The 72,089-nt window shown below is 42.3% G+C and overlaps 3 protein-coding genes across 5 annotated transcripts; 1 reads left to right on the top strand and 2 right to left on the bottom strand.

Annotated features, from left to right (window-relative positions):
* Window positions 1–42,540: 42,540 nt before the first annotated feature.
* On the bottom strand, window positions 42,541–44,413 carry LOC116203736. The gene is made up of 3 exons (XM_031535629.1): window positions 43,976–44,413; window positions 43,032–43,311; window positions 42,541–42,839 (listed from the first exon to the last, which is right to left on the bottom strand). Exons 1-3 carry the CDS (start codon window positions 44,411–44,413, stop codon window positions 42,541–42,543), a joined length of 1,017 nt encoding a protein of 338 aa, XP_031391489.1.
* Window positions 44,414–53,609: 9,196 nt separating this feature from the next.
* Window positions 53,610–58,738, top strand: LOC116201149 (mechanosensitive ion channel protein 10-like). 3 transcript variants are annotated; one of them, XM_031532279.1, is made up of 6 exons: window positions 53,610–53,808; window positions 54,561–55,965; window positions 56,171–56,291; window positions 56,685–56,978; window positions 57,839–58,041; window positions 58,277–58,738. In XM_031532279.1, exons 2-6 carry the CDS (start codon window positions 54,596–54,598, stop codon window positions 58,539–58,541), a joined length of 2,253 nt encoding a protein of 750 aa, XP_031388139.1. In that variant the 5' UTR covers window positions 53,610–53,808; window positions 54,561–54,595; the 3' UTR covers window positions 58,542–58,738. The 3 variants fall into 3 exon arrangements, with proteins under 3 accessions (XP_031388139.1, XP_031388153.1, XP_031388145.1); XM_031532293.1 differs by lacking the exon at window positions 53,610–53,808 and adding an exon at window positions 53,827–54,026; XM_031532285.1 differs by lacking the exon at window positions 53,610–53,808 and adding an exon at window positions 53,827–54,282.
* Window positions 58,739–66,987: 8,249 nt separating this feature from the next.
* Window positions 66,988–67,745, bottom strand: LOC116201138. Its single transcript, XM_031532266.1, has 2 exons — window positions 67,356–67,745; window positions 66,988–67,277 (listed from the first exon to the last, which is right to left on the bottom strand). The coding sequence occupies exons 1-2, from the start codon at window positions 67,687–67,689 to the stop codon at window positions 67,210–67,212; spliced, it is 402 nt and encodes a 133-aa protein (XP_031388126.1). The 5' UTR covers window positions 67,690–67,745; the 3' UTR covers window positions 66,988–67,209.
* Window positions 67,746–72,089: the final 4,344 nt, after the last annotated feature.

Below are 72,089 nucleotides of genomic sequence, written 5' to 3'. Positions count from 1 at the left end.
GACCATCAGAAGATAGTCAATATTGGGCTTCAAAAATTCCACGCGATGTCAAACAGATGAAAAGTGTCTCCGAACACATTTTGTAGATCAACTGCTCCATACAGAGCAATTTCAGAATACAGACAACTTTTCAGTGGAAGTTCAAAAATGCCGGTTCATCCAAGAAAAGTTAATGCCCGATGTCAGATACAGTCATGTCCAACAATTATGCAGAGCATGATCATTGCCTCAAACTGTCTTTCAGAAGTCACACAGACTCCTCTAATGACTCCCGAACAACAGAACAAGCATACCTTTTAACGGAAAACCTTATCCGATGACTGGTCTGATAGAACATCGGCAAACCAAGTTAGCCATGTATTGCCCAAAAAACTACAGCGGACATATGCAATTGGGCAAATGAGACAACAATATCTCTTTCAGTTTCCCGAGTGATATTCGAAGAGCAGGAAAGCCCGTTTTCAACCGAAATTCATAAACGGAGGTCCTTTTCGTGAAAACTTGACGCTGGATAGTTGGCAAACCCAGTGCTACTCATCTCAACGCTCAATGTGAAATCCTCAGACGGAATCTCACAATCCATCTAGATCCTCAGAACACCGTTTTAGGGTTTCAGATGCAATTTTTTAGTCCTTCGAGCCCAGTTCTCAACGAACAGAGATTACAGTGATCTCCGACTCGCCCAAGCAACTCAGAAAGCATTCTGAGAAATTCGGCTTCGGACTCTTAGGACGTCTCCGGCTTCACAGTGACAATACCGGCTTATTGGTCAATAATTTAGTCTGATTGACAATGCATGTCAAAACGACTGATGCATAATGCGGATACGAGATGTGCATTTAGAAACGGCTAACTTTGCTCTAATTGCCTGAAACGAGCAAAACCGGCTTCCAAGCTCAAAAATCACACGAACATTCTTTTGGGAAAAATAGGTGATTTCGAGCTCATTTGAACCGTTTTCGCGCGTACATTGACAATTCGACGTTCGTTTTAGCAACAAGCCTCGAACACGCGATCAATCAAAACCAGAACTTTGTCCCGAACTTCCCTTAGTGCCGTGGGACCCACGAGTTGCCCAAGATGAGCCGCCCCTTACCCTAGAAATTTCGGCTTCTTCTTCTTCAATGCAAGAAGCCAACTTGCTCACTCTTAGCCCAAAATATCAAGAAGAGCTTGAAGACAATACTCAAGCTTCATTAATGCTTCTTGGCTCATCTTCATGAAGAATGCATGGATGAAATTCATCCTTATCTTGCTTAGCAAAATTCGGATCCCATAAGCATGCCCTTAATCAAACTTTTCTTCACTTAATCATCATTAAGCATAGCCTATATATACTTTCTAAGTCATTAACTTAATCACAAGTCACCATACATCACATTCTCTTGCATCAACACTTGTCATTTTCATCAAGCAAAAGCTCCCAAGAAGCTCAGCAAAATCGCAGCACCTTAAGCAAGCAAAAACCCAAGCAAAAACATCAAAGACTTAAGTCGGAATCCATCCCGACTTAAATCCAAACTTCACCAAATTTCATATCCCACATGTTTTCGACCCGCTCTATCCATTTCCGGGCTTAGATTTTAAGTTTGAAGCCTCTAAGCCATAGAACCAGCCTTGAACAAAATCAGGACAGTTTTTGTCCTTCTTGGGTCAGATTTGGCAACCCGATTTCCAAGGCTTTCCAAATTGGTTTGAGCTGCCAAAACCCATCAAACACCTCCCCACACAACCCTAGGGTGTCAAGGAGTCAAGAAATCCAAGAAAAACCCGTTGATTTTAGCCCAGCACGAAAAAATAGCTCGATTGCCCAGTCGGGTCGAAATTTCTAACTGTCTGTGCGGTTTTCTTGCAGATAGGGTCGATCCGAGACCCTTTTCGCCAAACAACTACCACCATCACCTTCATAGGTGAGTTAGGAGTCGGGAGCCGCTGACCTTGCATCAAAATTCCATCAGGATCCACCGTGGTGAATTCCGACCCGAACACTGCCCAATAGGGCCAGTTTTCAGGACACACTCTGTTTTCCGTGATCTTTGTAGGACTATACGGGTCGACCCAATAACTCTGGGAGCAAACGACCACCACGGTCACCTAGAGGGGTCCCTTGGCTACCCAGACCCGCTAACCTTACCTCAAAATTCTTTTGGGAGCCTCCGTGCCGACGTTCGACCCGACTTGTGCCAGTCGGGTCTGTTCTGGCCCAGTTGAGTCTGTTTTCTGCTTACTGACCTGACTTTGCTTTTGATTTCCGGAAACTCCACCCGTGCACTCCTCCCGAAACCACTGCAAGGATGTTAAGCATCCTCTTAGCTTTCTGGAACAGTTGAGACCTCTCCGAAAAGCCACCCAAGCCGCCCGAACCGGTCTGTTTTCTCCCGGGTGCCCAGTCGGGTCAAATTGCTCCAGACGGGCCTGTTGCTGGCAACTGGGCCTGTTCAACGAAAAACAGCCCAAACCCGACCCACCAACGGTCCAACCCGACTTCTAATAGTCCCATCCCACATCCCGGGATTAGGTATGACCATTCCCGACTTACAGGAGCTAGGAATTTTACGTTTTTGTTTTTTTTATGGAGTTATAAGAGGTTTTAAGCATGATTTTACTTCCAAACTTTAATTTTATGCAATTTCCATATTACATCATGCATGTTTATCATCGTTTAACGTGCTAGCATGTCGGGAAATATTTAAATCGAAGTCGAGGAAACCATTCCGACCCAGAAAAGCCGAGATCTCTTGGGTTAACCTCTCCATGAGGTAACCAAGAGCATTCTTGACCTTTTCGGGTCAAGACTGGATTCCCTTGCCCCGATTTAAATTATTTCCTGAGTTTTATTGGTTTTTCCCGCATCCATGAAGTTGGTATCGTTTTATCGATTCCTTAAATAACGTTTTTGTGCATGTTTGTGTGCTTGAATGTGTTTTCCAAATCATGATGATACCGGTTTTGTTAAATACGTCTCACTTTTCGTGTTTAATGCTTGAGCATGTGAGAAATAGTCAAAATCGAGTTCAAGAGAACGTTCGAGACCCGAAATGGGTCAAGGAAACCCACGACTATTCCCAAGAGGAAAGAGCCAAAAGTTCCTCGACCTTATTCGGGTCAAGAACGGTCTCTTTACCTCGATGAAATCCATTTCTCAAACTTTTGTGCAAATTGCAATTTCAATATCATCGCAAATCCCGCATTAAAATTCCTTTATAACATTGTTTTCAAAGGAAAAATGCATGAATTCATGTATCGATGACTCTTTCGGAGCCATTTGGGTTCCAAGGGTATTTTGGTCATTTTGACCAAATTATCCTCAACCTTCCTGGACCCGTCTTGGTCGCCGTGTCATAAATTATTTTCATCAAATTGAGCTTTTCGGGTACTCAGACTCCATTCAGTGGATCAATCCATGATCTGTCTGATTATCTGTAACCCGCACATTTACTGCATTCGGCATTTAATTTTAAACTGTAAATCCACAAATGGGTTAATCGGGATGCTCACGTGATTAATCCCACTTCACACTGACAAATCTTGCATGAAATGGCCATTAACTGATAACTCGCGTCGATGAGTTGTCAAATGACGTTAGTGCCATTTTTAAACTTGTCAATTTCAAAACTCGAAACGCGCTATCCAATGTAGCATGGACGTCTGGAAAGGGCTTCTGTGTCTCAACTTTAGTTTTTACCTGATTTCAGGATACAGAAGATCTTTCCATATCACTTCCGGGTAGATCGTCTGGTTCTTTGGCTTTTTCGAGGTTCTTGCACAATCCTGGATGATCCAGGGAATTGGTCGACACCGGCTACAGGCTGAGGTGGCTTGCACTGCGATGTTCCTCTTTTCTGAAAACAATTTTCAAATAAAGGGAAAAATCGTCTTTTCACAATTTAGCGACACCTTTAGGGTTAGCATGACAGAAACACTACAATACGGGATAGGAACGGGCTACCTGTTCAGGTGTAGGTTTATCTGCATAACCTTTTCGTATCTAACTGATTAGTTTCTGTCATCCTAACGTAGACTCGGGTAACTAGAACGGTTGTTTCTGTCATGAAACATGCAAAATCCTGATTAATCATTCACTCGACCTAACCAAATGCTAGACAATGATTAGGGGGAACTCTAGATTCCAAATCTAGAGTTAAAACCCGAGTTTGGTTAATTCAGTGGTAATTCAGTGACACAATACATAATAATTGTAAAAACAATCCACATACGCGAGACTTGAACACAGACACCATGTCTGTCAAGTTTTCAATGCGAAGCCGAATGTAGAATGTTTTACATGCGTTTGCTTGTTTAGTATAGGCATTTGCTTGCAAAAACACCCTTGGGTTAATAATCTGTTAATTCACGTAAATACGACAATAACAAACACCTTGTCTGTTATTAACATGTTGCGTGTTATCTTTCTGCACTTGTTTGTCATGCGCGTCGAGCCTGATTCCTAGGCCGAACAATGTTAGGGTTAACGCCCTAATCACCAATCACAGGGTCCAACACCCTAACCATCACTCACAGGGTCCAACGGCCTATTCAGTGAGAGCGTGCACCGAGTTTCAGTTCTTCGGTCTTTTCCTTAAACTCAGGGTGAGTTGGAGAGGAATAATAACCGAACGCGAGTCGACGGGAATTCAGCCATTTGTAATTTGTATTTATTTTTTTTTAGAGCATTGTAAGGATTTTATTTTGTACATTCATTCTGTAAGAATTCCAGTCGGTAAGCGAACAGTTTGAGAGTCGAATTAATCGAATCGGTCCAATGCTTGCCCAAAGGAAAGTAAATCCAAGATCTCGCGGTTCTGGTTCAAGCAGGGATTCAACCTCCATGGTTCGATGAACTGTAACGCAAGATTGTGAACCAACTCCCCAACATACAGGTTTACTTATCTCTCGGCTTCTCAATCAACATCGTTTAATTTATCGAATTTACGATGTCAAAACGTGCGAGCTGAGCGCAGCTTAACTCATGCGGTCATAAAAATAAAACGACAAGCTTAGCAAACCAGAGTACCAAAAGGGCGTGCGGGATATAGGCCCGCACGTAACATGAACCCCCGAATTCGGAATTTTCGGTTCCGCACAGACCAATGCCTTAACAAACTAGGTGTTCCATACGCCTAGACCAGGGTAACTTACCGGCCCTTGACCTCCGGGTCATAAAATGGTAAGTGGCAACTCCATTTCTCGCGCGTGTCACGTCCGTCACACTCCCAAGCCGCGCGATCCAAAAGCGCGCATGCGGGCCCCGACGAAAGTCCACATTTAGGTCCGTACAGCTTGGCGACTCCACTAGGGACATACTTAGTGGGTTCAGGCTCGATTCGTTTGCTTTGCTTGCATGTTTATTTATCGCTTTCCGCACATTTATTTTACGCACATTTACTGTTCTGCACTTGCATTGCATCATTCTAGAGGTTTTAGGTACCAAATGCCTGAAATCCCACGGGCACCGATTTAGGAAGCTAGATTAGTCAGAGGTTCCGAGTAAGGGAACGGATCGAGTCGGTTTTGCCACCAAACTGACCCCCAAAGATCCTCGCTCGATTTCAAGGAATTGACGCCCTTGAATCGGGACCCCCATCCCTAGTTAGTGGTTTTTCCCAGTAGAACACTGAAACCATGCATAAACAAGGACCGTCATGCTGGACCAAAATAGCTTTCATGCCGTAAACTGACCTAAAAGTTGAGTCTGTGAGTCGGCTCGTAGTTTTTCTTTTAGGCGAGCCTTTTGCTGTTTTTATTGAAAGTGCGTTGTACAATGTAATGAACTAATGTTATAGTTTATTTTTCTGCACCTGCATGCACATTTTCAAACAAACTAGGACATTGCATTAGTTTAATGTTTAAGTTCCCTTTTTCAAATGAACTTTCTTTGCAAATTAAGCAACTTAAACCAAATCGATGCAATGGCATTAACTTTTGAAAACTCATACATTGCATGCATTCTATTTATTTCTAAGTTTGAGCAGCTACAACGCATTTCTGCACGATAGGTGAGTTGTGCCAACCTTAGCGGGTAGACCACCCGCGGTCTTCACTTCTCCATAGCGAGATGCGCTGTGACCAAAGGCCGAGTCCATCTCGGCCGCCCATCCCGCACGACAGGCGAGTTGTGCCAACCATCGCGGGTAGACCACCTACGGTCTTCACCCTTCCTCCACGGCAAGACGAGCCGTGGCCCGAGGGCCGATCAACCTTCCCAGGCGAAGTTAATCAACACTAACTTCCACTTGATCGACCACATCCTCGACGTGCCCTGACGCGTCTCCAATGCACCAGTATACACTTCTTCACACAACAGTGCGCACCACTAGCATGTCCAAACACGTCACCACGTACCACATGCACGCATCGTCAGCACATCTCCTGTGTGTACCGATGCACGTCTCTCGGTGTGCTCACACGACGCCTACTAAGTCAGTTTGCTTCCCTACACTCTTACATTGGAATTGCGAACAGTTCATGCTCCTTCATTGTTTCCTTCTTCCATTGCAGGAAATCCCCAACAAGAAGGCAGCCTGAATACTGAACGACCACAACTGAGATAACAAACGTCTCTCATCCAACTCCTTGGGATTTCAACATTGAGCTCCCACCCTCTCTCCACAAAGATCGCAAACAACTCAGAGTCACCGCTTTGCAGCGCCCTGCGCTGTTCTTCAGCATTGACCTTTACTTTTGCATCTCTTAGACTTTCTTATCGAGCTTGCATTTATTGCATCGGGCTTCGGCCTCGCATCGGGCTCCGGCCCCCCATTTACTGCATTGGGCTTCGGCTCCACATCGGCCTCCGGCCCTGCATTGGGCTCCGGCCCCGCATTTACTGTATTGGGCTTCGGCCTCGCATCAGGCTTCGGCCCTGCATCGAGCTCCGACCCTGCATTTACTGCATCGGGCTCCGGCCCTGCATTTATTGTATTGGGTTTCGGCCCCACATCGGGCTCCGGCCCTGCATCGGGCTCCATCCCCGCATTTACTACATCGGGCTTCGGTCCCGCATCGGCCTTTGGTCCCACTTTTGGGCTTCGGCCCCTCATCGGGCTTCGACCCTACTTTTGGACTTCAGCCCCGCATCGGGCCTCGGTCCTGCATTTACTGCTTTCGGGCACTGGCCCAGCATTTACTGCTTTTGGGCTTTGGCCCTACATTTACTGCTTTTGGGCTCCGGCCCAGCATTTACTGCTTTCAGGTTTTGACACCCCGCATTTACTGCTTTCAAGCTCATCTGAAATCCAAAATCAACTTTGATTCAAATTCATCCAAGCGATATTCCAAGGAGCAAGTCTAATCCTTTCACTACAAAGGCTGAAATTGATAGCTCCACAAACAGAGCATGACCCACCTGCCTGCCACAACAAGCACCAGCACCATTGCGCTTTTGACCAAAGAATGGGTCCCACCCATTCTCAAACTCTCTTTCACTTTAATTTAAATACATTCCCACAAACGGGATCCCGACTAGAACTAGCACTTCGAAGGGGACATTAAGACAGTCTTTGCAACGCCCTATTAGTTCTGTTGGACCTATTCGACTCACCTGTCCTCATGGGACTCGGCTCCTCGAGCCTTCCCTAGGACGGCTGTACATGCCTACTCGCAATTAGGGAAAACATGCTTATGTGACCTTAGTCACGGTCTAACCACTTCAGAGTGGTGATGACCAGATTCCCGAAAACAAATGTCGTCTGCACGCGGCACCTTATGGGTCGCGGGCGGGACAAAAAGGGATTTTCCCATGGGACAACCCCATATTTCTTACCACATATTCCCTGCATAATCGCTTCATGCATTGTCTTCTTTGTCATCCTTCACAAGGGCACGTTGACCACAAGTGAAGAGCGATGCGCGAGTTCACGCTTCCTTGAGAACTTGTCTCGGACCCTTTCCTAATACTTTTAACGAGGGAGGTGTTCGACGATGAGGTAACCCTTATGAAGTCGAAGACAAGGACAATCGAGCGAATCACTTAGCATTGATGCAACTATCTTCCTTGAACATCCAGTGACTTCAGCAACATGCTCCCTCCAAGAGGCACACACCATAAAGGATAGCAAGAGATGATCGGAAACATCGCACCAGGTACCTACCACGGCCCACTTCAACAAATGAAGACCAGGGCATCCCCGTTCAACATTCACACCGAGGCAACCTCGGTTCCCTATTCCACATGGGGCAATTTGACATTTTCTTTTCCTAGACAACAGGGGAAATTCACATGTAATGCTTGCAAGGGCAAATGACATGAAGTTTAGCTTTCGAGTGCACGAGAGTCAAACTTCCAAGAAAGTCGGTCCTCACAAAATAAGGCTAGCAACACACAACAAGTCTCCACGAGGCGAAGCACACCAAAGCGGCCTCGGCGATGCAAAGTCGAGGAGTTTCAAATAAAGACACGGGACACAAAATAAACCCCAGCTGCAGGAAAAAAAAACAGAGCGAAAAGAAGCGGGAAAAACCTGCTAATTAAGAGAGAGAGAAAAGACGCGGGAAAAACCCGTCAATGAACAAAACAAGGCACCGCCGAGATTTAAAATTCTGGCGCCACCAATCTTGAGATATCAACAAACCCCGATAGAAAGGGGAGCAGCAGACATAACTCCTTGACGAAGATAGAAAACAATGCACTCAGAGGTTGAATCCTTCGAAACCTTCGCCCTTATAAACTCGAGAGATAAAAGAATCGAGACCGCTAGGTCGAAAACCCCTTTTAGGGCGGCCTAACAAAAGCTATGGTAAAAGAGAGGCACAACCGGAAACCCTTTGGGGCGGTCGTGGCAAAAGGAGAGCTCTTCCCATTTAGGTTGAGAGGAACGGTCACGAGATGGGTGACCGTAGCAAAAGGAGAGCAAAACTAGAGATAGATAAAATTGTTCCCTAGTCTCTCACATATCATGTGGGCAAGGGATTCCCAAGGGAAGTGGCCAGGTTATCTATTCCAACATGATCCCCGATCGACTCTCCAATACCATTCAACCGTCCAAGAGGAAACCTTCTTTAAGCACAGTGGGCAATTGAGCACGCCGTCTAAGCAGTTCGGCACAGCCTACACAACAGAAGGACGAAGGAAAAGGGGGGTACATCTCGCTGCAGGCGTGAACTCGTGTATCCTTTTAGCTTGGGGCAACGTGCTTCCCAAGCTTTCTCTTTTCTCTTTGTCTTTGCATAACTCCAAATGGGTCACAACCTCTCTTTAATAGGCTACCACAGAGCCAAAATTCCAGACATTCCTCTCCGGGGGTTTAGTCATGACGCATTGGAAATGGTCAGACCGAATCTGACCAAATCTGAACAGAAATCCCCAAGCGGGTTACAAATGTAGCTTCCCTACGGTACCCTATTGAGAAGGGTTCAAACCCGATGGGCGCGTCGAACAACCGATAGAGCTACTAGGGTATCGTCGGGGACGTCTCGATATGCCCATACATAGCCAACGAGAATCCCCAGAGGCCTGGCATCTAGGCCTCCAAGAACGGGATCCATCTGCACTGTCAAAGCAAAATTCTTCACCGATCGCTTAGGTGACCCGAAACTGAAGATCTATGCGTCACAACGACGCTCTTTTTGGTGCTCACTTGTACCTATCACTTGTAGTTTTTCTCATATGATCTACTAGTAATGCTAGGATCACAGGTACCGTATAACAAGAACTACGGTAGACTCTGATTTCCGACCACTCGGGATACGTAGGCGCTCCACCCCAAAGCCCAAGTCCTTTAGCATGCAACACCCCGCAAAGCAAAATCCTTCATCGCATAGCCGGGGCATCGCCAGTGAAAGCGCAATGGCCCAACAGCAAATCCGGCATCTGACAAAGTGCAACCGCTTCAACAGCAACGTCGGTCCTCGACAAATCAGAATTCTCAGGGTTTCATGCCCACTCCACTACAGTCAAGGTTTACACCCACTTCACTACATTCAGGTTTCCCACACATATCACTGCAGCCTTAATATAAGGAGAAACCTTCAGGATAGCACTCCAGGCATTCAGTAGCATCACAATCAGATGACACAACAACGAAGCATTATGTCACAGCATAGTTTGCAGCACATATGGGTTCAATGATGGAGGAAACTATTGCTAGTTTCACGGGGCCTACGGAAGCGTGAAAGGAATAGAAATTCAAATTTCCTACCCGTGAAACTAGATCCCAAGACCTACTAGTAGAATGGGAATAGATAAAGTGTACCTGAAATCTTTTAAACCGTCGATCGAGCGTCCAACGCGTGACGCCTCTACCGGTATCCACACCGACTTTGTCGACGAGTCTTCGAGATCAGCGGTGCTAGCGGCCAATGCTCGAAGGAAACACTAGTGTGACTCCGATAATAATAAGACTAATGGATGTCTTCAAATCGAACAATTCGATCCGAACTCTCGTACACCCATACACTCATATATACAAAACATACATGCACACACATATGTCATCTATATATATATATATATATATATCCATCCCATTTCTGATGGCTATATATATGCATTCGACAATGCATTGATTTTGCATGACTTTCATGCAAAATGAGGCCACATGGAATGCACTTGGCATCCATGCAAATGACATGTGTCTCTTGGCATGTGTGTGCCACGTGGCTCCCAATTCGGGTCCCGTGTGTCTCTGTGTCATGTATCGAATTGAGTCCATTAAATCTAATAAATTAAGGTCTAATTAATCGATAAATTTAATCTCATTAAATATCCGATTAACTAATCGCACCGTAACTCGTCTAATCTCTATTAGACAGATTTAGTGTTTCAAAACTATCCCGTCGATTTGGTCGTAGTGTGTGACCCTGTAGGCTTCCGATTACATTGACAGTAATATCGAAATCTCTATTTCATATTACAAACAGTGAGCGACATCTAGCAATGCATCACTGCTACTTAAGTAATCAAAAAGTCAATTTCTCGACGAACCTTGTAATCATGTTACCGTGCAGTATAATCCCTTTGTCCTCTATATTTCTATTGAGCCCAAGGCATGGTCGTTGTCATCCTTGTATGGCTCAATCTCTCTTTCTTGGTTTACCGGGTAAGTTTATCAGAACAAATGAGATCGATATCCCTATATCGACTCATTTGGATATGCATACACTTATAGGCTCTGCCCACCAAGCGGCCGTGAGATATCACTCTCATTACGTAGGATGGACAAATCCTATCTGGGTCACTCACATTCCTCTCCATGCTCTGTGGTATACCCAATTACTGTCTTTATAACCAGCATGTTACGGTGGCGTTTGACAGTATCAAAGTATATGACATTACATGTAGGAAACTATGATGACCTCAAGTCAAAGGACCACTGCTCCATAGTCATTATGAGATCTGCTAATGACAGTCACGTAACAACCCATGTAGCAGTCTCATGACGGGTTAATCCAGTACACATTACTCATAATGTATACCTGCAGTATGACTCGATGTCTCCACATCCATGACCTGTGAGATTTGGTCATCAATCTACACCCACACTAGTCTAACCGCATTATCGTTGTCCTAATTAATGATAATACTTTGACTAGGGACATTTAGGAATAGTGTTCAATCATTATTGGATCTCACAATCAAGTCACACTTGATGCCTGTTGTACCTACTAATCCAAGGACATTATTGTGTAAAATTAATATTCAGCGCAACCCACACAATAACATAAATGCCTCGTATTATAATGAAATATATGTCATATTACAGAATTGATGACAGATTACCTCTAGGGCATACACCAATTCCCAACAATCTCCCACTTGCACTAGAGCCAATCTAGCATATCCCTAATGCCTAAGGATCTAGTGTGAGCCTTGTGCTTGCGCTGTACAAGAGGTTTCGTAAGTGGATCTGCGAGATTCTCATCTGTTGGTATTCTGCATATCTTCAAATCTCCTTTGTCGACAATCTCGTGAATGAGATGGAAGCGCCTGAGTATATGTTTGGATCGCTGGTGAGACCTGGGTTCCTTAGCTTGCGCAATGGCTCCATTATTGTCACAATAGAGTTCCACTGGGTCTGCGATGCTCGGAACCACAGCAAGTTCTGTTACAAACTTCTTGATCCAAATGGCCTCTTTTGCGGCGTTAAAGGCAGCGATATACTCGGCCTCTATGGTAGAGTCGGCTACTGTCTCCTGCTTGGAACTCTTCCAACTCACAGCACCTCCATTGAGGCAGAACACATACCCTGATTGCGATCTACTATCGTTCTTATCGGACTGGAAGCTACCATCGGTGTAACCTCTTACAACGAGCTCTTCTTCGCCCCCATTTACCAAGAACATCTCCTTAGTCCTTTGCAAGTGCTAGTTTCACGGGGCCAACGGAAGCGAAAAGGAACAGAAATTCAAAAATTTCCTACTCCTGAAACTAATTCCAAGACCTACTAGAAGAATAAGAGTAAATAAAAGCGTACCTGGAATCTTTTAACAGTCGACCGAGCGTCCCAGCGTGACGCCTCTACCGGTATCTACACCGACTTTGTTGACGAGTCTTCGAGATCGGCGGTGCTAGCGACCAACACTCGAAAGAAACACCGATGCGACACCCGAAATTTTTAGACTAATGGACCAATTTGAGTTTGAACAATTCAACCCAAATTATATTTATATAAACTCATATGCATACACGTATATTTATATATAAGCATACACATTATATATATATATATATTATATGTCTCCCTCTACCCCATTTTATAAGTAACAGGGGAGGGATCAATTCAACATCCCACCGGTGTGGGACAAAGAAAAAATGAGATTTCCAAGAGCCAAGTGTATGGCTAAGTGTCATCATACAATTGGCCCATGTGTCTTTCTATAATTGGTTTCAAATGGTTCCATAGAAAATAACCACTTAACACACCATTAAATCTAATAAATCAGGTCTAATTAATCGGCAAATTTAATCTCACTAAATATCTGATTAATTGGTCGCACCATAAATCATCTAATCTCTATTAGACGATTTTATTATTTCAAAATATCTCGTCAATTTAGTCGTAGTGTGTGACCCTGTAGGTTCCCAATTACGTTAATAGTAATATCGAAATCTCTATTTCAATATTACAAACAGTGAGCGGTATCTAGCAATGCATCACTGTTATTCAAGTAATCGGAAAGTCAATTTCTCGACGAACCTCGTGACCTATATTACCGTGTAATATAATCAATTATCCTCTATATCTCTATAGAGCCCAAGGCATGGTCGATGACATCCTTGTATGGCTCAATATCTCTTTTTCTTGGTTTACCAGGTAAGTCTATCAAAACAAATGAGCTCGATATCGTTATATCGACTCATTTGGGTATTCATACACTTTTAGACTTAACCACCAAGTGGCCGTGAGATATCGCTCCCGTTTCGTAGGAGGGACAAATTCTATTTTGGTCACTCACATTCCTCTCCATGCTCTGTGATATACCCAATAACTGTCTTTATAACCAGCCTGTTACGGTGGCGTTTGACAGTATCAAAGTTTATGACATTACATGTATGAATCCATGGTGACCTCAAGTCAAAGGACCATTACACTATAGTCACTTTGAGATATGCCAATGACAGTCACGTAACAACCCATGTAGCAATCTCATGGCGGGTCAGTCCAATACACATTACTCTTAATGTATACATGTGGTGTGACTTGATATCTTCATATCCATGACCTGTGAGACTTGGTTATCAATCAACACCCACACTAGTCTAACCGTATTATCGTTGTCTTAATTAACGATAATACTTTGACTATGGATATTTAGGAATAATGTTCGGTAATTATAGGATCTCACAATCAAGTCACACTTGATGCCTACTGAACCTACTATTCCAAGGACATTATTGTGTAAAATCATATTTAGCGTAATCTACACAATAATAGAAAAGCCTCGTAATATAATGAAATACATGTCATATTACAGAACTGATGATAGATTGCCTCTAGGGCATACATCAATTCCTAACAATCTCCCACTTGCACTAGAGCCAATCTGGCATCTGTCTAATGCCAATAGATCTAGTGTGAGCCTCGTGCTTGCGCTGCACAAGAGGCTTCATAAGTGGATCTGCGAGATTCTCATCTGTTGGTATTCTGCATAGCTTCACATCTCCTCTGTCGATGATCTCGCGAATGAGATGGAAGCGCCTGAGTATATGTTTAGATTGCTAGTGAGACCTGGGTTCCTTAGCCTGCGCAATGATTCCATTATTGTCACAATAGAGATCCACTGGGTCTGCGATGCTAGGAATCACAACAAGTTCTGTCACGAACTTCTTGATCCAAACAGCCTCTTTTGCGGCATTAGAGGCAGCAATATACTCGGCCTCTGTGGTAGAGTCATCTACTGTCTCCTGCTTGGAACTTTTCCAACTCACAGCACCTCCATTCAGGCTGAACACATACCCTGACTGCAATCTACTGTCGTCCTTATCGGTTTGGAAGCTAGCATCGGTGTAACCTCTTACAACGAGCTCTTCTTCGCCTCCATATACCAAAAACATCTCCTTAGTCCTTCGTAAGTACTTAAGAATGTTCTTTACTACGATCCAGTGTCTCTCACCTGGATCTGATTGGTATCGACTCGTCATACTCAAAGCATACGAGACATCAGATTGAGTGCATAACATAGCATACATGATGGATCCAATAGCCGACGCATATGGAATCCTATTCATGCGGTCCCTCTCATCATGAGTAGAAGGACTCTGAGCCTTTGAAAGACTTATGCCATGTAATATAGGCAGCGACTCTTTCTTAGAATCCTGCATGCTAAAACGCCGAAGCACTTTATCTATGTATGCACTCTGACTTAGGCCAAACAGTCTCTTGGATCTATCTCTATAGATCTTGATACCTAGCACGTAGGTAGCTTCGCCTAAGTCCTTCATAGAGAAACACCTTCCCAACCAAGTCTTCATAGACTGTAGGGAAGGAATGTCATTCCCGATCAGAAGTATGTCGTCTACATACAACACCAGGAAGATCACTACGCTCCCACTAACCTTCTTGTAAATACAGGGTTCATCTTCATTCTTGATAAAACCAAACTCTTTGATTGCATCATCAAAACGAAGATTTCAGCTTCTAGAAGCTTGCTTCAGTCCATAAATAGACCGTTGTAGCTTACAAACCTTTTCGGCACTATGTGGATCGACAAAACCTTCAGGTTGTGTCATATACACATCCTCAAGGAGCTTCCCGTATAGGAAAGCAGTTTTGACATCCATTTGCCAGATCTCATAATCATAATAAGCTGCAATTGCAAGCAAGATCCTGATGGATTTAAGCATAGCCACCGGGGAAAAGGTTTCGTCATAGTCAACACCATGAACTTGTCTAAAACCTTTTGCCACAAGTCGGCCCTTAAAGGTAATCATATTACCGTCCATGTCAGTCTTCTTCTTAAAGACCCACTTACAACCAATGGGTTTTGCCCCTTCAGATGGATCAACCAAAGTCCATACTTGGTTAGTGTACATGGATTTCATCTCAGATCTCATGGCCTCCAGCCATTTCTCAGAGTCAGGGCCTATTACGGCTTCCGCATAGGTTGTAGGCTCATCATTATCTATGAGCAATACGTCATTGCTTTGAGTCACGAGAAATCCATATCTCTCGGGCTCATGACGTATCCTACTAGACCTACGAGGCTCCTGTGTCACCTGTGCAGAAGATTGTGCCACAACACCTTATGGTACTTGTTCTGCAACATCACCCATCGATTGGTCAATGTCATTTTGTGGTAGAACTTCCCCAAGTTCTAATTTCCTCCCACTAGTTCCTTTGGAGAGAAACTCTTTCTCAAGGAATACCGCAGTTCGAGCAACAAACACTTTGCCCTCGATGGGATTATAGAAATAGTATCTTCGAGTTTCCTTAGGATACCCCACAAAGTAACATTTGTCCGATTTAGGGCCAAGCTTATCCGAAGACAATCTCTTCACATAAGCTTCGCAACTCTATATTTTTAGAAAAGACATATTGGGACGCTTCCCATACCACATCTCATATGGTGTCCTTTCAACTGATTTCGACGGAGCATTGTTTAATATGAGAGCAGCCGTCTGTAGAGCATATCCTCAGAAGGAGTCAAGTAAGTTTGCATGACTCATCAAAGATCGAACCATATCTAATAAAGTTCGATTCCTCCTCTCAGCTACACCATTCCACTGTGGTGTTCCAGGTGGAGTCAGTTGAGATAAAATCCCACACTGTTTAAGATAGTCAGCGAACTCATAACTCAAATATTCACCTCCTCGATCTAATCGAAGAACTTTAATGCTTTTACCCAACTGATTCTCCACTTCATTCTTAAATTCTTTGAACTTTTCAAAGGATTCAAATTTATGTTTCATCAAATACACATATCCAAATCTACTGAAATCATTAGTAAATGTAATGAAGTAGAGATACCCACCTCTAGCAAGCTTGTTTACTGGTCCACATACATCGATATGTATGAGAGCCAAAAGATCACTAGCTCGCTCACCCTTTCCGATAAAAGGGGCCTTAGTCATTTTTCCCATTAAGCAAGGTTCGCACGTCTCGATCGATTCTAAATCAAACGAGTCCAATAATCAATCCTTATGGAGTCTAGAGATGCGACCCTCGCTAATGTGGTCTAAACGACAATGCCAAAGGTAAGTCAAGTTCGAATCATTAGATTTGAGCCGTTTGGTTTCCACATTATAAACGGGCGTATCTAGATCAAGAACATATAAACCATTACTTAAATGTGCACTGCCATAATATACATCATTCATGTACATAGAACAACACTTGTTCTTGATATTGAAACAAAATCCCTTCTTGTCCAAACAAAAAACAGATATTATGTTTCTACTAATAGCAGGTACATAATAACAGTCGTTAAGATCTAATACTAGCCCAGTAGGCAAAACCAGGTGATAAGTTCCTACAGTTAATGCAGCAACTCTTGCTCCATTTCCAACTCGTAGGTCCACCTCGCCCTTTGCTAATGATCTACTGTCCCTTAGGTCCTGCATATTTCAACAAATATGAGCACCATACCCGGTATCTAATACCCAAGATGTAGAAGTAGTAGATACATTAATCTCTATAACATGGATACCTGAAGTGGAAGTCTCACTTCCCTTTTTCTTCTTCAACTCCTCCAAGTATACCTTGCAATTTCGCTTCCAATGTCCAGTATTGCCACAATGGAAACAATAATCATCCTTCACCACCTTGGCTTTAGGCTTTAACGCACCCAAGTCATACTTGGATGCACCTTTAACCCTCTTGCTTTTACTCTTGCCCTTGCCCTTTCTTTTGGTCCCCTGGAGAATTAGAATGGACTTCCCCTTGCTGATATCATGCTCAGCTGTTCTCAACATGTTAAGCAGTTCAGGCAATGGTTTATTGTAGTCATTCATATTATAGATCATGAGGAACTGACTATAACTGCTGGGCAGTGACTGTAGGACTAAATCTGTGGCCAACTCTTGACCCAGAGGAAATCTCAGTCATCCTAGAGTCTCGACGTACCCAATCATATCAAGTACATGAGGACCTACCAGGTTGCCCTCAGTCAACCTTGCTTGAAAAAGTGCCTTAGAAATCTCGAACCTCTCATGTCGGGCCTGCTCTTGATAGAGCTGCCTGAGATGCACGATCATATTGTACGCCTTCATGTTCTCGTGTTGCTTTTGAAGCTCCGAGTCCATGGTGACTAACATGAGACATCCGACGTTTACGGCATCATCATGATGCTTACTATAAGCATCTTTCTCGGCTTGGGGGGCATCGTCAGGTGGTGGCGCAAGAAGAGGTTGCTCTAAGACATATAGCTTTTTTTCTTAGGTGAGAACAATTCTCAAGTTTCGAAACCAACCTAGGAAATTATTCCCCGACAGTTTGTCCTTATCAAGGACGGATCGCAAACAGAAAGTACTAGAAGTGCCCCTTGCCATGGTAACTACCACAGAAATATGCAAAAATAAGTATTATGACACAACAATATTTAATGAGGACTTTATTAAATATTGCTCCCACTATTTATATCAAATCAATGACCCTCAACATTGATTCAGAGAATATCATTCTCATAGTAGTTCAAGATCCATATCTCACCAAATTCTGAGTCAGCGAGGGTTGATTCACCCATAACTGGCTATTTAGGTAGGGAACTCACTTTCCCAATTGCATCATATGCAACTCTTGATTAGTTGGGTGAATAACTCCTTATTCAAATCTATCTTGTAGATCGATGCCTAACTACATGCCTCTGAACTCCTAATCCTATTAGGCTTACTCAGTTAAGTCCGACCCACTGGTAAACACCACGTCTTACTAGGATAGATGAGGGCATCCTGCGAGGGCAAGGTCTACACACTCATCGATCATGGTCTTGACGAGCGTTACACGGTGGAAGGATATGGACTTAATATTTTGAGGGATTTTATTAACATTTAATCGATCTCACCATACACTATTATATATCCATTACATAATAGTCCACACGTATAACTATTATACTAACACAACTAGGACCTAGTCCATGTCTAACAGTTATGCACCGCAAATATCAAACATAATCATACCAGTACTTATGCTATTATCTACTCAGATTCTAACTAGCTAGGCTTTGATACCAATTGCTAGTTTCATGGGGCCAATGGAAGCGAAAATGAACAGAAATTCAAAAATTTCCTACCCGTGAAACTAATTCCAAGACCTACTAGAAGAATAAGAGTAAATAAAAGCGTACCTAGAATCTTTTAAACAGTCGACCGAGCGTCCCACGTGTGACGCCTCTACCGATATCCACACCGACTTTGTTGACGAGTCTTCGAGATCGGCGGTGCTAGCGATCAACACTCGAAAAAAATACCGATGCAACACCCGAAATTTTTAGAATAATGGACCAATTTGAGTTTGAACAATTCAACCCAAATTATATTTATATAAACTCATATGCATACACGTATATATATATAAGCATACACATTTTATATATATATATATTATATGTTTCCCTCTACCCCATTTTATAAGTAACAGGGGAGGGATCAATTCAACATCCCACCAGTGTGGGACAAAGAAAAAATGAGATTTCCAAGAGCCAAGTGTATGGCTAAGTGTCATCATACAATTGGCCCATGTGTCTTTCTATAATTGGCTTCAAATGGTTCCATAGAAAATAACCACTTAGCACACCATTAAATCTAATAAATCGGGTATAATTAATCGGCAACTTTAATCTCATTAAATATCCGATTAATTGGTCGTACCATAAATCATCTAATCTCTATTAGACGATTTTATTATTTTAAAATATCTCGTCAATTTAGTCGTAGTGTGTGACCCTGTAGGTTCCCAATTACGTTAATAGTAATATCGAAATCTCTATTTCAATATTACAAACAGTGAGCGGTATCTAGCAATGCATCACTGTTATTCAAGTAATCGGAAAGTCAATTTCTCGACGAACCTCGTGACCTATATTACCGTGTAATATAATCCATTGTCCTCTATATCTTTATTGAGCCCAAGGCATGGTCGATGACATCCTTGTATGGCTCAATATCTCTTTTTCTTGGTTTACCAGGTAAGTCTATCAGAACAAATGAGCTCGATATCGTTATATCAACTCATTTGGGTATGCATACACTTTTAGACTTAACCACCAAGTGGCGGTGAGATATCGCTCCCGTTTCGTAGGAGGGACAAATTCTATTTTGGTCACTCACATTCTTCTCCATGCTCTGTGATATACCCAATAACTGTCTTTATAACCAGCCTGTTACGATGGCGTTTGACAGTATCAAAGTTTATGACATTACATGTATGAATCCATGGTGACCTCAAGTCAAAGGACCATTACACTATAGTCACTTTGAGATGTGCTAATGACAGTCACGTAACAACCCATGTAGCAATCTCATGGCGGGTCAGTTCAATACACATTACTCTTAATGTATACATGTGGTGTGACTTGATATCTTCATATCCATGACCTGTGAGACTTGGTTATCAATCAACACCCACACTAGTCTAACCATATTATCGTTGTCTTAATTAACGATAATACTTTGACTATGGACATTTAGGAATAATGTTCGGTAATTATATGATCTCACAATCAAGTCACACTTGATGCCTATTGAACCTACTATTCCAAGGACATTATTGTGTAAAATCATATTTATCGCAATCTACATAATAACAGAAAAGCCTCGTAATATAATAAAATATATGTCATATTACAGAATTGATGATAGATTGCCTCTAGGGCATACATCAATTCCTAACAGTAAGTACTTAAGGATGTTCTTTACTGCGATCCAGTGTTTTTCACCTGGATCTAACTGGTACCGACTCGTCATGCTCAAAGTATACGAGACATCAGGTCGAGTGCATAACATGGCATACATGATGGATCCAATAGCTTATGTATATGGAATCCTACTCATGCGATCCCTCTCTTCCTGAGTAGAAGGACTCTGAGCCTTCGAAAGGCTTATGCCATGTAACATGGGCAACGATCCTTTCTTAGTATCCTGCATACTAAAGCGCCGAAGCACTTTATCTACATATGCACTCTGACTTAAGCCAAGAACTCTCCTGGATCTATCTCTATAGATCTTGATACCTAACACATAGGTAGCTTCGCCTAAGTCCTTCATGGAGAAACACATTCCCAACCAGATCTTCACGGACTATAGAGAAGGAATGTCATTCCCGATCAGAAGTATGTCGTCTACATACAACACCAGGAAGATCACTGTGCTCCCACTAACCTTCTTGTAAACACAGGCTTCATCTTCATTCTTAATGAAGTCAAACTCTTTGACTGCATCATCAAAGCGAAGATTCCAGCTCCTAGAAGCTTGCTTCAGTCCATAAATAGACCATTGCAGCTTACAAACCTTTCCGACACTTTGTGGATCGACAAAACCCTCAGGTTATGTCATGTACACATCCTCGAGGAGCCTTCCATTCAAGAAAGCAGTTTTGACGTCCATCTGCCAGATCTCATAATCATAGTAAGCTGCAATTGCAAGCAAGATCCTGATGGATTTAAGCATAGCCACCGGGGAAAAGGTTTCGTCATAGTCAATACCATGAACTTGTCTGAAACCTTTCGCCACTAGTCGACCCTTAAAGGTAATCACATTACCATCCATGTCTGTCTTCTTCTTGAAGACCTACTTACACCCAATAGGTTTTACCCCTTCAGGTGGATCAACCAAAGTCCATACTTGATTAGTGTACATGGACTCCATCTCAGATCTCATGGCCTCCAGCCATTTCTCGGAGTCTGGGCCTGTCACGGCTTCCGCATAGGTTGTAGGCTCATCATTATCTATGAGCAATACATCATTATCTTGAGTCACGAGAAATCCATATATCTCGGGCTCATGACGTATCCTACCAGACCTACGAGACTCCTGTGTCACCTGTGTAGAAGATTGTACCACAACACCTTGTGGTTGTTCGGCGACCTTACCCGTCGATTGGTCAATATCATTTTGTGGTAGAACTTCCCCAAGTCCTAATTTCCTCCCACTTGTTCCTTTGAAGAGAAACTCTTTCTCAAGGAATACCGCAATTCGAGCGACAAACACTTTGCCCTCGGTGGGATTATAGAAATAGTATCATCGTGTTTCCTTAGGATACCCTACAAAGTAACATTTATCCGATTTAGGGCCAAGCTTATCCGAAGACAATTTCTTCACGTAAGCTTCGCAACCCCATGTCTTTAGAAAAGACATATTGGGACGCTTCCCATACCACATCTCATATGGTGTCTTTTCAACTGATTTCGACGAAGCATGGTTTAATATGAGAGCCGCTGTCTGTAGAGTATATCCCCAGAAGGAGTCCGGTAAGTCCGCATGATTCATCAAAGATCGAACCATATCCAATAAAGTTCAATTCCTCCTCTCAGCTACACCATTCCACTGTGGTGTTCCGGGTGGAGTCAGTTGGGATAGAATCCCACACTGTCTAAGATAGTCAGCAAACTCATAGCTCAAATATTCACCTCCTCGATCTGATCGAAGAACTTTAATACTCTTACCCAACCGATTCTCCACTTCATTCTTAAATTCCTTGAACTTTTCAAAGGATTCGGATTTGTGTTTCATCAAATACACATATCCATATCTACTAAAATCATTAGTAAATGTAATGAAGTAGAGATACCTACCTCTAGCAAGCTTGTTCATTGGTCCACATACATCGGTATGTATGAGAGCCAAAAGATCACTAGCTCACTCACCTTTTCCAGTAAATGGGGCCTTAGTCATTCTTCCCATTAAACAAGGTTTGCATGTCTCGATTGATTCAAAATCAAACGAGTCCAGTAATCCATCCTTATGGAGTCTAGAGATGCGATTCTCGCTAATATGGCCTAAACGACAATGCCAGAGGTAAGTCGGGTTCGAATCATTGGACTTGAGCCGTTTGGTTTCCATGTTATAAACGGGTGTGTCTAGATCAAGAACATATAGACCATTACTTAAATGTGCACTGCCATAAAATACATCATCCATGTACATCGAACAACACTTGTTCTTGATAGTGAAACAAAATCCCTTCTTGTCCAAACAAGAAATAGATATTATGTTTCTACTAACAGCAGGTACATAATGACGGTCGTCAAGATCCAGTACAAGCCCAGTAGGCAAAGACAAGTGATAAGTCCCTACAGTTAATGCAGCAACCCTTGCTCCATTTGCAACTCGTAGGTCCACCTCGCCCTTTGCCAATGATCTACTGTTTCTTAGATCCTGCACATTTCCGCAAATGTGAGCACCACATCCGGTATCTAATACCCAAGATGTAGAAGCAGTAGATACATTGATCTCTATAACATGGATACCTGAAGCGGAAGTCTCACTTCCCTTCTTCTTCTTCAACTCCTCCAGGTATACCTTGCAATTCCGCTTCCAGTGGCTACTGTTGCCATAGTGGAAGCAACAATCATCCTTTGCCACTTTGGCCTTGGGCTTCAATGCACCGAGTCACACTTGGATGTGCCCTTAGCCTTCTTGCCTTTCTTCTTGCCTTTGCCCTTTTTCTTGGTCCTTTGGACCATCAGGACAGGCGTTCCCTTGCTGATTTCCTGCTCAGCTGTTCTCAACATGCTAAGCAGTTCAGGCAATGGTTTGTTATAGTCATTCATATTATAGTTCATGACAAGTTGACTATAACTGCTGGACAACGACTGCAGGATTAAATCTGTGGCTAACTCTTGACCTAGAGGAAATCCTAGTCGTCCCAGAGTCTCCGCGTACCTAATCATATTGAGTACATGAGGACCTACCGGGCTGCCCTCAGTCAACTTTGCCTGAAAAGGTGCCTTCGATACGTCGAACCACTCATGCCGAGCCTGCTCTTGATAGAGCTACTTGAGATGTACGATCATATCGTACGCCCCCATGTGCTCGTGTTGCTTCTGAAGCTCCGAATCCATGGTGGCTAGCATGAGACATCCAACGCTCACAGCATCATCTTGATGCTTCCTATAAGCATCTCTCTCAGCTCGGGTGGCATTGTCAGGCGGTGGCGCAAGAAGAGGTTGCTCCAAGACATTTAACTTTTTCTCCTGAGTAAGAACGATTCTCAAGTTACGGTACCAATCCAAGAAATTATTCCCGGATAGTTTTTCCTTATCAAGGATTTATCGCAAACAGAAAGCACTAGATGTGTTTACTGCCATAGAAACTACCACAAAAATACACAGAATAAGTATTATGACATAACAATATTTAATGAGGACTTTATTAAAGATTGCTCCCACTATTTTTATCAAATCAATGACCCTCACCATTGATTCAGAGAATCTCATTCTCATAGCGGTCCAAGATCCATATTTCACCAAGTTCTGAGTCAGCAAGGGCTGAGACTCCTAGAACTAGTTATTTATGTAGGGAACCCTCTTTCCCAATTGCATCACATGCAACTCTTGGTTAGTTAGGTGAATAACACCTTATTCCAATCTACCTTGTAGATTGACGCCCAACTCCTTGCCTCTGAACTCTTAATCCTATTAGGCTTGCTCAGTTAAGTCCGACCCATCAGTAAACACCACGCCTTACCAGGATAGATGAGGGCATCCTGCGAGGGCTAGGTCTACACACTTATCGATCTTGTTCTTGACGAGCATTACACGATGGAAGGCTATGGACTTAATATTATTGAGAGATTTTAACAATATTTAAATCGATCTCACCATATACTATTATGTAACCATTACATAAATAGTTCCTATGTATAACAATTATACCATTAACAGTCATGCAAGTACAACCATTATACTAACACAACTATAGCCTAGTCCAGGTCTAACAGTCATGCTAGCACCAAGCACACATGTAACAAGCATAAAATCCTATTTCATGCTTCTATCTATTCAGATTCTAACTAGCTAGGCTCTGATACCAATTGCTAGTTTCACGGGGCCTATGGAAGCGTGAAAGGAATAAAAATTCAAAATTTCCTACCCGTGAAACTAGATCCCAAGACCTACTAGTAGAATGGGAATAGATAAAGTGTACCGAAAATCTTTTAAATCGTCGATCAAGCGTCCCACGCGTGACGCCTCTACCAGTATCCACACCGACTTCGTCGATGAGTCTTCGAGATCAACGGTGCTGGCGGCCAATGCTCGAAGGAAACACCGGTGTGACTCCGATAACAATAAGACTAATGGATGTCTTCAAATCGAACAATTCGATCCAAACTCTCGTACACCCATACACTCATATATACAAAACATACATGCACACACCTATGTCATCTATATATATATATATATATATATATATATATCCATCCCATTTCTGATGGCTATATATATGCATTCGACAATGCATTGATTTTGCATGACTTTCATGCAAAATGAGGCCACATGGAATGCACTTGGCATCCATGCAAATGACATGTGTCTCCTGGCATGTGTGTGCCACGTGGCTCCCAATTCGGGTCCCGTGTGTCTCTGTGTCGTGTATCGAATTGAGTCCATTAAATCTAATAAATCGAGGTCTAATTAATCGGTAAATTTAATCTCATTAAATATCCGATTAACTAATCGCACCGTAACTCGTCTAATCTCTATTAGACAGATTTAGTGTTTCAAAACCATCCCGTTGATTTGGTCGTAGTGTGTGACCCTGTAGGCTCCCGATTACGTTGACAGTAATATCGAAATCTCTATTTCAATATTATAAACAGAGAGCGGTATCTAGCAATGCATCACTGCTACTCAAGTAATTGGAAAGTCAATTTCTCGACGAACCTTGTAACCTATGTTACCGTGCAGTATAATCCCTTTGTCCTCTATATCTCTATTGAGCCCAAGGCATAGTCGTTGTCATCCTTGTATGGCTCAATCTCTCTTTCTTGGTTTACCGGGTAAGTCTATCAGAACAAATGAGATCGATATCCCTATATTGACTCATTTGGGTATGCATATACTTATAGACTCTGCCCACCAAGCGGCCGTGAGATATCACTCCCATTACGTAGGAGGGACAAATCCTATCTTGGTCACTCACATTCCACTCCATGCTCTGTGATATACCCAATTACTGTCTTTATAACCAGCCTGTTACGGTGGCGTTTGACAGTATCAAAGTATACGACATTACATGCAGGAAACTATGATGACCTCAAGTCAAAGGACCACTGCACCATAGTCACTATGAGATCTGCTAATGACAGTTACGTAACAACCCATGTAGCAGTCTCATGACGGGTCAGTCCAGTACACATTACTCCTAATGTATACCTGCGGCGTGACTCGATGTCTTCACATCCATGACCTGTGAGATTTGGTCATCAATCTACACGCACACTAGTCTAACTGCATTATCGTTGTCCTAATTAACGATAATACTTTGACTAGGGACATTTAGGAATAGTGTTCATTCATTATAGGATCTCACAATCAAGTCACACTTGATGCCTGTTGTACCTATTATTCCAAGGACGTTATTGTGTAAAATTAATATTCAGCGCAACCTACACAATAACATAAATGCCTCGTATTATAATGAAATATATGTCATATTACAGAATTGATGACAGATTGCCTCTAAGGCATACACCAATTCCCAACAACTATGATTCCTTCTACACCTTCCGTAACTCCCCAGCGTTTGCATTTACTTTCTGCACCTTTTATTTCCGCAATGTACCTTTCAATTGGCGTGCACCTTCTCAGGAACGCAGTGCACCTTTTATTTTCGCAATGCATTTTCAATTGGTGTGCACCTTTTCGGGAACGCAACGCACCTTTCATTTTCGCAATGCAATTTTAATTGGCTTGCACCTTCTAAGGAACGCAGTGCACCTTTCATTTTCGCAATACACTTTTAATTGGTGTGCTCCTTCTCAGGAATGCAGTGCACCTTGCCTACCCGCAAGGCAAGCACGCTGCACCATGCAAACCCGCCGAGTAAGCGCTGATGCACCCCACAATCCACAGGGCAATGCGCCCGTGCATATTGCAAACCCCTGGTCCGTCCTGACTTTTAAATTTCTGCTCAGGGGTCCATCCATTCGGGTTCGTCCCGACTTTTAAATTTCTATTAGGGGTCTGTCCCGACTTTTAAATTTCTGTCAAGGGTCTGTCCCAACTTTTAAATTTCTGTCAGGGGTCCGTCCCGACTTTTAAATTTCTGCTCAGGGGTCCGTCCAGAACTTTACATTTCTGCTTCGGGCACAACATTCCACATATTTAAAGTAAGAGGGAGAAGACTGCTACCGGAAGTTCCATATCGATCATTGCTATCAAATTGGGGTACTTCTGAAGTCTTTGGCTACATCATCTACTCAAGCACGTAGTCAAAGAGGGGCAAGCTGTCAGCACCCCATTTTAGCTCACTAAATCAAGCAACGCCTATCAACAACAATGACTCCCGAACGACAGAACAAGCATACCTTTCAAAGGAAAACCTTATCCGAAGACTGGTCTGATAGAATATCGACAAACCAAGTTAGCCATGCATTGCCCAAAAATTGCAGCGGACATATGCAATTGGGCAAATCAGACAGCAATATCTCATTTAGTTTCCCGAGTGACATTCGAAGAGTAGGAAAATTTGTTTTCCACGGAAATTCGTAAACGAAGGTCCTTTTCGTGGAAACTTGACGCCGGATAGTTGGCAAACCCAGTGCTACTCATCTCAACGCTCAATGTGAAATCCTGAGACGAAATCTCACAATCCATCTAGACCCTCAGAACACTGTTTTAGGGTTTCAAATGCAATTTTTCAGTCCTTCGAGCCCAGTTCTCAATGAACAGAGATTACAGTGATCTTCGACCCACCCAAACAACTCAGAAAGCATTCTAAGAAATTCAGCTTCAGACTCTTAGGACGTCTCTGGATTCACATTGACATTTCCGGCTTATTGGTCAATAATTCAATCTGATTGACAATGCATGTCAAAACGACCGATCATAATGCAGATACGAGGTGCGCATTCAGAAACGGCTAACTTTGCTCTAATTGCCTGAAATGAACAAAACCGACTTCCGAGCCCAAAAATCACACGAACATTCTTTTGGGCAAAATAGGTGATTTCGAGCTCATTTGAACCGTTTTCGCGCGTACATTGACAATTTGACGTTCATTTTAGCAACAAACCTCGAACACGCGATCAATCGAAACCCGAATTTTGTCCCGAACTTCCCTCAATGCCGTGGCACCCACGGGCTGCCCAAGATGAGCCGCCCCTGGCCCTAGAAATTTCGGCTTCTTCTTCTTCAATGCAAGAAGCCAACTTACTCACTCTTAGCCCAAAATATCAAGAAGAGTTTGAAGACAATACTCAAGCTTCATCAATGCTTCTTGGCTCGTCTTCATGAAGAATGCATGGATGACATTCATCCTTATCTTGCTTAGTAAAATTCGGATCTCATAAGCATGCCTTTAATTAAGCCTTTCTTCACTTAATTGTCATTAAGCATAGCCTATATATACTTTCTAAGTCATTAACTTAATCACAAGTCACCACACATCACCTTCTCTTGCATCAACACTTGTCATTTTCATCAAGCAAAAGCTCCCAAGAAGCTCAGCCAAATCGCAGCACCTTCAGCAAGCAAAAACCCAAGCAAAACTATCAAAGGCTTAAGTCAGAATCCATCCCGACTTCAATCCAAACTTCACCAAATTTCATATCCCACATGTTTTCGACCCCCTCTTACCATTTCCGGGCTTAGATTTTAAGTTTGAAGCCTCTAAGCCAAAGAACCAGCCTTGAACAGAATCAGGATAGTTTTTGTCCTTCTTGGGTCAGATTTGGACTGTCAAAACCCATCAAACACCTCCCCACACAACCCTAGGGTGTCAAGGAGTCAAGAAATCCAAGAAAAACCCGTCGGTTTCAGCCCAGCACGAAGAAACAGCCCGACTACCCATTCGGGTCGAAATTTCTGACTGTCTGTGCGGTTTTCTTGCAGATCGGGTCGATCCAAGACCCTTTTCGCCAAACGACCACCACCATCACCTCCGGAGGTGAGTTAGGAGTCGGGAGCCGCTGACCTTGCATCAAAATTTCATCGAGATCCACCGTGGTGAATTCCGACCCGAAAACTGCCCAATTGGGCCAGTTTCCAAGACGTACTCTGTTTTTCGTGATCTTTGCTAGGACTTTTACGTTTTTGTTGTGTTTATGGAGTTATAAGAGGTTTTAAGCATGATTTTACTTCCAAACTTTAATTTTATGCAATTTCTCTATGACACCATGCATGTTTATCATCGTTTAACGTGCTAGCATGTCAAAAAATATTTAAATCGAAGTCGAGGAAACCATCCCGACCTGGAAAAGCCAAGATCTCTCGAGTTAATCTCTCCATGAGGTAATCGAGAGCATTCTTGACCTTTTCGGGTCAAGACCGGATTCCTTTGCACCGATTTAAATTCTTTCCCGAGTTTTATTGTTTTTTCCCGCATCCATGAAGTCGGTATCGTTTTATCGATTCCTTAAATAACGTGTTTGTGCATGTTTGTGTGCTTGAATGCGTTTTCCAAATCATGACGATACCGGTTTTGTTAAATACATGTCACTTATCATGTTTAACGCTTAAGCATGCGAGAAATAGTCAAAATCGGGCTCAAAGAACGTTCGAGACCCGAAATAAGTCAAGGAAACCCACGGCTATTCCCAAGAGGAAAGAGCCGAAAGTTCCTCGACCTTATTCGGGTCAAGAACGATCTCTTTACCTCGATGATAACATTTCTCGGATTTTTGTGCAAATTGCAATTTCAATATCATTGCAAATCCCGCATTAAAATTCCTTTATAACATTGTTTTCAAAGGAAAAATGCATGAATTAATGTATTGATGACTCTTTCGAAGCCATTTGGGTTCCAAGGGTGTTTTGGTCATTTTGACCAAATTATCCTCGTCCTTCTTGGACCCGTCTTAGTCGTCGTGTCATGAATTATTTTCATCAAATTGTGCTTTTCGGGTACTCAAACTCCATTCAGTGGATCAATCCATGATCTGTCTGATTGTCTGTAACCCATACATTTACTGCATTCGGCATTTAATTTTAAACTATAAATCCACAAATGGGTTAATCGGGATGCTCACATGATTAATCCCACTTCACATTGACAAATCTTGCATGAAATGGCCATTAACTGATAACTCGCGTCGATGAGTTGTCAAATGACGTTAGTGCCTTTTTCAAACTTGTCAATTTCAGAACCCGAAACGCACGGTCCGATGTAGCATGGACTTTTGGAAAAGGCTTTTGTGTCTCAACCTTAGTTTTTACCTAATTTCAAGTAACTCAAGTCAGCATACAGAAGATCTTTCCAGATCACTTCCGGGCAGATCGACTGGTTCTTTGGCTTTTTCGGGGTTCTTGCACAATCCTGGACGATCCAGGGAATTGGTCGACACTGGCTACAGGCCGAGGTGGCCCGCATTGCGATGTTTCCCCTTTTCTGAAAACAATTTTCAAATAAAGGACAAAATCATCTTTTCACAATTCAGCGACACCCCTAGGGTTAGCATGACAGAAGCACTACAGTACGGGATAGGAACGGGCTACCTGTTCAGGTGTAGGTTCATCTGCATTTCCTTTTGTATCTAACTGATGAGTTTCTGTCATTCTAACGTAGATTCGGGTAACTAGAACGGTTGTTTCTGTCACAAAACATGCAAAATCCTGATTAATCATTCACTCGACCTAACCAAATGCTAGACAATGATTAGGGGGAACTCTATGTTCCAAATCTAGAGTCAAAACATGAGTTTGGTTAATTCAGTGGTAATTCAGTGACACAATACAGAATAATTGTAAAAACAATCCACACACGCGAGACTTGAACACAAACACCATGTCTGTCAAGTTTTCAATGTGAAGCCGAATGCAGAATGTTTTACATGCGTTTGCTTGTTTAGTATAGGCATTTGCTTGCAAAAACACTCTTGGGTTAATAATCTGTTAATTCACGTAAACACGACAATAACAAACACTTTGTGTGTTATTAACATGTTGCGTGTTATCTTTCTGCACTTGTTTGTCATGTGGGTCGAGCCTAATCTCTAGGCCGAACAATATTAGGGTTCAACGCCCTAATCACCAATCACAGGGTCCAACACCCTAACCATCACTCACAGGATCCAACGCCCTATTCAGTGAGAGCGTGCATCGAGTTTCAGTTCTTCAGTCTTTTCCTTAAACTCACGGTGAGTTGGATTGGAATAATAATCGAACGGGAGTCGACGGGAATTCAGCCATTTGTAATTTGTATTTATTGTTTTTTAGAGCATTGTAAGGATTTTATTTTGTACATTCATTCTGTAAGAATTCCAGTTGGTTCGACGTAGGGATTCAACCTTCATGGTTCGATGAACTGTAACGCAAGATTGTGAACCAACTCCCCGACATATGGGTTTACTTCTGTCTCGGCTTCTCAACTGACATCATTTAATTTATCGAATTTACAGTGTCAAAACGTGCAAGCTGAGCGTAGCTTAACTCACGCGATCATAAAAATAAAACGGCAAGCTTAGCAAACCAGATTACCGAAAGGGCGTGCGGGATATAGGTCCGCACGTAATATGAACCCCCGAATTCGGAATTTTCGGTTCCGCATAGACCAATGCCTTAACAAACTAGGTGTTTTGTACAGACCCAAATGTGGACTCTCGTAGAGGCCCGCATTGCGCGCTTTTGGATCCCTTTCTTGGGAGTGTCCATCTTCCCGTGGGGAGGCGTGACAGACACGCGTGAGAAGGAGTTGTCACTTTTCATTTTACGACCCGAAGGTCAAGGGAGGATAAGTTACCCTGGTCTAGGGGTGTTCCAAGTTGTTGTTAAGGCATTGATTTGTGCGGAACCAGATAGTCCGAGTTCGGGGGTTCATGTTACGTGCGGGCCTATATCCCGTACGCCCTTTCGGTACTCTGGTTTGCTAGGCTTGCATGTTTTATTATTTACCGCATGGATTAAGTTGCGCTTGGCTCGCACGTTTTGACACCGAAAATTCGATAAATTAAACGATGTCGGTCGAGAAACTGAGAGAGAAGTAAACTCGTGCATCGGGGAATTGGTTCACAATCTTGCGTTACAGTTCATTAAACCGTGGAGGTTGAATTCCTGCGTGAACCAAAACCGCGAGATCTTGAATTTACTTTCCTTTGGGCAAGCATTAGACCGATTCGATTAATTCGACTCTCGGACTGTTTGCTCACCTACTGGAATTCTTACAGAATGAATGTATAAAATAAAATTCTTACAATACTCTCGAAAACAATAAATACAAATTACAAATGGTCGAATTCCAATCGAATCGCGTTCGGTTATTATTCCGCTCCAACTCACCGTGAGTTTAGGAAAACACCGAAGAAATGGAACTCGATGCACGCTCTCACTGAATAGGGCGTTGGACCCTGTGAGTGATGATTAGGGCGTTGGATCATGTTGTATGATGATTAGGGCATTGAACCCTAATATTATTCGGCCTAGGGATCAGGCTCGACCCGCATGGCAAACAGGTACGAAAAGATAACACGCAGCATGTTAATAACAGACAAGGTGTTTGTTATTGTCAAGTGTACGTGTTTTAATAAATTGTTAATCCTAGGTATTTTGGCATACAAATCCTACCCTAGACAAACAAACGCGTGCCAATGTTTTAACATTCGGCTTTGGTTTGAGAATCTAATAAAGAGAGTCAAATCTCATGTGTGTGGATTACTTCTATAGTGATTTGGTGTTGTGACACTGAAGTTACACTGAATTCATCCAAACTTGTGTTTTGACTCTAGATTTGGAACCTAGAGTTCCACCTAACCATTTTCTAGCATTTGGTTTGATCGAGTGAAATGATTAGTCAAGTAATTGTACTTTGATACAGAATACCCGACTAGCACCGTGAACTATGCTAGGATGACAAAAACTCATCCGTGGGAATAAGAAAGGCTATGCAGATGAACCTGCGCCTGAACAAGTAACCCGTTCCTATTCTGATACCATTGTGTTTCCATCAAACTAACCCCTGGGGTGTCGCCAAATCACAAAATGATATTCTTGCCTTTAACTTGAAAATGCATTTTCAGAAAAGGGAACCAACGCAATACGGGCCACCTCGGCCTGTAACCGGTGTTGACCAATTCCTTGGATCTTTCAGGTTATGCAAGAACCCCGTAAAAGCCAAAGATTTGGTCAATCTATACGAAAGTGGTCTAAAAGGAGCTTCTGTATTCTAACCTGAATTACCCGAAGTCAGGTGGAACTCAAGTCAAAACACACAAGTTTCTCCTAGATTTCCATGTTACTTCGTATTGCATGTCTCGGGTTTGGAAGTATGCGTATTTTGAAAAGAGTATTAACACCGTTTTGTAATTCGTCGACGCGAGTTACAGATTAATGTCAAATTCGTGCAAAGTTGTTTAAATTGAATGAATTAACCGTGTGAGCATCCCGATTAACCCGTTCGTAAAATTAATGCTTAAGGGTTGTGCCGAATGCATTAATTATGAAAACGATTCATGACTCGGTGACCAAGACGGATTAGGAAAGACCGAGGATGATTCGACCAACGATGGCCGAAACACCCTTTGGTCCTAATAGGCCCGAAAAGGTCTCCGAATTGCAAATCCATGCATTTTTGGTTTGGAAAGACATTTCATGTGAGATTCTCGATGTAATTGAACTTGCAAATTAAACGAAATCCGAAAACGGATTTAAAACGGGAAGAGGAAGCCTCATGGAACCCGAATAACCCCATGAGACTCTCGGTCAATTCTCCTTAGAGAAAGCCGAGAGGTCTCATGGCTTGTATTTGGTTCCATGAGTTTTCCCCGTCTTGTTTTGAATAGTTTCTCGCATGCTCAAACATCAAACATGTTAAATAACACAATTAAACGAAAGTCGGTATTGCCACGATTTAAATAACACAATCAAACATGTAAACATGCACAAACATATTGTTTAAGGAATCGATAAAACAATACCAGCTTCATGCACGTAGGAAAACACAAGGAAACTCGGGAATCGAACTTCGGCAAGAGAGCATTCGGCCACCTCTCATAGAGGGTAACCTGTGAGCTCTTTGCCTTTCCCGGGCCGAGATGTTCTTCCCAACTATAATCCAAGTGTTTCCCGACATGTTAATCAAGGATAAACATGCATGATATAATAAGGAAATTACATAATATTAAAGTTTGGAAGTGAAACTTGCATAAAAACGCCTTATGACTCCATAAACACAGCAAAAATGTAAAAGTCCTAGCTCCTCTAAGTCGGGAATGGTCATACCTAATCCCGAGATACGGGATGGGACTGCAAAAAGTCAGGTTGGACCTTTGTTGGGTCGGGTTTGGGCTGTTTTGGCCTTGCACAGACCCGAATAGCCTTAACAGACCCGGCTGGAAACTGAACAGACCCGACTAGCACAAGTCGGGTCGAACGTCGCCATGGAGGCTCCCGATAGAATTTTGAGGCAAGGTCAGCGGCTCCTGACTCTTAATTGACCCCTGGAGGTGACTGTGGTGGTCATTTGGTCCCAGAGTAATCGAGTCGACCCGTACATCCCTGCAAAGATCACGGAAAACAGAGCACGTCTGGAATTTCGGACCCGTCTGGCACCAGTCGGGTCAGACATCGCCACGGTGTCTCCCGATGGAATTTTGAGGCAAGGTCAATGGCTCCCGACTCCTAACTGACCTCCAGAGGTGGCTGTGGTAGTCGTTTTCCGAAAAGAGCCTCGGATCGACCCGATATGCAAGAAAACCGCACAAACAGTCAGAAATTTCGACCCGACTGGGCATTCAGGCTGTTTCTTCTTCCTGGGGTTAAACCGACGGGTTTTTCTTGGATTTCTTGACTCCTTGACACCCTAGGGTTGTGTGGGGAGGTGTTTGATGGGTTTTGGTAGCTCAAACCAACTTGGAAGGGCTTGAAACCCGGGTTGAAAGTTTTGACCCGAGAAGGACCAGAACGGGATCCGATTCTGCGATTGCTTGTTCCGATGGTTTGGAGGCTCCAACACTAAAATATAAGCCCGGAAATGGATAGAGGAGGTCGAAAACTTGTGGGATATGAAGTTTGGTGAAGTTTGGATTAAAGCCGAGATGATTCCGACTTAAGTCTTGAGGGTTTTTGCTGAGTTATGCTAGCTGCGGTTTTTGTTGAGCTTCTTGGGAGTTTGAGAGCTTCTTGATGAGTGAGCAAGCTACTGAGATTATGTGTGATGACTTGTGATTAAGTTAATGACTTAGAAAGTATATAATGGCTATGCTTAAGTGCAATTAGTGAAAGAAAAGTGCAATTAAGGGGCATGGATTAGGAGATCCGAATTTATTAAGGAAATATCAAGCTCAATCCTCATCAATTGCATTAATGGAGAAGAGATAAGAGCATTGATGAGCTTGGAGTGTTGTCTTCAAACACTTAGATATTTTAAAGTGGAAGACAAATGCAAGTTGCCTTGAAGGAAGAAGCCAAGGGAGAGGGGCGGTTTGGGCAATGTCACGGCTGGTCATGGACAACCGTGGACCCCACGTGTACACAAGGGAAGTTCGGGCCAAAGTTCGAGTCTCGATTAATTGCGTGTTCGAGGTTCGTGGATCAAACGAAAGTCGAATTGTCATTGCGCGCACGAAAATGATTTAATCAAACCCGAAATCCTCCATTTTGCCCAAAGGAAGGTTTGTGTGATTTTTGGGCTCGGAAGCCGGTTTTGCTCATTTCAGGCAATCAGAGCAAAGTTAGCCGTTTCTGAATGCGCGTCTCGTATCTGCATTCTGCATCGGTCGTTTTGACATGCATTGTCAATTAGACTGAATTATTGACCAATAAGCTGGTATTGTCAATGTGAAGCCGGAGACGTCCTAAGAGTCCAAAGCCGAATTTCTCAGAAAGCTTTCTGAGTTGCTTGGGCGAGCCGGAGATCACTATAATCTCTGTTTTTTGAGAACTGGGCTCGAAGAACTGAAAAATTGCATTTGAAACCCTAAAATGGTGTTCTGAGGGTGCGAAAACTCCTTTTTTATTTGGTGTAATTACTTGAGCCGGATGAAAGGAAACTTTCACGTCCGGTTTTTAAGGGGGGAGATTGTGAGATTCCGTCTGAGGATTTCACATTAAGCGTTGAGATGAGTAGTACTGGGTTTTCCAACTATCCGGCGTCAAGTTTCCACGAAAAGGACCTCTGTTTATGAATTTCCGTTGAAAATGGACTTTCCTGCTCTTCGGATGTCACTCGGGAAACTAAAAGAGATATTACTATTTGATTTGCCCAATTGCATATGTCCGCTGCAGTTTTCTGGGCAATGCATGGCTAACTTGGTTTGCCGATGTTCTGTCATACCAGTCTTCGGATAAGGTTTTCCGTTGAAAGGTATGCTTGTTCTGTCGTTTGGGAATCATTAGAGGTGTCTGTATGACTTCTGAAAGATAGTTTGAAGTAATGATCATGCTCCGCATAATTGGTGGACATGACTGTATCTGACATCGGGCATTAACTTTTCTCGGATGAACCGACATTTTTGGACTTCCACTGAAATGTTGTATGTATTCTGAAATTACTCTGTATGGAGCAGTTGATCTGCGAAATGTGTTCGGAGACACTTTTCATCTGTTTGACGTCGCGAGGGATTTTTGGAGTCCAATATTGACTATTTTCTGATGATCGAGCGAACCAATAGAAAATAGTATTATACGTGTTGTATTCCGAAAATGCCGGTTTAGATGCTGTTAAGGCTCTCTGTTTGCTCCGTATGCCACTGGGTGATTCTGTATGTTCTTCTGTCATATGCTTGAATCATCTGCCTATCTCTATTGACTTGAGAATGAATAGCAATTTGCTACTCTGTCGAGCCTTTTTTTGTATCGATGCTCAAGTCGTAATCTAAATTACTGTTGATAGGCATTGTCTGAATTGGTGAGCCAAAATGGGGTGCTGACAGCTTGCCCCTCTTTGACTGCATGCTCGAGTAGAGGATGTAGCCAAAGACTTTCAGAAGCACCCCAGTTTGATAGCGATGATCAATTTGGCACCTCTAATGACCTTCTTCTTCCTCTTGCATTGGATATTTGGGGAATGTTGTACCTAAGATAAAAATAAAAGAAGCAAAATGAGATATGACTATGTTTTGCAATGAACAGGAAGTGCATGTCTAAAGTGTGTGCATGAAGTAAAGTGCTTGCATAATACGTTGAAATCGGTGAAAATTGGTATGAAACCCAGAAAGCAATGGTGAATGTGTGAAACCCAGATATAGTGGAGCGGGTGTGAAACCCTAACTGTAGAGGTGTAGGTGTGAAACCCTGTGTGTGAGTGTGAAACCCGAATGCACTGGAGCGGGTGTGAAACCCTAACTGCAGAGGTGGGGGTGTGAAACCCGAATGCAGTGGAGCGGGTGTGAAACCGTAACTACAGAGGTGGAGGTGTGAAACCTGAATGCAGTGGAGCGGGTGTGAAACCCTAACTGCAGTGGTGTAGGTGTGAAACCTAAATGCAATGGAGCGGGTGTGAAACCCAAACTACAGAGATATGGGTGTGAAACTCGAATACAATGGAGCGGGTGTGAAACCCTGACTGTAGAAGTGTGGGTGTGACACCCGGTGTGTAGGTGTGAAACCCGAATGCAGTGGAGCGGATGTGAAACCCTAACTGCAGAGGTAGGGGTGTGAAACCCTGTGTGTGGGGTGTGAAACCCTATGTGTGGGTGTGAAATCTGAATACAGTAGAACGGGTATGAAACCCTAACTGCAGAGGTGTGGGTGTAAAACCCTGTCTGTGTGTGGGTGTGAAACCCGAATGCAGTGGAGCGGGTGTGAAACCCTAACTGCAGTGGTGTGGGTATGAAACCCAAAAGCGATGGAGCGGGTGTGAAACCCTAATCGCAGAAGTGTGGGTGTGAAACCCTATGTGTGGGTGTGAAACCCGAATGCAATGGAGCGGGTGTGAAACCCTGATTGTAGAGGTGTGGGGCGGATGCTACCCCGAGAATTCTGATTCATCGGAGACCGATGTTGTTGTTAGAGCGGTTGCACTTTCACTGAAAGGCGGCTTTGCTGTTTGGCAATTGTACTTTCGCTGGCGATGGCCCGACCATGAGATGAGGGATTTTGCCTTGCGGGATGTCGCATGCCGAAGGACTCGAGCTCTAAGGTGGAACGCCTACGTATCCCGAATGGTCGGGAATCAGAGTCTACTGTAGTTCTAATGTGCTGGTGGTACCTATAATCCTAGCATTATTAGTAAATCATGTGAGAAATACAAACATGAGATAGGCATAGGTAAATAGTAAAAAGAGCGTCGTTGTGACGCGCAGATCTTCAAATTCGGGTTGCATGAGCGACCTGTGAAGCATTTTTTTTTTACAGTGCAAGTGGGTCCCATTCTCGGAGACCTAGAGGCGAGGCCTCTAAGGGATCCCGTTAACCATGCATGGGCATATCGAGACTTTCCCAACGATGCCCTAGCAGTTCTATTAGTTGTTCAACACGCCCGTCGGCTTTAGACCCTTCTCATCAAGGCGCCATAGAGCGGATGCATTTGCAACCCGCATGGGAATTTCTGATCAGAATTGGTCAGACGTCGGTCTGATCATTTCCAAAATGTTATGACTAAACCCCGGAAATGAATGTCTAGGATTTTGGCTTTATGGTAGCTTATTGAAGGGTGGTTGTGACCCGTTTGAAGTCATGATTTTGACAAAGAGAAAAGAGAAAGCTTAAGGAACACGCTGCCCCAGGCTAAAAGGATACATTGGTTCACGCTTGCAGTGAGATGTACCCCTCTCTTTTATGTCATGTTGTTGTGTAGGCTATCCCAAACTGCTTGGATGGCATGCTCAGTTTGCCCACTATGCTTGAGGAGGAATCCACGCTGGACGGTTGAGTTGTGTTAGAAGGTTGATCGAGGATCATGTTGGAGTAGATAATCTGGCCACTTCCGTTGAGGATCCCTAGTCCGCACGATGTGTGAGGAACTAGGGGGTCATTTTTTTCTATCTCTCTTTTAACTCTCCTTTTGCTACGGTCACTCACCTCGGGGTCGTACCTCTCAACCTAAAGGGGATGAGCTCTCCTTTTGCCACGACTACCCCAAAGGGTTTCCGGTTGTGCCTCTCTTTTACCTTAGCTTTTGCCTAGGCCGTCCCAAAAGGGGTTTTCGACCTAGTGGGCTCGATTCTTTTATCTCTCGAGTTTGCAAGGGCGAAGGGTTCGAAGGATTCAACCTCCGAGTGCATTGTGTTCTGTCTCCGTCGAGGAGTTGTGTCTGCTGCTCCCCTTTTTTTCGGGGTTTATTGATTTCTTTGGATTGGCAACGCCGAAGTTTTGAATCTTTGCGGTGCCTTGTTTTGTTCATTGGCGGATTTTTCCTGTGTCTTTTCTCTCTCTCTTCATTGGCGGGTTTTTCCCGCTTCTTTTCACTCTGTTTTTTTTCTTGCAGCTGGGGTTTGTTTTGTGCCCCATGTCTTTGTTTGAAACTCATCGACTTTGCATGGCCGAGGCCGCTTTGGTGTGCTTCGCCTCATGGAGACTTGCTGCATGTTGCTAGCCTTATTTTGTGAGGGCCGGCTTTCTTGGAAGTTTGACTCTTGTGCACTTGAAAGTCGAACTTCATGTCATTTGCCCTTGCAAGCTTTACATCTGAATTTCCCTTGTTGTCTAGAAAGAAAATAAGAGATTGTCCCGGTGCAAATGTTGGACGAGGATGCCTCGGTCTTCATTTGTTGAAGTGGCCCGTGGTAGGCGCCTGGTGCGATGTCTCCGATCATCTCTTGATGTTCCTTGCAGTACGTGCCTCTTGGAAGGTGCACGTTGCTAAAGTCACTGGATGTTCAAGGAAGACGGTTGCATAAATGCTGAGTGATTCGCTCGATTGTTCTCGTCTTCGATTTCATAGGGGGTACCTCATCATTGGACACCTCCCTTGTCAAAGTATAAGGAAAGGGTCCGAGACAAGCTCTTGGGAAAGCGTGACCTCATGCATCGCTCTTTGCCTGTGGTCAATGTGCCCCTGTGAAGGATGACAAAGAAGATAACACATTAGGCGATTATGCAGGAGAATATGTGGTAAGAAATATGGTGGTCCCATGGGAAAATCCCTTTTTGTCCTGCCCGCGACCCATGGGGTGCCTCATGTAGACGACATTTATTTCCAGGAATCTGGTCATCACCACTCTGGAGTGGTTAGACCGTGACTAGGGGTCACATGAGCATATTTTCCCTAGTTGCGAGTAGGCATGTACAGTCGCCCTAGGGAAGGCTCGAGAAGCCGGGTCCCTTGAGGACAAGCGAGTCGAACAGGTCCGACAAAACTAATAGGGCGTCTTTGAGACTGTCCTAATGCTCCATTGAAGGATTTGTTCATGTCGGGAGCCCATTTGTGGGAATGCATTTAAATTAAAGCAAAAGAGAGTTTAAAGAAGACTGCGTGTGTTGCTCCCATATTCAATCAGCAACCATAACAGAGGTAGATGAGATCCATTCTTTGATCGGAAGCATGATCGGGCTAGTATCTCCTGCGATCGAGAGTTGGATCATGCTCTATTTATGGAGTTGTCACTTCCGGTCTTTGCAGTGGAAGGATTAGACTTGTTCCTCGGAGTATCGCTTGGATGAATTTGAATCCAAGTCGATTTTGGATTTTAGATGAGCCTGAAAGCAGTAAATGTGAGGTGTCAAAACCTAAAAGCAGTAAATGCTGGGCCAAAGCCCGAAAGTAGTAAATGCTGGGCCGGGGCCCGAAAGCAGTAAATGCAGGATCGAGGCTCGATGCGGGGCCGAAGCCCGATGCAGTAAATGCAGGGCCGGAGCCCGATGCAGGGCCGAAGCCCGATGTGGGCCGAAGCCCAATGCAGTAAATGCGGGGCCAAAGCCCGATGCAGTAAATGCGTGTTCAATAAGAAAGTGTAAGAGATGTAAAAGCAAAGGTCAATGCTGAGGAACAGCGCAGGGCGCTGCAAAGCCGTGACTCTAATTTGCTTGTGATCTTCATGGAGAGAGGATAGAAACTCAGTGTTGACATCCCAAGGAACTGGATGAGAGACGTTTGTTGTCTCAATTGTGGTGGTTCATTATTCAAGCTGTCTTCTTGTTGTGGATTTCCTGCAATGGGAAAATGAAACAATGAAGGAGCATGAACTGTTCACAATGTCGATGCAAGGGTGTAAGGAAGCGAACTGGCCTGGTAGGCGTCGTGAAAGCACACCGAGAGACATGCATTGCTACACACAGGAGATGTGCTGATGGTGCGTGCATGTGGTACGTGGTGACGTATCTGGACTTGCTAGTGGTGTGCACTGTTGCGTGAAGAGGTATATACTTGTGCATTGGAGACGTGTCAGGGCACGTCGAGGATGTGGTCAGTCAAGCGGAAATTAGTGTTGATTAACTTCACCTAAGAAGGTTGATCGGCCCTCGGGCCACGGCTCGTCTTGCCGTGGAGGAAGGGTGAAGACCGCAGGTGGTCTACCCTCGATGGTTAGCATGACTCACCTGTCGTGCGAGATGGGTGGCCGGGATGGACTCGGCCTCTGGTCACATCGCATCTCGCCATGGAGAAGTGAAGACCACGAGTCGCTATGGATAAAGAACCTCTCCACTCAGGAAGTAATGTGTTGCGAGTCGCCGAAGTGTTTTTCTGTCGTGTCGGTTGGTGAATGTCGGGTATTTGCTAGTTCGCAGAAAATGTTTGATGTCTTCGTACCATGGTTGTTCATCGGTCGCCTCGATTGCATCGCAGTGAGCAAGGCCTTTGGCAATCTCAATTTCGAGGGGCTCGATGAGGTTTTCTTTCGTGATGCTCACCATGGATGCGAGCGTCGCAATTGCATTTGCAAATTGGTTCTTGATGCGCGGTGTGTATGTGAATGAGATTTTCTCGAAATTATCCACTAACTCCTCGAGAAACTCGTAATATGGCACTAGCTTTGCATCTTTTGTCTTCCATTGCCCCAGCGTCTGGAAAATTGTAAGCATAGAATCGCCGAACACTTCCAGTTCCTTCACCTTGCAGTCGATCGCCGTTTGCAGGCCGAGGATGCATGCCTCGTATTCGGCCACGTTATTAGTGCAGGGGAAATCTACCTTTGCTGCGATTGGGTAATAGCGTCCGTTGGGGGATATTAGCATTGCACTAATGCCGGACCCGGTGGAATTTACTGCGCCGTCGAAATACATCTTCTATGCAAATTTGTTCTCCTCACTGTCCACTTGGAGAATCCCTTCGTCCGGAAAGTCAGAGTTGATCGGCGTATCATCTTCGATTGGGAACTCCGCTAAGTGATCCGCAATTGCCTGCCCCTTGACTGATGTGCGGGGCACATACTCAATGTCGTATTCCGTCAGTTGACATTGCTATTTTGTAATGTTCTCCATAGAGGACAGACTATCGAGTAAGTACTTCAGGGGATCCGCTTTTGACAGTAAGCGTATAGTATGGTAGAGAGTGTACTGCCGGAGTCTCTGCATGACCCACACCAGCGCGTAGCACATCTTCTCAATCTCCGAGTAGTTGGACTCCCCTTCGGTAAACTTCTTGCTTAAATAGTAAATGGCATGTTCTGCATGCGTGGACTAGTCTTTCTGCCCTAACATGCATCCCAGGGATTACCGGCGCACTGTCAGATAGAGAACGAGAGGACGATCTGGAGTAGGCGGGACCAATACTAGGGGATGAACTAAGTATGCCTTGATAGTGTCGAAGGCATTCTGATATTCTTTGTCCCACTTGATCGTTGCATTTTTGCGGAGCAAGCGGAAAAAGTGGTTGGCATTTGTCTGTCAAGTTTACAATGAATCGCGCAATATAGTTCAGCCGTCCCAAGAAACCTCGTACTTCACGGACCGTCGATGGCGGAGGTAGCTCCCCGATTGCTTTAACCTTATCCGGGTCAACCTCGATGCCTCGTTTGCTAACCACAAATCCTAGCAGTTTTCCTGACTTGGCGCCGAATGTGTACTTTACCAGGTTAAACCGAAGCTTGTACTTCTTGAGTCGGTCGAATAGGCGTTTCAGATTAACGAGGTGATCATCTCCTTCTTTGGACTTGGCTATCATATCGTCGACGTAGACCTCGATCTCTTTATGCATCATGTCGTTAGCGCAACCATAGCCCTCTGGTATGTTGCCCCGGCGTTTTTGAGGCCGAATGGCATGACCCGGTAATAGAAAGTGCCCCACATTGTGATGAACGTTGTTTTGATCTTGTCTTCCTCAGCCATTCGAATCTGGTTGTACCCAGAGAAGCCATCCATGAAGGATAACAACGTGTGGCATACAGTGTTGTCAACTAAGACATCGATGTGGGGCAGGGGGAAGTTGTCATTGGGGCTGGCCTTGTTGAGGTCCCGATAATCGACACATACTCTGACTGTTCCATCTTTCTTCTCTACAGGCACGATGTTCGCCACCCATTCGGAGTAGTTGCAAACTTCCAGGAAGCTCGCGTTGATCTGCTTGATGACCTCTTCCTTAATGCGGAGGAGAAGGCTAGCTCGCTGCCGTTGTAGGTGCTGCCGTTTAGGCTGGAATCTCTCTGTATCGAGTGGAAGGAAGTGCTTAACTATTGAGGGATCCAAACCTAGCATGTCGGTATAAGACCAAGCAAAGACTTCTTGGTACTCCTTAAGGAAATCGATCATCCGGGCCCGCTGTATGGGGTCGAGGCTCGTCCCGATCTTCAAGGTGCGTGATTCTTCTTCGGTGCCCACGTTGATTTCTTCTGTTGGCTCAACTGAAGTGAGTTGACGGTCCTCGAGGTGGCGCAAACTCTCTTCTATCTCAGGTACTCGACCGTCCTCATCAAGCCCTTCCCCGAAGTATATGGGTCGGGGCTCTTCAAGACGTTCTTCGAATGGAGCCTAGAATTTGAAATGAATTATCTTAGAAATTTAGAGCGTTGCGAGATAAGTGAGAGAAAGGAGAAAGTAGACGCGGAAATTCAAAAATGCATGTAGAGATTTCATTAATGATGTAAGCGTGAAGCCATAACAAAATCCCTCTTCCGTCGTGCGGCTTATGGCTATGCTGACATGCGGGAAACATCAAACACATAGATAGCCTTACACATCGACGATTACAACCGAGTAGCACGGAACAGAAGTCCAGTTGTTGAGCTCCTCGTTCTCCTGTGTGAGGCGGATATGGACCCCTAAAGGAGTCTCCTCGGTGACAGCTCATATGGCTGACAGATGGACAGGCTTGGCGTTTGAAACCGAGGAGGGGCCGTCAAAAGTACCTCCGACGATGTGCGGCGGTGCAGGAAAAGAGTGAGAGTGGGAGAACCGAGATGCCCCTGTTGATCTTCCCGTAATGCGCGGCGAGACGGTGAAGGTGTTTGCCCCTATAGGCCTCGATAATCTCGTGGCAGGAGGGGAGAAAATCGAGTCCCCTCCTATTCTTATACTCTTCGATCTCGATGGGGCGATTGATCCCATGTTTCTATGTTCCGAGCCCGGTGTCGGGAATGTAGTTGTGGCGCAAGAGGACTTTCCCCACAATGTGGTCGGCACGAGACGGACGGACCTCTCCATAATCCCGAACGACGGAGATGGTCTCGAATGAATGGAATGGGAGGTTCTCATTGTCCCCGATGCTAATATAGGGGACGACTGTTTCCTTGTAGATAGCGTAGTCCTCTTCACCCTTTACCGTGATGAGCCGCTCTCCTACGATGAACTTCAGCCTTTGGTGTAGGGACGAGGGGACGGCTCCAGCTGAGTGGATCCAGGGTCTCTCGAGCAGTAAGCTAAAAGCATTCGGGATGTCGAGGACCTGAAATGTGACGCTGAATGAGCACGGGCCGACATCGATCAAGAGGTCAATCTCTCCGTTCACTTCCCTCCGCGAGCCGTCGAAGGCTCGAACCGCGATTTTGCTCAGGCAAATGCGATTGAGGTCCACGTTCATTTGCTTCAGCGTGGACACCGAGCAAACATTGAGGGCGGAGCCATTATCGATCATGACTCGTCCAATGACGAAATTATTGCACTTGCAGACAATGTGCAACGCCCGTGAATGTGCCCATCCCTCGGAGGGGATCTCGTCATCCGAAAACGAGATGGTGTTGGAGAAAATCGAGCTGATGGTCTCTTCAATCCGGTCTAGGGCTGTCTCCTTGGGAATCTGTGCTGCAGTCAAGACCCGTAGGAGGGCTTCTCGGTGTGGCTCCGAACTCAAGAGGAGAGCGAGTAGTGAAATATGGGCCGGAGACTTACCTATTTATTGTACTACTTTATACTCGCTCGCCTTGATCACTTTCATGAAAGCCTCGGCTTCTTCTTCGGTCACCTTCTTCTACGGGATAGGCGAGGCTTCCGGAGCAGCTCCGGATGCAGCGGGAGCCTTTCCCTTGACTGCAATCTCCAGGTTCTCGTACATCCGGCCCGAGCGTGTCATGCCCATGACACTGTACTGCTGCTCAAGATTCCCAACACTTCCCTCATAGGTTTAGGGGACCTTGTTGGCTTGGTATGACTCTCAAGTAAGGACTTCTATTATGAAAGGGGTGGGCGCGGCGCTAGATACAGTGGCTTCCGCGAGAAAATACTAGATTACAAACGGAGCAGGGCCCTCTTGTTAGCTTTCGTCCTCTCTCATAGTGCAGACACTGATCATATTGATGGTGAGCCCTAAGCTTGACTCGTGATCAGGGAGAGGATTGGCTTGCACATTCGGGGGGCCTATTAGCATTGAACGAGATCTTTTTGGCATCAATCAGCTTCTGGACCTCCTCCCGTAATTTCCAACAATTGTCGGTGGTGTGCCCGGGAGCACCTGAGTGGTACTCACAGTGTAGGCTCTGATCTTGGTTTGCCGAAATAAAGTTAGGACTCGGAATCGTGGGTCAGATCATGTTACCCACCAATAGTTATCGGTAGGTAGAGGCGTGAACCGTATGCGCTGTCGGGATTGCGTCGTACCGCTCTGTTGGCCCTGCGCGGCTGGGGTTTGCTGCACCGGCTGAGGAGCTCTCGAAGCCGGGGGCCTATACTGTTGGGTCGAAGCAGGGGGGTAGTGGTGACCAATTTGTTGCGAGGCCGGCGGGGCTGAATAGTAAACTGGTTGAGCGGGGTGTTGAGGCTGATAGTGTACGGTCGGCGGAGCATATGCAGGAGTAGCAAGTAGCACAGGTGTGAAGTTCACCGAGTACTGTTGAGATCCCGGGTGCCCTAGATTGACTACATAGACCGAAAGCCTCCTTTCCCCTTCTGCCGTTAGTAGGGGCTGCTGCAACCGCGGTCTTCCTCGAGAACTCTCCTTCCCCCTTATTTGTCGGGCCCTCTAACCTTCCGAACTTGATGCCCAAGTCTACCTGTTTCCCCGCCATAATAATCTCCGAAAAGGAGGACTTATGACCCATGAGATGGGAATAGTAGGCCCCTTTGAGTGTTCCGTGGAACATCTGTATCTGTTGCGCCTAGCAAATGGGGGGAAAAGTGCTTCGCTGCTTCCGAGCGCCAATCAATGGCGTATTTCTCGAACTTCTGGTCTTCTGCCATTTCCATTGTGTTCAGCTCGAGGAAAGATCGAGGCGTCTCTATGTTGTATTGATACTGTTCAACGAACTTCTTGGCCAGTTCGAACCAAGATGGGATGTCTTCCGCTCGGAGTGACATGAACCAATTAAGGGCCGATCCTGATAGACTTTCTTGGAAAGTGGCGACAACAAACTGTTCATAGTCCCCGTACTGGAGCATTTTTCTATAATAGTGGCGGAGATGGTGCCACGGGTCTTTGGTTCCATCGTATTTCTCGAACTCGGGCATTTTGACTTTTGGGGGTAGCTGCATCCCTAGGAAGATAGACGAATCCAGGTAGCTCGTGCTATGTCGGGGATCACTTGCTTGGAGGGCTCTAATAGTCTTTTCCATTTTCTTCATTCTTCTATCCTGCTCGGTCTCCGTTTCGGGAAAGAAATTAGTGGGTGGAGCTCTGGAGGCCTCTTGAGTCGGCGTGCCCGGTTTAGAGAAAGTAATATTTATGGGAGGTGGAGCTTGGTAAGGGAGGCCGATGTGAGGTTGTGGAGCTTGGTAAGGGAAAGGTTCAGTAGTGTGAGCAGGAGGAGGGGCGCTCGATGCCGGGAAGCCCATCGGCGGAGGAACAGCGTAGACCGTAGCTAGAGCCAGCGCGGACACGGGAGGTGATGCTAACATAATCGGATCCGGCACGGAAATCGTCATGGGCGGAAGTGAGACAGTTGCTGGAATAGTGGACTGAAGTTGGCAGAAGTCGACCGGGTGAATTGCCGGCGCGTGCGTCAGATGAGGAGCAGGCGCTGGGATATTTGTCGGCGCGGGAGCGGCCGCTATGTCGCCCTCTAATGCATGGGTTGGCGAGACCCAAGAAGAGGGGTCGACAGTTGGCCCGCATGCGAGAGGCGGGGTGGAGCTCGAAGACGCGCGATTTGGCCCCCTGAGCAAGGCCATCATCTTGGCCATATTAGTAGCCATTAGGTCGACCGTGTTTTGAAGAGTAGTGACGTTGCCCTCGAGCGTGGCCATGCGAGTAGGATCATGGGCAGGCGGTGGTGCTTGAGTCATCGACGACAGCACATACATCGGTAGTGGCGGCGCGTACCCAGGTGGTGGTGGCGCGTACCCCAACGGTGGTGGCATGTTCGTTGAAATTGGTTGTGGGAGATGGGCCGAGGGAGCTTCGTGATGTGTTAGTAGTGCGCCTGCAGGAGTAAGTGGTGGTGGCGCATTCATTGTGGGCTGTGGAAAATGAACTGGCGTCGGTGGTGTATTCCCTTCGAAGACAGCAAGTTGATTTTCCTCTGCCATTCTTAATTGGAAGCGTGTGGGATACCGGTGAGGCGCCGCCAATTGTTAACACCTGCATTCCATCAATGTATAAGCACGTGGGATTTTGGTTTTCTCGAGAGAAATAGAAGTGCGAAGCAATAAATGAAAGGAGATACATGAGATGCATGAAATTTTAAACTACTAGTGTCATTGCTTGATTCGATCCAAGTTTCGAGTTCAACAAAAGAGTACGTATTTGATTATAAATGGGAAACTAAGCATTGAATCGACAAATCTTCCGCGCCCGGTTAGCAGAGTGAGCGTTACGTAGGCTCAAGCGGGGCGAAGATGCTTCCGGCGAACTAGGCCTAGGGATGGGAGACCTTTCGTGTCTTAGCTCGCGCTTGGTCCAGCGTGGCGCTCAAGCGTGCTATCTCTCTGTTCAGGCTCTCCACGCATGCGCATGTCTGGGCTAGTTCTCGTTGCAGCTCCCTCTGATCTGTGAGCTCCGCTCGGATGTCGGCTAGCTCACGGCGAAGTCGGTCTCGCTCCTCCCTGATGGTTTTGCAGCTCCGTGTGCATGGCCGCTTGTACGGAGCTCTCAGTCTGCGGGATGGCTACTGAGGCGCTCGAGGAGCCGGGGGCACCCTAGGTGGGATGAATGGGTTCAAGACCTTGTGGGTAGAACCAGGCCACGTATGACGAAGTGGCGGAGAAAGCTCGCTCTTCGTCGGTGGGGAACTTGGGGAAGTAGAGGTTTTGCGAGAGGTGAGTCTCCCACATCTGTCGAACCTCATGAACTCTTGTGAATCTCCCTATAGCTGAAGGAGAAACCTCTACCCATGTGAGCTGGTATGCTGAGCGATCTGCGTCAGCGGGGATGTCCTGTAGATGACCGAGTTGTCTGATCACTCGGCTCAGGAAGACAAGGGTGCATCCTAAGTGGCTGATGAGAGGAAGCCCAATGATTGTCGGGCATCCGATAGCCATGGGGCCACCGGGATTCCAGCGAGCGGCCCATAAGAACTGTCCAAGGGTGAGTTCTCCATAAACTTCTTCCAATCGAAGACGTCGTGCGTGGATGGTTCGAATATGCGGAGTAGGCGACTGACGAGAGAACGGTCATCGGCAATGTATGAGAACGGGTGAGACGAGCAGAATGGCCAGATGTGCGCGAGGAGCCATATCTACAGGAGGTGCGGCGACCCCCTCATCCTACCGCGCCGACTCGCTCGTACATAGTCGAGGGACCTTACGGTCTCGGCCACGAGGGCTTGCACGTAACTATGGCCTCCTACCGCTTGGAGGACGACTTAGGCGAGTGCCCCGTCTATGAGAGTCGTCGCGCTAGGGAATAGAAGGGTCCCGAAGATGAGGAGGAGGAATCCGTGACAGGCATCGCGTTGGTAGGTATCGCAGGTGGCACGAAGTGCGCAGATGTAAGTCCAATTCTCCAGCCATAAGGTCCTGACGTTGTGTTCCCACCCATTCTGGAGCTCGTGGTTGATTTCAGCGGTGCTGATACCCAGGAGATCGGAGAGTCGCCTTGGTATTGACGTCCACTAATTGGGCATGATGATGTGTTGAGTATGCATCGGTCTTTGGATAAGGGTCGTGTATTCCTCGACAGCGGGAGTCAGCTCGGTCCCTTGGAAATTGAACACGGCATGCTGGGAGTCCCAGAATGATATGGCGGTCCTAAGGAAGGTCCAGTCAATGGGACATTTGGCGAGTAACGGTAAGTCTCCCACGATGAGGTGGATGAAGGTGCGATCGACTAGGCGGAAAGCGTTCCAAATGCGGGTGATTTATCGGCCTGATGGGTCGAGGTGGTCGAGCTTAGGGCAGACAGTCAGGCGGGCCATCCTTACCTAAATGGGAAAGACTGTCCATTCAATGCTTAAACTCAAATCGAAGCAATGTCCTAATTTTCGCAATCATGTAATGCAGGTGCGGAAAGGAAAAGCTGTAATCAATATTTACAATGTACAATCCTCTCAAAAACAGAAAAATGGCTCACCTAAAAAAGACTAGGGACCGACTCAAAGACTCGACTTTTGGGGTCGGTTAGCAACATGGAGGTTAGTTTGGTCCAGCATGAGGGACCCTGTTTATGCATTGCATGGGTGCTACTGGGAATAAACTATCTAGAGATGGGGGCTCCCGATAAAAGGGTAATCACTTCCCCAAAACCAGGCGAGGATCTTTGGGGACCGGTTCGGTGGCATAGCCGACTCAATCCGGTCCCTTACTCGGAACCTCTTTCTAATCTTAGTTTCCTATTGGTCGCCCATGGGATTTCGGACGCGGTACTTAGTTGCCTAAGATGATGCGTAATGCATGCGAGTATGTAAATGCAAGAATAAAATGCGAAATTTAAACGAAAGTAAAGAATGACAAAAAGCGATAAATAAACAAGTAAGCAAGCAAACGGAATCGAGCCCGAACCCTCTAAGAATTGTCCCTAGTGGAGTCGCCAAGCTGTGCGCACCCGAATTTCGTCTCGTTGGGGCACGCATGCGCGCCCCTATGCAACGCGGCTTGGGAGTGTCTACCTTCCCGGGGACGCGTGACGGACGCACGTGAAAAGGAGTCACCACTACCTGTTTACGACCCGAAAGTCGAGGGCCGGTGAGTTGCCCGGGTCTAGGAGTATGGGATACACCTAGTATGTTAAGGCAATGGTATGTACGAAATCGAAAATTTCGAATTCAGGGGTTCTATTACGTGCGGGCCTATATCCCACATGCCCTTTCGGTACTCTAACTTGCTAAGCTTGCCATTTTATTTATTTACCGCATGATTTTAGGCCGAGTTTGCATGATTAAACTAATTTATGTGAGATTTAGATCAAAACAAGACACAAAAGCGTTTAAACACGGATCAAGAGCACATTATCACGTCAAGCACGACAAACATACATATTTTACACAATCAGTGCCGCCATGATAGCGATAAATACATACAAATATACACGGACATAATATTAACGAAATCGATAAAACGACACCGATTCATGGAAGCGAAAAATCATGCAAATAATACATATTATCATGTTGTATACATATAATTACTGAAACAAAAATATTTAAACGGGGCACATACGCTGTTGGTTGAGAATCCAAGTAGGAAAGGGTTGGGTATCCTTAAAAAATGTCCAGGGATTGAATTGAACAAATTTAAAAGAACAGGGATTGATTTAAAATTTCGGATAAAGTTTCAGGGGACTGATTTGAAAATTTTGGAAAAATTTAGGACTGTGAAAAAATTACTGAAAATGTCCCATGAATTTTTTAGGGGCCGTTTGGATTCAGAGTTAAAATTACTTTGATTTTGATTTTGATTTTGATTGTGGAAAAGGACAAATGAGATGTGATTATAAATTTGACTTAGGAAATGTGTATTTTTGTCGTGTAGTGTGTTGAGTTAAAGTTAAAGTTAAAATCAAATTTCTTTGATTCAAACGGGGTCTTAGAAACGAATTTGAAAGTTCGGGGCTGATCTGAAAAGTGAAAAAAAAAAGGTCCCAGGGACTGAACTGAAACAACATAAAAAATTCCTGGAACAGGTTTAAAAATTCTGAAAAATTCAGGGACTAATTGGAAAATGCTAAGAAAATGGACGGGACTTGACTAAAATGAATTTTAAAATTCGGGGCAGATCTTAAAAGGGCGGAAAATAGCCCCGGGACTAAACTGAAACAACTTGGAAAATTCCTTGGGATCATTGAAGAATTCTGGAAAATTCAAGGACTGATTGGAAAATGGTAAGAATGGCTGGGACTTGACTGAAAAGAATTTTAAAATTCGGGGCAAATCTGAAAAGGACGAAAAATAGCCCCGGGACTAAACTGAGACAACTTGAAAAGTTCCTTGGGACTACTGAAAAATTCCGGAAAGTTCAAAGACCGATTGGATAATGCTAAAAATGGCCCAGACTCGATTGAAACGAATTTTAAAATTCGGGGCAAATCTAAAATATAAAAATGCATCCTCCGGATTGAAATGAGACAAAATGAAAAGTTCATAAAATCGAGTTCGGGACAAATCTGATCACCCACACAATCCAAGAATGCACATTTCACATCATATCCATCCAAGCAAACATTAATATTAAAAAATGAAGCCGTAAACATGCCACTAAATCGGGAATTTACCTTGTTTGAGAAGAATAGGGGCAGTTCTGTAAATAAAGGGGATTCTGAGCGAGTTGGGCTGCTGGGGGAGGGCCGGATTGGGCCGGAATGGGCCGGACTGGGCCGATGGGCTGGATTGGGCCGATAGGGGGCGGACTGGGCCGAAATAGGTCTTTGGTTGCTGGACTGGGCCGATGAGGGCGGACTGGGCCGGACTAGCTACTAAACGCGGGCTAGGTTGCTGTTGGATGCGAGCTGGGCCTCTGCCGAGCGCAGGCTGAGCTGCTGGGCCGGCACGAGCTGGGTTACTGGACAGCGTGTGTTTGTTCAACCCGGAAATCATGGCAGACCCGATATAGAAAAAAAAACACGAAAAATAGAGAGAAGGAGAGGGGTGGTCCTGGCGGCGGTGGTGACTAGTCGTGGCGACTTTCGACTCCGAGGGGGGTTCCCGACGGTCCACTGGAGGAGGCTCGCGTGATGGGGGGGCTCGGGTCTGCCCGCGTGAAGGAGGAGCCGAGGTAAAGAATCGGGTCCTGTGGTTCAATCCAGGATTCGATCAGGGGAAGGTAAGGGATTTTCGGCGTCTGAGCTGAGGGGTACCGTGAGCTAAGGGTCCGACCGAGGGCGTTCGAGCTATGGGTTTCCTTTTTTTGAAAACTGAGAGGGAGAGAGAGCGAGAGAGAGAGTTCTCATGCGTGAGAGCCGAGAGAGTATGTGAGCTCCAGGAAGATGAAGTCCAAGAGCTGAGGTTTTTTTTTTGAGCCCCCTGTTCCGAGAGAGAGTCGAGCGTTTTCTAGGGTTTTCAGTTTTTTTTAAATAAAAATCAAAAGTTCAAATTTAACGCGCATAGAGATTATTATTCTCGTCTTTGCAATTGGATGTCGAAGAGATGATCCGAGACCAACATTGTGTTCAGAAAAATTTATGGATTAGTGTTATGTAATAAAATATTTTCCGGCGTCGAGTTTTCTTCCCGAATTTTGAAAATTGACGTTGAAGCGCATGAAATTCAAAGACACCCCCGTAAAGTATTTTTCTAAAAATATAAAAATGATGTTAAATTAGAAAAATGTCATTTTTTCAAAGGCCATGAATGCTCGAGCAATTTGCTAGAAATACTTCCCTCATACGGGGTGATAAAGTGACGATTTTGTCCCTCTGGAGCCGGTGTACTGAAATGAGGTGCTGACAACCATCACTAACTAGAGGTTCAAACCCTACATCCAAATCACTAAAGATTGGATTTTTATAGAAGCAAGCAGTAGGTTTAGTTCTATATTTGTTCCCAAACATGTCTAAAAGCCATGTAGTAGTGAACTTATCTATGTATTCGTCCTTCTTCACTTCTACAACACTACCTTCATATCGCAACATGGGATCCCTAACAAACCTTCCACCATGATGCGTAACCATATTCATTGTCCTAAAAGAGTTTCCACTGCCATAAACCACATAAAACCAAAAATTAGAAAAACCTTACAATGTTGGCCAGAGTAATGTCCCAACTCACAAAATTCAAATGCATAGACATAATAACCAAACTATAATGCAGATTGTTCTGATCACCAACAAAAATGTCATATTTTCACTCAAAACAATAGCTTGTGAGAGTTAGCGAGAGACATACGTTGGCTTGCGGACAAATTTAAAGTCTCCATTCATGATTAGGATAGACGGTGCTCAAACACGAAACTAATCTTCTTCTCCAAGACAAAACCCGAGTCGTGTCACTCACACTTGGAGGGAGTTATGAGAGAAAGAGAGAGCGAGAAAGATGGAGTTATGAATGAGAGATGAGAAAGAGTGATTAAAGAGGGACATAAATGAATAAATAAATAAAATTTAAAATTTAAGTGAAAATGTGAACAATGACACCCAAGGACGAAATTGATGTGAACACTATTTTCCATCCAGTACTAACGATAGATTTGACGGAGAGATGGATTTGATGTGATTAAGGATCAAAATGATGTGATAAATGATGAAATTGATGTGATCAATGACTAAATTGATGTGATCATTGACGAAATTAATGTGAACATATATCAAATTAATGTAATACTTTTCTGAAAAATCCGATTGATACAACTTGTATAAATTGAAAACGAAATTGATATATCATAGGGCGGGGGCAGTTTGTCCCAAACACAAAAATAAAATATAAAAACAGAAAAATAAAAAGTTGGGACTCCGGAGACATCCGTTCCTTTTTGCATCGTGGAAGCTCTATAAACAATTTTGAGTTCGCTGAGATTTGTTATATTATATTTACTTTGACTAAAAGTTCGTACTGTCTTTATGTCGCCCTTCCCATTGTTTCGCTCTTTGCTCCTCACTGAACGCCTCATTCTCTCCCTGGAGCAGCTCCTACCTGTCCCTGGTGAAGCCATTGGGAGAAAAAGAAAAATGGGGTTTTTCTTCTAATTAGTGATCGAGCTCGAGACTAGTATTGCCTCGTCTTCTGCTGCTGTCAGGTCTTCTATTATTTCCTCTCTTTGTTCGGAGAGAAGATCTTTTTGTTCTTTGAGTATTTAATGAGTGTTCGCTCTATTTCGGACATTATAGATCGCGAGTTCAACATGCTATGGAAAAGCTTTAATCTTGTCAGCCAAAAAAGAGGGAAAAAAAGATTTTAAAAAGAAAAAGAGAGGAGCAAAGGATTCACTGTTCGCAGTTTAAGCTGAATGTATAGGTGGGCTTTGTCTATTTCGCGGTTCTTGGGCTAAATTTTGATTAGTGGGAAGTGGTTAGAGCATATTTCAAGATTTGCAGCGACACCCTCCTTTGAGTCTGTTTGTTATATGGCCTCACAGATCTCTGTTCAGATTCCCTTTTCCTCTTTTCCCTTTAAGTACCTTTTCGATGAGTTTCAGCATATTACTAAAGCCATACTTTGTGATCGGACTTTGTGGTCTACTGAATCGGAAAGATCCTCAAACTCTTATTGGGTATTCTGATCTTGTGTCTTCGTTTCGGTTAAGTTTGCTTTTGAAGTTAAAGTTTGATTGTATGACTAAAGTGAGTTATACTTGTGGAATCAGTTTACTGCCGAAACATGTCAGAAAGGTTCACTCTTTTTTGGGAATGTTTAGCTATGGTGGCGAGTTTATATATTGAGCGAAAAAAGAAAAAAAAATGCTAGTCGTGAGTTGCTGCATCGGATAAAGCATTAAGGTCGATTCTTTTTTTTTTTTTTCAATGTTATTTCATGTGAGCTTTGTTGCAGTTAGCTGGAGTCTTGGTTGTGTTTTTAGCACGAAGATGTCGATGAATGCTGCCGGGAAGCCCCTGAAGAGCGGCGAAATATACACGCCAGAGAGGAATGCCACAAATGGGGCTGATGAAGTAGTGTTGACAATCTCAAGTGAAGGAACCAAGAGCAAAAACACGAAGGACTTGTCTTCAAATGAGCCAAACAAAACGGCCCCGATGAGTAGTCCATCTGCTGAAACTGGAAGGTTCAGAACAAGCCCAAGTAAGCCCCCAAAACCTCCCACCACTAATGAAGCTATGCTCCGAAGGAGATCGCTCATGAAACAAAAGTCGAGGTTTGGGGAACAACCTTTGCCTGTGGATTCGAGCACATTAGGCGAGGAAACTATTGCCTCAATCTTGCAAGACCAGGGCTCACCTTATAACAGGAGCCCTGCTAATCGGGGGACTACTCCCAGGGCTGTCCCAGTCACTCCCTCCCCTGGGCCTGTGGGAGGGGATGACGATGGTGATGAGATCTACAAGAAGGTCACCCTTGAGTTGAGCCGAGCGAAGCGTAGGAGAGTAAAGACAAAGGCCCTGATCGAGTGGATCACTTTTGGTTTCATACTTGCGTGCTTGATTTGTAGCTTAACAGTCAAAAAGTTGCAAGATGTTGTGATCTGGAGCTTGAGCCTGTGGAAATGGTGGGTGCTTGTGATGGTGATCTTCTCAGGCTTATTGGTCACGAATTGGATCACTCATCTGATTGTTTTCTTGATTGAGAAGAACTTCTTGCTGAAGAAGAAGGTTCTCTACTTTGTGCATGGGTTAAAGAAGAGCGTGCAGGTCTTTGTATGGTTGACCCTGGTTCTCATCACATGGGTCCTAATGTTCAAAGGCGGGATCAAGCAGTCGGAATTATCAGAGAAGATCCTCTACTATGTGACATGGACTCTTGTTTCTATCCTCATTGGGTCATTCCTTTGGTTTTTAAAGACCCTTTTCCTCAAGATTTTGGCTTCAAACTTCCATGTAACGACATTCTTCGACCGGATTCAAGATTCAATCTTCCATCATTATGTTCTACAAACTCTCTCAGGTCCGCCACTCATAGAGGAGGCTCAGAGGGTTGGCAGGGCATCGAGCGCGGGCCAGTTTAGCTTTCGGAGAACAAAAAGGGGGAAGGCCGAAAAGGAGAAGAAGGTGATTGATATGGGGAAGATACACAAGATGAAGCGGGATAAGGTCTCCGCCTGGACAATGAAGATGCTAGTCGATGCAGTGATGAATTCAGGACTCCCGACAATTTCGAACACGCTTGACGAGAGTGTGGATAACGGAGGAGGGGAGCAGCCTGACAATCAAATAACGAATGACATGGAGGCAATGGCAGCTGCATACCATATATTCAGAAATGTAGCTCAGCCAGGTTGCAAGTAAGGAAGCCTCTTCTTGTATTAAGAATATTAATGACAGGCTTTTGGGGTATGATTGGATTTATTTATATAGAAACTTGTTATGATCAATTGTCTCCCTTCCTGTTGCCCAGAAGAGCTGGCAGTGCAGGTCCTACTTTGAATTCTATTATTCTTTTCAATCAGGTATGTCTTTCTTTGGTAACCACATGCATCCTTCATGCAGGTACTTTGACGAGGATGATCTATTGAGGTTCCTGATAAAAGAGGAGGTTGATCTCATCTTCCCGCTGTTTGAAGGTTGGGAGACGGGTCGAATTGACCTAAAATCCCTTAGGAACTGGGTGGTTAGACCTTTAACTTTCTCCCCTTTCTGTGTAAATAGTTATGTTTGGCCTTTCTGGTCCTTTTTTTAAGTTGTTCACTCTTATAACTTATTTCTATAAACTCTATAAACGAGACCAAGAGTGATCTGACTATTGTTTCCGACAAGTGTCCATTATATAGACACGCATGAGCAAAATCAGTATGAGGAAATGGTCTGATTTCGATCTCTTGCAACTATTGTTGAAATTTAGCTCCCCTTGTTGGAGTAGTACATCTGTGCGCCACTCTCCATCTCATCAACATTTTGTTTCATCTTGTACATCGCATCCCCTGTTCCTTGTGTACTAACAAAATTACATTCAAATAGTTCAATTTGTTTATCAGGAGTTATGACATGGAATTGAATTTCACAGATCAAAGTCTTTGATGACCGTCGGGCAGTGGCTCACGCCCTGACCGACACAAAAACTGCTGTGAAGCAACTTAACAAGCTCGTGACAGGGATCTTGATCGTAGTCACCATCATTCTGTGGCTCCTCCTGACTGAGATAGCCACGACCAAGGCCCTTGTCCTGCTCTCATCTCAGCTCCTCGTGGCAGCCTTCATCTTTAAGAACATGTGCAAGACAATCTTTGAGGCCATCATCTTTGTTTTTGTCATGCATCCTTTTGATGTCGGGGACCGATGCGTCATCGATGGTGTTCCGGTAAGTTTCAAGAGGCCGACCTTTCTCTTTATGGATAATTATTCAACTGCTCCTTTAAACTAATATGGCGGTGACAATTGCCTTCCCAAACTTTATTTCAAAATTCAAAAATTAAGGACATGACAAAGCCTCCTTTGTTCTTTTATATAAAATTTGTGATCTCTCAACCCCAACCTTATATCGTTGTATGTGACAGTGAAAATGCCATGAAACTAAAGTTAAACAGAGTAAACCGTCTTGAAATAGAAGTTATGCGGTCAATCATCACCAATGTTATGGTTCAAGGAGCTGCTGGATAATTATTGTATTGTGAATTGTTTTTTTTTTTGGAGAAAAGTATAAAAACCACCCTTGTGGTTCGAGCTTGAGACAAATTAGACCTCACCACCGAGGTCGCGTGCACCCACAGAGGATGCCGTAGACTATGGAGGTGGGGTCGGGGTCGCCGATTGGCGCCCCCCCGAATCGATCGGGATCTCGACCTCGAGGTTTCCAGCGTCCTCTGTGGGTGTCGGCAACCTCTGTGGTGGGGTTGGGGCCGCCAACCGCCCCCCCACCACCCCCCACTCCCTTTTCTTTTATTTTTTTTTCGAATTTTAGGATTAAATTGCAAAAAAGTTGAAAGTTTGAGGATCAAAAGTGATGAAAAAACTAACGGTAAGGTCCATTATGTCTCACGAAGTGAGCCACAAGGTGTTATTTGTCCTTTGAAAAATAACATTTTGCAATTTGTCTCAAGCTTAAACCACAAAGATGGTTTTTGTACTTTGCCCTTTTTCTTTTTATTTCTTTTATCACGGTCATTTTTTTTTAGTAATGAGCTTCCCTGATGTGAATTTTTCTTATACTACAACTGATAGTTGCTGGTGGAGGAGATGAACATCTTAACGACGGTCTTCTTGAAGCTTGACTTCGAGAAGGTATATTACCCGAACTCGGTTTTGGCCACAAAACCGATAAGCAATTACCGCAGGAGCCCGGACATGGGCGATAAAGTGGACTTCTCAATCGATTTTATGACCCCAATGGAGAGAATCGGAGCAATGAAAGAGCGGATTAAGAAGTAAGCTCATTGAACCTATCTGCTTCATTGTTTCTAATCAGAAAGAGGGGACTGTTATAACCCCAATTTACCAAATATCTCTCTTTTCCTTTTTATAAAATACTTTTTTTATCATTATCTAAGAAACTAAATCAATAATAGAACATCATTTGAGCTTACGATTTGCAGCGGGTTGTTCAATGCCCAGACTGGTTTTGAAATCTATGCCTAAATGTTTGCCTTTTCTGGTGCTCAGATACTTGGACAAGAATCCAGCGCACTGGCATGAGAATTATGTCGTGGTGGTGAGCGAGATTGAGAATGTGAACAAGATCAAGATCTCACTGATCGTGAACCACAAGATGAACTTCCAAGATTACGGGGAGAAGACCAAGCGGAAGACTGAGCTAGTCCTCGAGCTGAAGAGGATCTTCGAGGAACTGAACATCAAGTACAACCTCGTCCCCCAGGAGGTTCACGTGTGTCAAAGGGATACAGAAACCAGGTGTCTGGCCATATAGATTTGTCGAAGAGGTTGATCCAGATTATCGCTTCTTGGTATTTGACTTCTCTATGGCTTTGTTTGGCATGCATGAATAAAATAGAAATGAATGAAATTTTGTATAAAATGTAATTATATTGAGAGAAAAGTAGTGAGTTTTGAGTTGAACTAGAAAATATGAAGGATTATAGTTAATTAGATCTACTTGTTTTTCAAGATATCGTTTCACATAATATATTTTTAAATATATAAAATTAAAAGAAAATATATGATATATATATAAAACTTAATAGAAATGATGGAATGAGCACTTCTTAACTTTGTTGAAAAAAAGTGATTTATTTCATCGAGCTGAAGAAAAATTACACTCCAAATGGATTGTTCTAACTCTCAGAAGTGTCTTCATATGAAAAAATGGAGATGGAGTGGAAGGATAGGATATTCATTCCGTTCCGATCCTTTCCCGTGTATTGATATGCTAAGTATGCATTTTTTTTGTTAAGTAGTTGCTAAGGATGCATTATTGTTCTCATTGAAATTGCACTTCGTGACCCAAGCGATGGGGTCACTGGAGACCCTATCTCTGTCCGAGCAACAGCGGTATTGGCCGACTTCCGAAAGAATGTTTGAAGAATGGAAGGATTGTAGAGCGGTGATTGACTTAATCATTGTTGCACCGTTATCAATAGCTGAATCTTCTGCAACTCCGCATCCTTCACAAAACTCGGCCTCTGCTTCAAAGTTCGTGTTTTTTTTTTTCCTCTAATGGACCTTTCAATTTTTTTGTTATAAACAAATTCAAGGGATAGTTTGTGCTTTTTCATGAAGTTTGCACTAACTAGAAATGCGAGGTCCTCAAATATGTACCATGAAGCTACCTATACAAAAGTAATGTACCCAGAGAGATAGGCAAAAGCACTGTCACTATACATTAAGAACTAAAGAGCGATCAAGAAACGGTGCCAATTTTGAAGTAGCAATCTCGCCGGAAATATTTGGCATAGATATAATTATCAACTTGATGAATCAAAGATCTTCCGAGTAACAACAGCCACAGTAAATGTCTCCTTTTGAAAGACCCTATTGTTTCACTCGAGCTGCACTAGATAAATGTTACAATGAGTTCCGAAAAAACTCAAGAACAATAGCAACAATGGTTATTGCTCTAATATTCGTGGCTCGATTAGCGTTAGAAACCAATTTTTGAATCCCCACTCTATTCAACAGACTTACGGCATATTCCCTTCGTGACAGCACAAGAGAAAAGCAAATGCCTTCCTGGATTCTGCAGCTTTGACAACATGACTCACCATGGTTGTTAGAATCGTGATTCGAATCGTAGAATCTCTACGATTCAAGGGGTGGTTACCGATTCCGATTCCATGGCATGAATCGGGAAGGTAGAATCGTGACTGAATCGCGATTCGAATCGCAGAATCGTAGAATCAGACTGATTCTACGATTCTAGTTTCAACCCAAAGTCATATGCCCCCTCTCTCTCCCCCCTCATCTCTCTCATTGTGCAACAGTATTGCTCATCGGTTCTCTTATTTTATGAAAAGTTTGAAACTTGTCTCCTGACTGTAAGTGATAAGGACTTGGAAAGTTTCTGAAACTGTTTCGAATTGAGTTCCGGCCAATTCCTGATTGTCGTATGGTTTGAGATGATTTAGGCTGAAATTTTTTCCACTTTTTTAGGTGCAAAGATGATTCCAAAAAGGAATATACCAAGAAGAAGTTAGGGAGAAAAAATAACTTCGCCTATAAGATCCGTGACCATGGTACTATATCAATTTTCATTTGAGGTTTATCACCGAAAAAAAAATTTCATTTGAGGTTGTTATAGTGGGAGCGCTCTCTTGTGAAGACTAAGCACCATCTGATTTTGACGAACGAAATAGAAAGTAACAAGATTTATCATTTGATTGTTACTTCTACTATTTCTGACATGAGATTTGGTGTGTGTATATATATATATGTTGTTTTTTTAAATATAGGTAGAATTTTACGATTCACGATTCGATTCTACGATTCATAATTCCACGACCCTCGACCGATTCTAGGTAGAATCGCGATTCTGACAACCTTGTGACTCACATTGTACATGAACATTAACTTCCAGTTCCCGTCGTCGTATTTTGGGAGGTTGCAGTTGATTAGTTCTGTGTTGTTTATTATGGTTCACTATTGGTGTTGTACTTTCATTTTGCCAAAGAAAGTGATCACTATGGTGCAGCAGAAATGCAATGCTTTAATTTGAGCGGGCAATGAGGTTTCTTCAAACGGGCCTAAAGTAAGTTCGAATGATATTTGCAGACCAGAAAGTGAAGGTGGGCTGGGGGCAGAGAGAACTTGAAAAATGGAATAAGGTTTGTGTCTAAAGGAACGTTTGGCAAATTCTAATTAATGCAGGTTCATTATGGGTGGCTTGGATTAAGTACATGAGGTTAAAGGGGAAGAGTGTATGGCGGATTAACCCCAAAGTAACAGCTGTTGGAGCTCGAGAAAGATATTAAAATTGAAGGAGAGAGCAAAGCCATTTATTGGTTACAAGGTTCGGAATGGTCGAGAGCATTTCACTTTTGGTATGATAGATGGTCTGCAGAGGGGCCCATTAATTGATCTTTGTACAGCGGGTTTGCAATGCTTTTCCCGAATGCAGGGGAAACCAGAATCTGAGTTATGTTATGTGGAATGGCAGGTCAAAATTCAGGTTAGCTGAAGTTTGAAAGGATGCTCGTCCAAGCAGTCCAAAGGTGGAGTGGCATCAGTTGGCTTGGTTTTCTGGCCATGTTCCGCGGCCGACTTTTGTCTGTTGGTTAGCACTGCTCAACAGACATTCTACTAAAGATAGACCGAACAATTGGGGAGTTCTAGCAGGTGAGAGCAAATGCAGTTTTTGCTGTGCGGAGCAAGAGAGACTAGGAATCATTTATTCTTCACTTGCTCTTACTCGAGAAGGGTTTGGGAGAGGATTAGGCTACTCTTATTTCTTGATGGCCCGGCAAGGGATTGGGAAAAAGGAGTATCGTGAAGCTATCAGATGGAAGGGGAAGAAACTTGAAGTTGTCATCAGAAAACTCTCGTGATTAAGTTACACTAACTATATTTGGATGGAGAGAAACATACTGAGGATTGCATCGTTCATCAGATTATTAAGACCGTGTGAGAGGAAGTGTGGCATCCTTGCCTAAAGTGTATCTGGGAAAATTTGATGTTGTGCTTTAACTGATTCGTTTAGATTGTGGAGTATTTTTGTAGATGCTGAGGGTTTGTGAATCTATGACTTTGTAAATATTTGGTGCAATGGATAGAGCAGCATTTATCCCAAAAAAAAAAAAATTCCAATCCGCAATCCCATCCTTTTACACCTGACAGATCTCATAGGTTGGCAAAAGACTAACCGAGGAAAGGGACCAATAGACCTTTTCCGGCCAATGATATTTCACATATAAGGACGACTAAGAATGAAGGCCATGTGCACGTGTGAAGAACACTTTCACACGTGCACGATCCTCAGATTTCCTTTTAAAAAAAAAATACGCCCTTTTATTTTGATACATTCCATATTTTTCGAAAGTTTTCTCAACCTTCACTCGATCAATACTCATTTACTGGGTAAATTGCATAATTAGTACAAACTTTTTATGGATGCCACATTTTGGTATAAACTAAAAATGAAAACGATTGGTGTGAATACTTTTTAAAATTGTAACAATGTTATACAAAACCGTCAATTTTTGGACTAATGGTGTTGGAGGTTTTTTGATGTGGTTTCCCTTGTGACTGCTGACATGTCCAGCTTGAGGACGTGGCTCCAATGTGGCGCTTGACATGATATTTTTAAATTAAAAATAAAATAAAATAAAAAATATTTAAAATTAAAATAAATTATGTAGAACAAAAATATTTCAAATAAATAAAAAATAAAACTTAGAGATTAGAAATAAAATAAATAAAGAGAGTATAGATAAAAATTTCTTAAAATTAACATAAGCCTAGAATAAATTTTAAAAGTAAAATTCAAGAAAAAGATAAAGACAGAAAACTGAGTGGTTGAAGAAAGGTGAGGTCACTCCCGCTGGCCACTACCCTCCTAAATGAGGTCGTCGATGGCCTGGCCATCGGCGACCTCAGCCTAAGTGGGGGGAGCAAGATCAAAGCCTATCAAGGGGTCGTCGCCCTCTTCTCTTCTCTCTCTTTTAAATTTCATTTTTATATCATTTTAGGGTCATTTTAATTTGTAAAATGATTTTAATTTTATCTTTATTTTCTTTTTTATGTATTTTATTTTTATTTTAATCTGTAATTTGTTTAAATTTGTTTAATTTTTTTTTATTATTTACAAAGTTTATTTTACCTTTAAAAATTTTTTATCTTGATTTTGATTTTATAATATATATTTTAAATTTCATTTTTATATTTTTAAAATTTAAAAATATCACTTGGACTGCCACGTAAGATTTACATCCTTAAATATGACATGTCAATAGCCATGTAAGAAGCTATATCAACAATTGTTAGCGTTGTTAACCTTACATTGACTGTTTATATAACACTGCTATAATTTTAAAAAAAATTGAACTTGATTGTTACGATTTTTAGCTTTTGTACCAAAATATTACATTCGTAAAAGATTTTGTACGTGCAGTTGCTACTTATTTAGGCATCAAAGCTTCAAATCAAATAGTAACAGTCTTACAAAGTGTTGGAGACCTAATGGAACAACCTCCAACTGAGGGGATCTATTTCTATCGGTTAACAACTAAATTCCAAAGCTTCTTCTAGTCCTTCTCTTATGATAGCGAAATTTCTTTTTCTTTCAACATTGATGTTACTAGCTTAAACTAGTAGAATGGACGATCTAATGAAGCATAATTGTTAATTAAGTTAGCGGGCTCATTCGTTATATTTTTGTAGCAGATAATTACTTTTGTCGTTTTTTCGGTTGCAGCAGATAATTATTTTTTAAGAACCAAAAGATAAGATATTATCTTAGATACCATATTAGGCGAGTCCCAAATAGTCTGGTGAGAATCGCACTCTATTTTACACTGCTTGGACGGTAGGCGTTATCCCTTCCAAGATACAAGCCCATGGTTCACATAGGTGTACATGAAAATTAACGAAAGATAATTAATTTTTCACAATATTATTTGATTTCTCAAATTAGTGGACCTAAATTAGCGGACAAAATAAGGTCTATTATATTGCGATCATGATACCATATGAAATATTTATTAGTACAATCTTTTGAGAAATGTGAATTATTTACTACCAATTGATTGTTCATAATTTTTAAACATAAATATCTTTATCATTGGTTTCAATATACAATATATTAGTTATTACACAAACTAGGGATGGCAGCGGTGCGGTTATGGTGCGGATATCTTGAGAATTGCAACCGCAATCTAAAACCGCACACTATATCCGCACCACATAAGCCGAAGTTCTGAAAATTGAAAATCATATCTGCACCACCAAAAAAATACGGTTATTCGTACTGCACTGCACCGCAAAATTAAAATTAAATAAAAAAATCAAGAAAAATATATCAATTAAAGAAATAAATAATATAAAAATTAAAAATTGATTAAGAAATTTTAGTATTCTATCTCTATCATTTTATTAGTTTTTATTAAATTAATGAAGAAATCAAGTCAGATTCAGATTGGGCTTGGAAAATGAGTTGAAATATTAGTCTAAGCTATATATATAGAAACATAAAGATTGCGGTGCAGTTTTATCCGTAATTTTTATCAAAACCACATCTGTACTGCACTGCCGATATTCTTGAAATTAAAAATCATATCGGCACCATAACCATTTGATACGGTTATACGGTGCAAAAAGTGGTGCGATTATCTGCAGAAATAATCTTTTGCCAACACCATTGCCATCCGTAACACAAACTATTATGACAGAAAAAATTCATGAAAAAGTTTTCTCACCCGCAGCATTGCGTGGGACAAAACCCTATCATTTTTTTTTTAATATAGTAAAAGCCGTCTGTTTGAAGGAGGGGGCGTCTTGGAAAAGTTTCCAAGTCGCACCTCCATCTTTTCTATCATTTTTTTAAATTACTTTTTATTTTTTTTACATTTTCCATTTTTAAATCCCATTCTTCTCCATATTTTAGAAACCCTGCCAATCCGGATAAAGTAACAATAATTCAATGCCCCCATCAATCGAAATGGCCCGTTACCGGACAAGTAATTCTGAGAAAAAAAATTTTCTTTTCCATTTTTGCTACAGTAACTAAAATCCTCATTCTCTTTTACATTTTCACATTTTTTAATATAAAATTCTCATCTTTGTTCACATTTTAAAATCCATCCCGATCCGGACCAGGTAGAGCTTAACCCGGTTTTCTCGCTGCTCTAAATGACCTTATCTTTATGGAACAATTGTTTTGAGAAAAAATATTTTCTTTTCTCAATTTTCACCAGAACAATCAGAATTCTTTTTTTTTTTTATGTTTATAATCCATCCTTATCTAAACAATGCAACCGTAACTGATTCTAAGTGAAACCCTATCTTTATGGACCAATTGTTTCAGACAAAAAAAGTATTTTATTCTCTCAATTTTCACTGGAATAATCAGAAGAATTTTTGTGTCAAAGATGCTAAATATACAGATTGGGCATATGCGATATTTTTTCATCTGCATCATTTTCATTTTTTGTTATATTCCATAAAATTTGTTGAAATTATTTTCTCTCATATCTATATCCGCTCTTTGAGACTATATTTGTGTCCATTATATTGTGTCACGTTTCCTACCATTACTTTTTTAATTTCGAGAACTCTCAGAACTCACCAAGTCTTCGTATTATGGGACTAATTTTAAGTAAGCCACTCAAGCGTGCAGGTTGTCTAATAGGAGTATTCTTTACCATGATTCACGACAACCGGAATTAGAATTTTTAGCAGCGCTGTACGAGCACCTGCCCGACCTTTTAAGATTAATAAAATGACCTTTTTGGATTAATAAAATTCAGAAAATCATTTAATTCATAATTGCCTAAAATTGGCATAAAGTTTACATATTTTTAAGATACAATCGAATTTTCAAAGATGGATAAGAAAATAGCATCCCTAGTCATTGGTCGAACGACATCTTCCGACCCGCAGCAATGCACGGGGTTCGGACCTAGTTAATTTAATTTCCATTACAAAATAGGTTGATGAAACCATTCATACTTGCACGTAACGTATAAATGTTTAATGTATAAATGTTTAATTGAATCATCAAACTTGACCTCGTTTTCATTTTTCATCTTTTTTTTTCTTTCTAACATTGAATCTTGTCTTTAAATTTTTGGGACAGTGGGATCCTGTTTACCGGCTGCCACCAGCGACCTCGTACCACCGTCCCAACGAGGTTGCTGGTAGCCTCTTGGGACAAAGTGTATCATGAAGTGTTGCTACCCACAATATACGAATACGAACACCAAAATCATAATTGGCACACTACAGAATCCCCCAGATGAGATGAGATTCTCTTTTGAAAGCCCAATTATTTAGGAAGACTGCATTATCAGATGGACACCGATAAGAAAGCATGCATCAATGTCAAATTATTGGGTGAAAAGTGCATATACATGTGGATTGCACCGTCGAATGATATATATCTGGAAATATTTTTTGATGTATGATGAACCCTTGGGCAATGCTAATTGACTTTATAAAACTTCCCCACACTGGACAGGGAAAAAAAAAAAAGGAATGATGAAAATATTACCAGACAAAGCAAATTGTTTGCTCACGAAGAACTTTTCGGTCTTCAATTTTCTATAGATAGATATGTTGAAAAGAATAAATGGGTATGCAAAGGTCATTTGTATATTACCCAACTATGTAATATTTAGATTGATGAAGATAATAGTTTCATCAATTTTTAGTAAAACTGAGACAAATGTATAAAACTATGGAACAATTATGAAAACGGAAAGTAGAGTAAAAATTGAGATTGGCGAAAGGAACTTGAGAACATTGATGGTTCAAAACTCACAATTTTTTCAATTACAAAAAAGTCTATGATTCCAATATAAGAAAATAGATATCTGAATAAAGAGTATATATAATACCACTGATGAAATTGAATAAAAGTAACTCCATAGAAACTTCACTAGTAGAAATTAGAATTAGAATAACCAAAAATATTAAGAGTTTACTCAAAAAAAAAAAAGAGGAGCTAGGAGATGCAAAAATTAAAATAGAAGAAAAGACAATTTCAACAATCTCTTTATTAAAAAATTTCTTTTATGAAAGTATAGAGATCTAGGCGCAATAATATTGCAGCACAATTTCAGTGGAAACCTTGATCCTAAAATATAATACCCATCGGATGATAAAATGATTTGTTATTTCCTTTTGGCAGATTGGTAAGACGATGTCATGATCAATATATAAAAGGGAAAAATATCTTTTAGGCCCCTAAACTTTGGTTGTGGAATCCGTTTATCCTCCGAATTATTCTTTTAGAAATATTTACCTCCTCAATTATCATGAGAGGAAATTGTACCTCACCGTTACACCTTCATCCAGATGACAAAAAAATTTCAACGCTATGCAAGTGACACACAAAATACAATTTTAAAATATCAAAAAAAAAAAAACAGCAACAAAGAGAGATCTAGTGGTAGGGGGATGCCGCTCACCCGACGAGGTCGTCCACAGCTTTAGTGGTCGTCGGTGTCCTTATGGGGGTGGCTAGTGGTGGCGGTGACCCCTGCCCCCCTGAAGCACCCTGTCGAGAGAGAGGAAGAGAGGGTGAAAGAGAGAAAGGGAGGGAGAGAGAAGAATAAGCTAGGGGTGGAAGGTCTACGCCATTCGCCATCCACCTCCACCTCCACGAGGTTGTCGGTGACCATTGAGACTGCTGGAACAACCTCACGGGAGTAGATGATGACCGGGAACAAACCTCTCACCCCCATATCTCTACAGCATTCATTTTCCTCCTCACTCGGGGTAAAAGGGAGTGGTGGTTTCGCCATGGGCCACGAGGTAATCACGACCATTGGTTGGTGACGTCTTGGGACGGGTTGGTGCACTCTCTCTTGTTCTAACACTGTTGACAGGGGAGTTTTGAGGGTTATGGTTGCTGTTGGCAACACTTCCACGAGGTTGTCGGCGGCCTCAGTGGTTGCTGGCAACCTCATGGGTGGGTGAGATCTCTATCTACTGCCTTTTTCTTTTTCTTTCAAAGTTCGGCACTTTTATCCATTTGGACAGAAACCGTAACTGTAGGAAGCACATAACTTAATGCAAGACAATTGAGGGGACAAATATGTCCAAAAAAGAGTTGAGGGGCAAATAGGCTTTGCGACTAAAAGAAAATTAATCACATGTACATGATTTGTGTGTTCGTCAACAAAAATAGCAACTCCATGAATTTTTTCTTTTTATTTTTTGCGGTGTGCATTGGTATTTAAAAAATGTATTCCAGTTAATTCAGTTCAAACTCTTGACACACTAAAAAGGTAAAAATGGAATTTTCTATTGTGTTTGATGCAAGAGAAATAGTTCCTGTTGAAGTTGTTTAAACATATGAAAATTGCAATTGCGATCCAGTTTCTTTAACCCGTGAAAGTAATTCAAAGTGCCAAGCGGTTCATCTTGTCATATCTTATCATGTACATACAGTTTTCAAGAAGGAAAAAAATAAATAAATAAAAGAAGAAGAAGAAGAGATAATTGCATCTGAAGTTAGATTCCAAGAGGATTTCACATAATTATCTTTAGCAGAAGGGAACGTTAATTATCTTTCTTAATATTTGAAACAGATGCATTCTTAAGTATTTTATGAGAAGCCGAATAAGAAGTCAACCTGAAACAAATAATATACGCACGTATCCATTACAAGCATATTTCAAGGTCCTATTCTAAAAAGAAAAATATTGAAAAGACGTGCAATGTAAACGTGTGTATATTATCTGTTTCATATTCGCCTTTTTTGGGATTTTTCATAACTCTTTATTTTCTTTCTTTTATTTCTCAACTCGCAAACTTTCTTTGTGATCAAAGATAAATATGTAATGAGATAAATCCTTATGAATCACATTATAAATCCTCATGAATCACATTAGGTATTTTCTCTTTCTCGGAAATTTAGCTTGCTATTGGTTTTCAAGTTGAATAAGTGATCAAACTCAACTTGATTTTGTGCAATGATTACAAATGTTGATAAATATATGCATGAGAGTATATATATATATGTATATATAGATGTGAAAGTAGATGGAAAATTTATTATTAAAAAATTAATTGTAAAAAGTATATGAGAAAATTATTACTAAAAAAATGGTTTGAAAAAATATGAGTAAAAAATTATTATTAAATAGTAGAAAAAGATAAAATAATAATGATTATGTTGTTAAATTTGAAAAGGAATAGGGTCGAGTTGAGTTGAATTGAATAAAATTATTATTTTAAAAACAAATAAACCCGTGTCATTTGTTAATGGAGTAGAGTTTAACTCTATTTCCTTCTAAATATTAATGTATATATTTAAGTGAGATTGTAATAATAGTTATGACAAATTATCTGTGAGAATTTATTATTAAATAAAAGAAAAATATTAAAAAAAAGTAATATTTATGTTATTAAATTGATAGAAAAATGGAGTGAAGTGGAAAATTTATTATTAAAAAATTAATTGTAATAATGATTAGGAAAGAATATGTAAGAAAATTTATTATTAAATATGAGAAAAAGACAAAATAATAATAATCACGTTGTTGTTGAAAAAAAAATGAAGGAATTGTAATGAAGTTAAACTCCATTATCAAATGAATTATTAGTAATTTGGTAGTTCCTCATCTAATGTCTACCGTCCAAGACACAGCACCATTCTCCAAATTCTACTTGAAGTTGTATTCCTTGCTATTATCACGCATACGTCTACTGAAAATCTATATTACATATAAAAGTATCACGTGTTTCTACAATTTTCATTATTTCAAAAATATTTTATACTCTCGTGATTTTTTCTCGGACTTTTTTTACTCTTGACTTTTGATTACACTTTTCATTATATATATATATATATATATGTATATATATATATATATACTTTCTCTTTCTATTCATTGTTGCTTTTCGACATTTATTGTCTTCCATCTTTCTCAATCGAATTAACCATTTATTCTATTATTATTTCATAACAATTTACAGTTTCAAAATTTCATCACACCATATGTTCATTTTTAACGTCCGTTGTCTCAACAGGTTCATACATTCTTTCTATCATCTCTATGAATCACATGATTATTTTCAAAACTTCATATTTCTTCAATTTTTGTTCCAAAAAATATTTGTATCCTTCATGGGTTTTTGCCTTTCTTTTCATACCTGCACACTTTTGGCGTCCTCTATTAGTATGACTTTTTCTCACACACATTCAATTCTCTATTCATCGCTCATTCTCAACATTTACTGCCTCACATGTTCTATTATATATTATCTCAGTCGAGTTAAATTTTGTACATCTCCTCTAAATTTTTCAACTGACTTAAGTTTTATTGTTCATCACCTCGTTTGTTCGAGGAGCTCTTTCTGCCCAGGTATATCTGTCTTTTTATTTAAGACTTTTCTTTTTCGCGATAGATTCTAGACCCATTTTTGTTCTTTCTTAACCATGCATTGCTTCTTATATGATCGAAAAATTGCGGTACTCCAATACATTACTTTACAAGTTTTTTCTTAATTGCCCTTCGAAGTTCTTAAGGAATTTCCCAAAGAATGCTTATCCATTTGGCAATTGTATCGGCATATTTGATTTCGCAATCTGATTTTAAGATTTTTTTTTCAATTACATGATTTTAATATTTTAACTCTAACTTTAACTCTACTCACTACACCACAAAAGTCAATAACACAATTATCACTTTTTTTATTTTTCTTCAATTTTTTTAACCATTCAATTCAATTTTTAATAATAAATTCTTTCAACTATTTATTACTTTTTTCACAATTCAACAATACAATCATTACTTTTTCATACTTTTTCTCATAATTTAACATCACAATCATTACAAACTAATTAAAATAAAAACTCAACTCAACTCAATTTTAAAACTAAACACACTATAAGATCCTAGGTTTAAATTTTGGCCAGAGACGCACCTTTTGGATTTATTAATTAAAAATTGCAAGGGACCCTTTTGAAATTGTGTAACGGTCAAATACGTTGAAATGAACCATCCAAAGATGAAACAACAAGCAAGTCCATTCACCATTTGCATTTCCAAAGTTTTTGAATAGTTCTCTGCAACGAATTTTAAGGAAGAACTTCACGATCCTTATTTTCCAATTCAACCGAAGGGATGAGTCATCTCTAAGCACAACTTCACGATTCTCCTCCTTCTTCTTCTTTACAATTGTTTCTTTTTGGCTATGGTCTTATATTGCATGGCCTAGAGACTACACCGGAAGCTAATAGCATCTAAATTCTCATCTATTTCAGATAAATTGTCAATAGATTTTTCTCTCGAGAATCAAGAATCTCTATCACAAGAAGGTGCTTTTGCTTCAACATATTCCTTCAATTGCGTTCAACTACGTGCAGCGTTTATTGTTGCTTCAACTGCGCTTAATGGTTTGAAAAATACATAGAAGAAGGTGAATAAGAAAAACACCAGAAACTATATTCTAATCATCTTTACCCCTTCATGGTTTTAAGTATGCAGGAACATTTGTACTAATAAACCGAACTTGAAGCAACTTGAAGGACGAAAATCTTCAATTCAACTTAGCATTCTCTACTCCCAGCCTCCTGGCATGTGTGTTGCTGAGATCATTCTCCGACTCTCAAAGAACTTTGTTGAGACTATCTGGCTTGTTTCATCCAAACCTTACACTCTCCCACGTCGTTGTCTACATGGAGCATTTGATCGAGTGTATGGCCGATCATTTCTTAAAAGTCCCATCCAACAAGTATGGTAACTTTCCCATTGTTGTCCTCTCTCTATTTCTGACAACTTGCGATAGTACCACGATAAATATATCGATTAAAAACCAATTATGAGAAGAAAAACTTCGTTGCCATCTAGATCAATATTCATATGTACTTTTATTGCTTTTAGTTAAATTTATATCCATGTGATAGATATATCGATTATTTGGCAAAAAAATTGATCGTTATTTGATGGCTTCCCTATATAGTTAGCCCCAATAAAAGTTAATTTGATGGGCTGGTCTACAATTCATAATGTTGAAGATGCATGTATAGTACAAGTAAATTACTTGTATTTTTTTAAGTAAATAAATTACTTAACCTCAAGAAATTTATTTGCCTTTTTACATAATTTACTTGAGTTATAAGTCAATTATTGAAATTATTCAAATAAATACATGCGTGTAAACTACATGCATTTTAAATATATCTATCATTGAATTTTATAATCGGACTTCGATAGACCTTCACTATATAGTTTTGCCTCTTCAGAAAGTGTCATAGTGGCAAACGTGGTGGTGATGGATCCTCATGCTCAGATCTCCCCCTTTCATATCCCTTCATTTTTAGATTACATTATTTCTATGTCCTATTAAACCAATGAGT

This window comes from Punica granatum, chromosome 1 (genome assembly GCF_007655135.1).
Source record: "Punica granatum isolate Tunisia-2019 chromosome 1, ASM765513v2, whole genome shotgun sequence".
NCBI lineage: Eukaryota > Viridiplantae > Streptophyta > Magnoliopsida > Myrtales > Lythraceae > Punica > Punica granatum.
This window is presented reverse-complemented; position numbering and strand designations above follow the sequence as displayed.

Coding starts and splice junctions, on each gene's coding strand:
- LOC116203736 (XM_031535629.1), bottom strand. CDS start 44,413: ATGATCGATAATGGCTCCGCCCTCAATGTTTGCTCGGTGTCCACGCTG. Junction 43,312..43,975: donor TCGTTCGGGATTATGGAGAG/GTCCGTCCGTCT, acceptor TTCAAATTCTAG/GCTCCATTCGAAGAACGTCT. Junction 42,840..43,031: donor GTCTTATACCGACATGCTAG/GTTTGGATCCCT, acceptor TCGTGCCTGTAG/AGAAGAAAGATGGAACAGTC.
- LOC116201138 (XM_031532266.1), bottom strand. CDS start 67,689: ATGAGGTTGCCAGCAACCACTGAGGCCGCCGACAACCTCGTGGAAGTG. Junction 67,278..67,355: donor GGAGGTGGATGGCGAATGGC/GTAGACCTTCCA, acceptor CTCTCTCGACAG/GGTGCTTCAGGGGGGCAGGG.
- LOC116201149 (XM_031532279.1), top strand. CDS start 54,596: ATGTCGATGAATGCTGCCGGGAAGCCCCTGAAGAGCGGCGAAATATAC. Junction 55,966..56,170: donor GTAGCTCAGCCAGGTTGCAA/GTAAGGAAGCCT, acceptor TCCTTCATGCAG/GTACTTTGACGAGGATGATC. Junction 56,292..56,684: donor AATCCCTTAGGAACTGGGTG/GTTAGACCTTTA, acceptor TGAATTTCACAG/ATCAAAGTCTTTGATGACCG.